The 71885-nt window shown below is 41.4% G+C and overlaps 2 protein-coding genes, 1 long non-coding RNA gene, 2 other non-coding genes and 2 pseudogenes across 9 annotated transcripts; all 7 read right to left on the bottom strand.

Annotated features, from left to right (window-relative positions):
• Window positions 1–10602: 10602 nt before the first annotated feature.
• Window positions 10603–10675, bottom strand: trnak-uuu (transfer RNA lysine (anticodon UUU)). Its single transcript has one exon. It is a non-coding gene; the product is annotated as a tRNA-Lys (tRNA).
• A 4318-nt stretch (window positions 10676–14993) lies between these two features.
• Window positions 14994–16914, bottom strand: LOC146522852 (tripartite motif-containing protein 16-like; annotated as a pseudogene).
• A 10885-nt stretch (window positions 16915–27799) lies between these two features.
• LOC146522851 (tripartite motif-containing protein 16-like) lies at window positions 27800–29807 on the bottom strand. Its single transcript, XM_085154069.1, has one exon. It carries the CDS (start codon window positions 29759–29761, stop codon window positions 28088–28090), a length of 1674 nt encoding a protein of 557 aa, XP_085010195.1. The 5' UTR covers window positions 29762–29807; the 3' UTR covers window positions 27800–28087.
• Window positions 29808–44310: 14503 nt separating this feature from the next.
• Window positions 44311–44383, bottom strand: trnak-cuu (transfer RNA lysine (anticodon CUU)). Its single transcript has one exon. It is a non-coding gene; the product is annotated as a tRNA-Lys (tRNA).
• Window positions 44384–45488: 1105 nt separating this feature from the next.
• LOC146522849 (uncharacterized) lies at window positions 45489–49044 on the bottom strand. The gene is made up of 3 exons (XR_014873114.1): window positions 47542–49044; window positions 45824–46545; window positions 45489–45729 (listed from the first exon to the last, which is right to left on the bottom strand). It is a non-coding gene; the product is annotated as an uncharacterized LOC146522849 (long non-coding RNA).
• Window positions 49045–49311: 267 nt separating this feature from the next.
• LOC146522848 (tripartite motif-containing protein 16-like) lies at window positions 49312–53314 on the bottom strand. 4 transcript variants are annotated; one of them, XM_085154097.1, is made up of 2 exons: window positions 52801–53314; window positions 49312–50866 (listed from the first exon to the last, which is right to left on the bottom strand). In XM_085154097.1, exons 1-2 carry the CDS (start codon window positions 53205–53207, stop codon window positions 49600–49602), a joined length of 1674 nt encoding a protein of 557 aa, XP_085010223.1. In that variant the 5' UTR covers window positions 53208–53314; the 3' UTR covers window positions 49312–49599. The 4 variants fall into 4 exon arrangements, with proteins under 4 accessions (XP_085010223.1, XP_085010221.1, XP_085010222.1 ...); XM_085154095.1 differs by having other exon boundaries at window positions 49312–50950; window positions 52867–53314; XM_085154096.1 differs by having other exon boundaries at window positions 49312–50978; window positions 52904–53314.
• Window positions 53315–60441: 7127 nt separating this feature from the next.
• Window positions 60442–70370, bottom strand: LOC146522847 (E3 ubiquitin/ISG15 ligase TRIM25-like; annotated as a pseudogene). Its single transcript, XR_014873111.1, has 3 exons — window positions 68773–70370; window positions 60878–61588; window positions 60442–60524 (listed from the first exon to the last, which is right to left on the bottom strand). The product of XR_014873111.1 is annotated as an E3 ubiquitin/ISG15 ligase TRIM25-like (transcript).
• Window positions 70371–71885: the final 1515 nt, after the last annotated feature.

The raw sequence follows: 71885 nt of genomic DNA, 5'->3' as shown, positions 1-71885 counted from the left end.
ACAAAGGGAGAGCAGAAGATGACATTTTTCTTGCAGACATGCTTGTGGCTCAAGAAAAAGTGAATATTTGTTTGATATAATTTAGACATATAATACTTATGAAACTAAACATTGTGAATTCCAGAGTGAAATTTGTGTAATAGTGTGAAGAATATTTCATGGTTCTCATGCAGTGGTCACTTTTTATCATGAAAGGCAAAGGAAACTAAGTGCAGAGCAGCATCTGCTAAAGGCAGTAGACTCCATGTTGGTTGGATGGAGAGAGATCCTGAAGGACGTCCGCTGTTAAAAAGAAGCAGAAGAGGAGAGACACGAAAACGGTTTTCATCTAAAGCTTTTCCATCTTCCAGAGGTCGTCTAACCTCCAAGATTATTAATGCTAAACCAAATCAACAGTCAACTATCTTTTGTCATTAAGTGTTGTTGGGTTCAATATTGAGGAGGGGTAGAGGAGGTAATCAACTTCCATAATAACAACACTGGTCCGGCCGGGTGGAGTCAAACGATGATTTTAATGACACGCGTGGGAAGATCGCCCACTGTACGCAGACAGCGCCGATCCCCGACTTACAGAGCATAAGCAGGTGTTTTATACCTTCTGGGCTTAAATTTACTACACCCCTAAACGTCACTCAGATACAGTTCATACATAGGTTTCAAAACCACAATGACATAAGACAGTTTAAAAATAACATTGTCTCCGTCTCCACAACAGATGCTTCCTGTCATCTGACTTTCACTTCCTGTCCGTAAAACCAAACTGTTCCTCTTTTTGCAGAGACAATTTTAGAGTTACAAGCAAACATGATTAACCTCTCACCTATAAATGAGATAAAGTCTACTGTGTGTTTGTGTATGTCATCATGAACTGCACTCAGTTTCACCTCTCACCTCACCAGCTGAAACTTGTAACCTTTTCCACCAGACAGAAGGCCAGCACATACACATTTAAGATTATAACAAGCATTCAAAAGCATTTAAGATTATAGATTCAACTCAACAGTTTAGAGTGGTTATAACTGCACCTGTAATAAAGGCTAATTGGGTACCAATATATTTAAACATCTGAATACAATATCAATACTGCAGATTATGTTATTAATGCAATGGTAATGATAATGATTATTAACAATAGCAGTAAAATAATTTCTAATTGCTCACATTCCCTCTCTTGGTGACCCTTTTTCCTTAAAAAATAGGGTCACCACACTTATTTGTGTCATTGCTCTGACCCTCTCTAGCAGTCTTGTGGCTCAGCAAATCAGACAACAACATCATGTCATCTACGTGGTCCAGTAATAAACGTCAGCTCCCCCTTAAGAACAGTCCATGCGTGAGATTGGGTTTTTTCTGGGTCCCTCTCTTGTGGTCCTTCAGGTCTCGGGCCTCCAGGATCCTCACCCCCTGTGGTAGCCGAGATGTCCTGCAAAGGAACAAAACACCTTTTCCTACGCCTCCCTAACTTATCATGTTCATCAATTGTTCTCTTTATTCAAACTTGGTTCAACCTATTATGTCTGGGACTCTTTAATCACAAGCATGAACCTAATTATGTTTTGACTTATTAACTATTATTTATACATATTCTTCAACGTTACTCCTCTCCGTACTCATCATTTCAACACTCTTAAAACGTTGCTTTCACGTCCCTGCATATGTTTACTGTTGCTCGCTCTATTTTCCCCTATCTAATCATCAACACCTTATACACACAACTGTCGCTGCTGCAAGGGCCTCCACTCTCCCCTAAAAGTCACCTTTCCCAATAGGTCACAAGAAAATCATTATAAGCGCCTATTCTACTAAAAGATCAAAAAGAAAACAACCATTTTAATCAATTAAGTTTAAGCATATAAGCAATTACTCGTGCATAAATTTCATCATAGCTAAACGCTGCCTAAAAACAACTCCTGTGTGTTAACACTAACTTCATTTTAAACTCACATTTCCTGTGTTATAACCTGTTGTTGATATAGCATCTTTATTTCATTTTGCTCCTCTATAAACTAAAGTTAACTTCTACAGTGGCCCCCTTTTGTTAATGGCCCAAATTACAAGTTTCTCCTCTTTCAGCCAGATTCAGTCATAAGCTAAATGAATTTCAGATTTATGGATTCTATGTGTTTGTAAGCATGTGCGCCCCTTTATGCTCCAAGTCTCCCCCAATATATCAACCAAGACGTCGCGCTCGGTGAAGCTTCTAACCTTCAATAGACTGAGCCACAACTCTTAAATTAGCACAATATGCAATGTGTAAAAAATCATTTCTACGTATAAGCTCTCTCCTCCATCCTAAAAATAAATCTATGTAATATGTGTAAGCCTACATTATAACCACTCCTTCTAAAAATCAAATCAAACATTTTCTACTCCAGCAATCTTCACTAGTTTCCCCAAATCTTCTAATCCCACAGTTTCCCTTAAAGTTTTGTACACAGCTTTTATAAAACACCGGCATTTTATCTTCTAAACAAGATTCAGTTCACTTTAATCCTCTAACCTTAACATAAAAATAACAATTTCTGCTTCAGGTTTACCATATCTAGATTATCAAAAAAAACCCAAAAGTCATAAAATGATCCTAAACCCTATTTTATACCTTAAATTCCCCCTTTTTTGACACATGTAATGTGTCAAACTAAAATGCTTCACCCAAGCTTAGGAAATTAAAAAGTTAGTCATCCCAACTTTGGTCCAGTCACACAAATTCACTCACACGCATTCACACCAGGTTGTTGCTGATATTGGAGACTCCCGCGCAAGTAATCAGATTCTCCAATCTCAGCAAAATGAGCTCATTAATTTGTCTTATTTTGTTTTTAAGAAAATAGTTCTTTATGCTTTTGGACTGGATTGAATCACTACAATCCTTTTAGACAGGGACTTACGACCTGATTAGGTCCCCACAGGTAGCCTTCTCCTCAGCCAGTTGTAATCTGGAAAGCCCACCTTATATTTGTTCTCCCGAGAATTTTTCAGCGCTGTTATTCACTGTTGCAGGCCTGCTTAGAACGAAGATGAGAAAAAGAGAGCTGATTATTAGCTCATCAAAACACAAAACAAAACAAAAAAACACCTGACAGGTTTTCTCTAAGTGCACTGTTACAAAAATAATGGGCCCCTTTTAGACATGTCCATGTTTACTAAAACTCCCTCTATTAAAAATAAAAAACAAAACAACCCAAACCTAACAAACAGAATCAACCCATCACTACAACAACCTCAATCTCAAACACACAAAAGTTTTGCCACCAGAGTCCTGACACTCCCAGGTCAACTGACATAATTTCACCTCCTCAATACACCGAAAATCTTGTTAGAACCACACAATTTGCACACAATAATCACCCCCTTGATGCACTTTAAAATACTTAGATTCTGCATAAGATATAAACCCAATACAACCGTAACCTGTTACTTTACCATTATATTTTACCAAGTATAAAGAGCAGCAGTCACTGCTCTGTTTCCTCAATTTAAAGCCTCAGTCACACAGACACACACACACACACACACACAGGAAGCTTCTTCGTCACCACTCACTCCAGCTAATTTGCATACTGAGTCATATCTCCAGAAGTTGCTGTAACAAGAGAAATACATGTTTAAACATTACCACATTATTGAATTACTTTCATTTTCTTTCAATACTAATCACTTGCTTTGATCAATCAGTACAAGAGCACTCCTAAGTCACTCTTATAAAAACTACTTTAATCACTTTTCTTTTCTTTTTTCCATACCTCACTCCCTCTGTCATATAACTTCTTTGAGTTATTCCTCATCTTCAAGCTCTAAGTGTATTTTATTAAACATTCACACCATTTTAACACTCATACAAGTAGCAAGCTGATTTTCATTGCGTATGTTTGTGTTCTTTGTCTGGTTTAATCAAAATCTATGCATTAATCTTCATGAGCTTGTCCTTGTAAGGTTAATGCATTTTCTGCTTGTGTATGTGATTTTGCATATGTTGCTTTTTGCAGTGTTTCCGAATCCTTCACAATTCTCCACTTAAGCAGTCAGTTTTCTCTTCCCCCAATTTGCTAACCCAAATTTTGATTTCCCACCTGAAATAACAGCATTCCTGGTCCTCAGCCGTAGGTCAGAGCTTGCTTGTGAGGTTCAGGGACACATGGCGCCGTGAAGAATTCAACCAGAAACTTGCCTTAACATGTCCAGTGATGTCAACCTAGAACTTTCTTCCGACCGCTGCATGTGGAAAATTGATCCAGGTCTGCTTTGCCCCTAAAAATAACACAACTGAGACATTTCCATTATTATCACGAGTGCTTAAACGACCCGTTTTTTCTCTCTCTGGTCAGAAATACCAACTTATGTCATGTATGTAAGCATGTTCTTCATTGCATCTGTATGTTATAATCAGGTTTAATTCATGCATTTTCACTCAGTTCTGCATTCAAACTATCTCACTTCTCATTCTTTCCAAAAATAATTTCACATGTAACAATTTGTGTATGTGTGTTTTCTATTTTCTGTTTACCTCTTTATTGTGATCTGGGGGACATCTCTAAACCATCATGAGTTCAGGCTTCAATTTCAACCCAATTATACCCTGTCTTCTCGCAGTCGAACTCGTCTGGGCTTCACCTCTCACTGGTCTCTGTCCTTCTCTTCACAATGTCCTGTGTTGTCTTGAAATGTCCAGCAACTTTAGTCCCAAGCCAACTGCTTGCTTCTTCTCTGTTTCTTCTCCGTTGATCTTTTCAGTATTTTCCTTTTAGATCAAGTCCCAGCCTGGCAAAATATCACATTTAGTGCCTTCAGACAGTGATGTCACCCTGCTCTTACTAGCCTGCAGTTCACCGTGCATGTTTTCATCACGTGGTTTCTGCTTCTCTACTTTCAGTCGTCTCTTTCAAGCTTGCTCCAAGCCTGGCAAATCTGAAAATCAGTGTCCAGTGCTTTCCCACAGTTCTTTATCCCACTGTTCAACTGCCCAGCCTGTAATTCACAGTACATGTTGCATCACGTGCTTTCTTACATGCTGCTGGTGTCGTCAGTCGTCATCACTGTTAATGGTTCAGTTGCACTGTCTTTTGCCTGCTGTTAATTCTTCAAGTCCACGATGTTCTGTCGGTCTTCATCAGGAGATTAACTGTCCTTTGAGCTTCTTCTCAGGATGGGGACAAAGTGAGAGGTCAAGCTATAAAATTTAAAGCCAAAACCTGGCCTGTTTTCCCAATTCTGTTAATCTATGGTTTTGCCGCCGTACTCAAGGTTCCAGGTTGAGAGAAGTCCACCTCTTTGTTGACACGCTAAAGCATACAATTAATATCCTTTTCATTTCTTTTCTTAAAACCTCCATTTGCTTCATCTGCCTAGAGTTTTTAACTCGTCTGTTTCTCTCTCTGGGTGCTCACTTGTCACAGTCAGTTCCTTTTATGGGCATGCAGTTCCTGTCACACACACATCTGCTATTTTCTGTTCCTCTTTCCTATTTTACAGCCTAATCAAACTCTTTGGTTCTACTAATTCTTGAGCTAAAAACAATGCACCCTTATTTCACGCACACTGCTCTTAACTATACTAAATTCTTTGCATTTGTCAACATTCACATCAGTCTTCAGCGTGCTCAACAGAGCTCTTTCAGACATCAGGAATCGTCTCACACACACCGTCTTTTCTCTCACACTTCCACCTTTTCACTCACTCTACTATCAACTTGCGAGGTGCTTTTCTTACATATTATTTTTGTACAAATCACACCCAATCACTCAAAACCTGCTTCTCACAGCATTCACACTCTTAAACTGTGACAGAAGTTGAGGAATATAACTCAAAATACGCTTTCCTAAGAGTCTTTTAGACATGCTTTTCATAATCAGAAAGAGCAAGTCAAAGAAAAACAATTGAAACCTCTATTACAGTTTTTCTCCATTGGTTTGGCTCATTTGTTGAAACAGAAATTACATTCTCAAAATAACATGGACAAACCTCCAAACCTCTTGGCAAATGTTCACAACAGAATGGCATTTCTCATTCATTTTATCAAATGGCAAACGCTTTAGTACATGTCTCAATTGTCTCAGTGCATCTTTGCAAATGATTAAGTACAAGTAGCCTACAGTTATACAGTTAGCCCACATTTAGCACATTTTCCAAATGAATAGATCTTGTAGATCTAAACTGATTAGTTGATTGTCAGTCTAATGATCATTCTCTCCAAAACATGTCAGCATGATTTCATTGTATAAGTACTCGCATGCACAACCGTCTGTTCAATTGTCAAAATTGGTCAAGAACATAATACCATGAATACCAAATATGAATTTCTTTGAATATTTGATAAACTGATGACAGTCATTGACAGTCAGGTGAAACAAGGTGTCACACACAGGTGTCTTCCATGATTGTGTGCTGCCAAACACAGATATATAGAGCTTGACCAGAGCCAGTCCGATCTCTGAACATGGATAGACAAGGCCAAGCAAACGGACAAGGGGAAGTTCTTCCTTAAGGAAGAGGAGGAAGAAGAAGAAGAAGAGGAGGACTGAGTGGAATAGGTGCTGTGCTGTCCCAAATGAAATTCGGGCCACAATTATAGACCATGTCATAAACCATGGCCTCACAATGGCAGAGGCAGGTCGTCGAGTGCAGCCTAATGTGCCTCGTTCTACAGTCTCCTCCATTATCCAAACCTTTCGCAGGGAAAACAGGTATGTACTCTATGTAATCTATGATGGAATTATATGTTGTATAGGACAGGGCACTGTGCGTGAGGCAAAAAATGTATAACTTACTGTAGAGATTTTGTGTGCATCTGCCTACAGTGGTAGGTCTATACTAGCAGGTGGAGAGGACTAGTGGAATGTTTTGATACTAAATATGACAAGAAATATATTGAACAAATTACTGTAAACTATGGAATTACATAATTTATACAGTTTAGAGAAGTATTCCAGTCACTGTGCAGCGGGAGAATGAGTACAGCGAACACTGAATAAGTCCTTGTTTTTTGATTTTGTGTTCATGCAATTTACAACTGTAATGTACATTTTCTTTTTACATATGTATGAAACTTTCTTTGCGTGTGAATAAAAAATGGTTATCATTTCCTTGGTAGTGTGAGTGCAATCTGTGATGTCAAACCTTGGAGGCTGCTCTTTTCTGTTGTATATTGTTGGTCCTCTGCCATAGTGACAAAACATCTAAACATTTTGTATGGCAGTACTCACACAATGCCAAAGGGATGATGCATTTTGGGGGCACTGACTATTCAGATTAGAAAGAAATGTAGTTTTGACACATGAGTGAACTGTTTAGGGGAGATATGAGCTTTTGCAGGTGGGCCATGTTGTTGTGATCAACCATCCAGGTTTATTTTGACAAAAGCACCAAGAATGATGAGAATGTCCGATCTGTGTTGAGAAATGAGCCAAAGCTATTGAGAAGGATCTTTACTATTTTGGAGACACTGACTGTTTAAATGAGAAAGGGATTTAGATTGAAGCCTGAGTGAACAGTTTTGGAAGAGATATGAGCTTTTGCAGGTGAGCTATAGTGTTGTGCTAAACTGTAAGAGTGTTTTGCCAAATGATCTTAGAGTTTTGAGAATGTAATTTCTGTTTCAAGAAATGAGCCAAACCAATGGAGAAAAACTGTAATTCTCACAGCACACACAACAAATTAAAAAAAAAAACACACCAGCATTTATTGCTGGAGAAAGGTTACTACTGAAAGTAATATGTTAGTCTTAAGTATATACAATGCACTCAATCTATTTATATATATATCCAAACTCAGTCACAGATCACACATTCACAGCAATCCATTCAAACTCTATTTATACTCTCGTAATGAGCAAAACCAGCATCTTAGTTACAGGCATTTAGCAATATTTGCAAACTATAGTTATAAAGCTCAATAACACTCTAAACCAAAAGCAACAATCTCCATGCGCGTCACCGCTCCTCATTTGCATTCACACACACACCGTCTAAGAATAGAAGTCAGCAGGCAGTGCACTGTTGACCCAGAAACTCCTTTCACACTAAGATCCCTTATTTATAATACACAGACGTCTTATATTTACAACTGCACAGATTTTTAGGCCTTTTAGCACCTACACAATTTCGGGAAATTTAACCTAACCGCCCAGCGGATAAACTCTATCAGTTTTTTGCGATCACTTCTCCAGTCTCAGACTCGAACTGTTTCTGGCCTAATCTCTAAAATCCCTAACTCAATTTAAAAGCGTCAACCATCCCAAACTTTGCCTGAAGCTCTATTTTTGGCCTTTCACAGCCAAGGCTTCCCCGAAGTTTTAAGTTAAAGTTACACGCCCGAAGTCCAACTTCTGCTGGCCAAAAAAGCGCAGATACCGTTCCAAACGGTCAGGAGACTCGAACTCCTAGCTATTTTGGAGGTTCCCAAGTTCTCCCCGGTTGCCAACCGTACTATCCCTATTCGCCGATAAGTCAAGGCCGAGCGTCCTCGGCCAGGAGGGAGCGTCACCTCCGAGAACTGCGCCTCCTAGTGGACTCGAACCACCGTCCTTCAAAAATTTATAATACTTTAAACAACAGTCCACACCCAAAACAAGTGTATGACTGAAGCAGGTCCAACCTGTCTGACCAATTTGGGACTCGAACCCATAAAATGACCAAATTCCCTAAATCCTACGTGAGACTCGAACTCACTTTCACTGTTTTCCTTTTCCTTGGGACTCGAACCCATAAAATTCCTTAAATCCTTGTGAGACTCGAACTCACTTTTACTTATAGACCTTCACCAAAATCAAAACAGACATCCACCAGTAATTTCAGTGAGTAGACTTAAATTCTTCCATGTCCAATTTGGCACGCTTTGGAAATCATTCAACAGGTAGTGCCTTACCTTTGGATAAGCCGGCTTATGCCCACTCACTTTGACCACTGATATTCATGCCTGCCCGTCTGACCACCTCGGACCCCGGATTTCTCCGTCTACACCTCCAACTCACTCTCCCTCCTCAATAACCGGACGAGCCTCCCAAAATGTTGGGTTCAATATTGAGGAGGGGTAGAGGAGGTAATCTACTTCCATAATAACAACACTGGTCCGGCCGGGTGGAGTCAAACGATGATTTTAATGACACGCGTGGGAAGATCGCCCACTGTACGCAGACAGCGCCAATCCCCAACTTACAGAGCATAAGCAGGTGTTTTATACCTTCTGGGCTTAAATTTACTACACCCCTAAACGTCACTCAGATACAGTTCATACATAGGTTTCAAAACCACAATGACTTAAGACAGTTTAAAAATAACATTGTCTCCGTCTCCACAACAGATGCTTCCTGTCATCTGACTTTCACTTCCTGTCCGTAAAACCAAACTGTTCCTCTTTTTGCAGAGACAATTTTAGAGTTACAAGCAAACATGATTAACCTCTCACCTATAAATGAGATAAAGTCTACTGTGTGTTTGTGTATGTCATCATGAACTGCACTCAGTTTCACCTCTCACCTCACCAGCTGAAACTTGTAACCTTTTCCACCAGACAGAAGGCCAGCACATACACATTTAAGATTATAACAAGCATTCAAAAGCATTTAAGATTATAGATTCAACTCAACAGTTTAGAGTGGTTATAACTGCACCTGTAATAAAGGCTAATCGGGTACCAGTATGTTTAAACATCTGAATACAATATCAATACTGCAGATTATGTTATTAATGCAATACGGTTGCTGATCGGGTTTGTGAGATGACCACTGATTTAAGAACAGAGATGAGTGAAAGAAGCAAATACTTTATAGCATACTCTCTTGCTGTGGATAAAAGTACAGACATGATGGACATTACACAGCTGGCCATCTTCATCCGTGAAGTGAACTCCAATATGCCCGTTTCAGAGGAAATATTGGACGTTAAATCGATGCACGGTACAACGATAGGAAAAGACATGTTTGAAAACTTATGATGGTTATTAGAAGTTATTCTTTATTCTAAGTGTATTTATCCTGAAACAATATTCCTGTCTGTTTTTATTCATATTTATGTTCAAAAAACATTGTTTTAGTGTGTTCAATAAATGCTTACCCTGTTTGGCCCTCAACCTAAAGTGTGCTTTGAGTTTTGGCCCCCTGTACAACTAAGTTTGACACCTCTGATCTAGAGCAGCTCCATCCTTCACAGCCTTTGTGATACTGACTCTCCCTGGTGACCAGAAACAAGAGTCCTTCACCAGTCCTGTAAAACAATTGCAAATAATTTTGGATACACCTCCACCAGAAAATCAACAACTGCAAATCATAGCATACTGGGGGGAAAGCAAACAGAAGTCAACTAGTACTGCATTGACAGTGGCACATATTTAGACTTCAGTGGCAAAAGCACCATTTTCCATTTTAATTCATCAACTAATACAACATGCATGTGTTTAGACAGATTTGAAAGAAACAACAAGGCATGTTTAGTCCAGCGGGAAGCTGAAAGGGCATTACAGTTTTCAAAGACCTGACACGGTGCTTTGACAACTTGGCAATCATGTCAAATATTTGTCACTATAAGAATTTCCCCCCCACATTACACAAGATAAGATAAAACTTTCTTAATCCCTCGGGTGGGTTCCTCTGTGAAATTCAGTAAAGATTGACGCCCAAACAGGGACTTGAACCCTGGACCCTTAGATTAAAAGTCTGATGCTCTAGCGACTGAACTATCTGGGCTCAATATACAAACACTAATAGCGTATTAATGTAATAGTCTGACTCTGCAATGTATAAGCAGCCATAGCCAGCCAAGTCATAATCAAAGCAACAAACCACTCATGTTTTGATGAAACTGCAAACCCTCCTGGTCAATAATCACATAAGCTGTACATGCAGGAAGCAAAGACTGATAAAGGAGCACAACATTCAGACAAATCCAAGACATAATGAAATGAACCACAATAACTGTGTATGCATAAATCAGGTGTCAGTGAACACTTAACGATCACAGATCTTTAGAACCACAGCCAGATAACAATTTTTTCCCCAAATAAATGTGTAGATTTTAGCTAAATATATATTATAGAATCAACACCATCGGCATTTCAGATTTCACACAGGTGGTTGGTTGTTACACTCTGGAAATGTGAGTGTTATGGACCCTCTGTGTGTGTATGGGGTTAAAATGATGCCACCTTAAAATGAAACTGAAAATAATTAACACGAAAATGTTGTATTGAAAGGGGAAAAAATGAAACTGAAAAAAAGGTGAATTGAAACCGTGAATGTGCGAATAATTTTTTTTCTATTATTAACTAAGTTTTGAAACCTACATCTTTGTGGTTTTTTTGCTTACATCTTTTTTTTCCAATTTCAGTTTGCTGGCAATGTTGCTGTACGAATGAGTATTACGGCCACATTAAGAAAAACTATTATAGATAACATTGAAAATAAAGTTTCAATTTTGAGATTAAAATCGTAATTCAATTGAGAAAAAAGTCCAGATGTGGAGATTACAGTTTTTTCAAGACAAACTGCAACAGTTGCTATACCCTCTGAGTTAATGTAATTGTGCTTCAGAATCTGTTTAGTCTCAATGCAGGAAATGATTTCTCTTTTAGCACATAAACACAGTGTGGTGATCAGCAATAGGGCCTTGAAAAGATGGTGTGGAAAGCTGCATCTCATCAAATGGAAAAACACACCAAATGAAATCGAGGGTCACAGCATGAGGAAGGAAGTAATGAAGTACAAATACTTTGTTACTGTACTAATGATGTCACCGTTCACTGAGGACTCACACGCAGGACTCTTCACTTTGAGGAGAAATAGTGGGGTTTATTACACCAGGTATATGTACAGACAGTGCAGGGAATTGTGCTATATACAAGTGTGACGGGGTCCAGGCTCCAGGAAATCCAAGGTGGGGAGGACAGGGAAAGCTTCTCTTCGCTCACTCACTGCTCGCTATAGCCACTCTCCAATCATTCACAACTAAGGATCTGCTCCAGGAAAACAGGGCCACGTCCAGGGGAACTAAACACAGAGTGTACACATTAGAATGAAGGCACAGAAATAGCAAGAGTCTAATACTAAGAGACCTTTAGGAGACCTTCATTACTTTAGGTTTAACACCTTTAAGGGGAGTTATTATTTTGTCACTGCGAGCCTCAAATCAAACTGCTTTGAGATTAAACAGTAACACATGAAATTCATTCCTGTTGGTGTATTAATCACCAGGAATATCACAGAAAAAGAGATAAAAGTGGCAAAACTATGTGTCGTAGTCAGGGCTTAAAGTGTTTCCTTTTTCTTGTTTTTGGCCCAACGACTGATTGTAAAGCTCACATGTAAGTCTTCATGTTTTTAAATCAGATATTGGTTCTGTACATGTGACATTATGTTTTTTCATATTGTGAAATGTGCTGCTAAACAAACTGAGGCAGACTAACTGGTTTATTTAAAGGTTGCAGGTTAGTGCAGGATAAACAGGTTAGTTTGCTGCACTGTGATGGATTTAAAGTAAAGTACAGTGTGTGACTGCTGCACAGTGGCTGTGGTTTCATGCTCAGAGTTTGTTACATCAAGTGTAGCAGAGATGAATTTGAAGTTAAGCTGATGATGCTTAGATTCACTGAATTTCACCTTCATACCAGCTGAATAGTGTCTAATAAAAAGAGCATGAACAGTTTACTGTCAGTGTAGAGGATGGAAATCAGTTCAACTAATGAAACATCTGCTGACATCTGGTTGAATTCACTTGTGTAAATCCACAAAGAGCAGCAGGTCAGCTGATCACAGCCTGTACATTCAGAAAATCTACTGAAGCTCTCAGCAGTAATTATACTGAGTCGTGAATGTTTTCCCCACACTGAGCCATTGCAACTGATTTTAGGGTTCCTCCACCTGCTGAATCCACTTTAACCCCTGACTGCCCATTTTCCTGTTTAGAGACAAAGTCACCTTCTACAATGTAGGCAACAGAAAATAGAGCCATTTTTTTATTTTCCTAGTGTAAGTCCAGAAACTCACCTCAGACATGTTGTTCTTTTCCTCACTCCACCGCAATCCTGGAGAAACGCCCCTCTCTGTAGCTTTGCTCCCATGTCATTCCCTCCATGTCTCGCCTCGACCTTCATGATCCCTGCTATAAATCAAGTTTTCATTCAAATCAAACAAACATGTACTGAGTCAGCTTTTGGCTCCAACCTTTGTACACCAGCCGCTTGGCCTTGACAGCACAAGGTCCTGGACCACGTTTACATGTCTTCATAAGTTAACAGATGTGAAGTATTTTCACATACGGTCCTTAAAGCTTCTGTTAAAACGTTCCACAAAACTTGGTTTAATCAATGTGTGATATTAAACTGAACCATCAGTTAATGGAAATGTTTATTATTAAACTCCTCGCCTTCATCTGTTGGAAGTTTAACAGGTACACGTCCCTCACTCATCCTCAAAAGCAGATGCAACAGATGCTCCTGCCTTGGTTTGAAGACACCTGCATGCATACTTAGAAAATCCATCTGTACATGTCAGTAAGTGTCTCACATTATCATTATCTGCACAATATTCACCCATATCAGCCAAATCAACCTCAAACTGTTTGTCAGTTCCACTAATAGAAACTCTATTACTGGGAAAAAGTCTACTTGCTGGTTAATAACAAAGAAAGAAACTGTTGGTAGATCCACTTTTTACAACGAATCATCCATCAATAAAAATCTAACTCAGTTCCAAAACAACAAATTCAACATTCATATAAAAAATCCAACCCTGCAGGGATCAAACATCTGATCAAACACCAGGGTTGGACACAGACTTTGTAATCTGACATCACAAAGTTATTCTGAAGCTGTAAATCTAATTAAAAACTCCCCAAAACTATGATGAGAAAACCCTTAAAAGGTTCAATGATAGAAGGAAAATCCTTTACATGTAAAATCAACAGAGGTTCCTGATAAATAGACAAATAAATGAAGAATAACTGAACAGTTTCTGAGTCATGAGTAAAATTTCAGTGAATATGAATCTCCAGGAAGTAAAAAGGGTTGGAGCTCAGCATCAGTCGGAAGAGGAAGATGAAGTGATGAAGAAGAGAGTGTTCAGTGGAAAAAGGCCTGTGAGTTCATCTAAATGCTGTTTCTGCTGTAAGACAGAGACCTAAAAATGCATAAATGCTCCATGATTTTCATTTCTATCCATCATCTTGAACACTGACTATAAATGTGTTCACTTCATTATTGTGTGATTTGGTTTCTTCACGTGTCTCCTTCAGTGCAAATAAAGGACTGTTAGAGTGTGTGCTGTGTGTTTTTCTGAAGCATGACAATCCTTTCCAACAAGTATTTCCAGCTGTTTGTCTCCACTCTGCACTTTAGTCTTTCTTCCTGTCATGTCTATGTTTGTCCACCAGGTGTCTCCCTCAGCTCATTTTCTCCAAATCAGAAGCATCAGATTTGTGGAGACGCTCTGCCTGCCAGACACAGCTCAGGGCAAATAAACATGTCTATCCTCCACAATATACAGGCCTGTATCATTTAGTTCAACAGTCCCCAACCTTTTGTGTGTCACCGACCGGCTATTAAGGTTTTGTGGATAAATACAACAAAATAAAACCAGTATCGGTACAAAAAAATGTTTTCTTCTCTTGCTGCCTGGTACCAGTCTGGGGCCCGGGGGTTGGGGAACACTGATTTGTTTTTTTATATTTAAATGTATAAATAACTGAGTGTGATCAAGCTTTTAATCTCAAAAAGACATTAAATGTCATCACTGTAGATACAATAATAATAATAATAATGATAATATGATATCAAAAACCTCAAGGATTTAATTTTTTGTTACATTTTAAGAGTTCAAACCTCAAAGACATTAAGTTTACAGTCATATATGATCAAGAAAATCAACAATCTTCACATTTCAGAAACTGGAACCAGCTTTAAATGTGATTAAAACAATGATAGAACAATCAATTCTCTAATCATTGACTAACTGATGAATCACTGCAGCTCCAATATATTGTTGCATTTGACAACCCACTACAGCAACTACAGAATAAAACCACTATTATTTGCAATATTATTTTCACACATCAATGGACCACTGAACTTCTCAGCTTCTAAAATGTAAAGCCTCATTTAGAAACTACACAAGTACATATAATGGTCAGGGATCAACATGAACCTGTCTTCTCTATTTGACTTTAATCAACTCTGCAGTGGCTTCAAATCCATAAAGCCAAAGTCCAGCATAGAGCGGCTGAGTGAATGTGGTCTGGACTCTGTGGAGGAGAGTCATGGTTTCAGAGACGCTGTAGAAAGACAGAATACCTGCTCTGTGATCCAGGTACACTCCTACTCTGGAGGACCGAGGACCTGAGAGGACAGTTCGGACATTGTTGTGCCAAAATTGAAAACTGTTTATGTAACAATGTAAAGCCCAAGATTTGTCATTGAATCCAAATAAACATTTATCTGAGATTCCTGCTTTGCTGATATTCTTGTATGCGACTGCTACATAAACTCCTCCCCCTCTCCACTCCACCTCCCAGTAACAACGTCCAGTCAGACTCTCACTACTAAGGACCTGACACCATGCAGTGAATCTGTCTGGATGATCAGAATAAGACTGTTGTTGTTCTTTTCTTGTCACTTTTCTGTTCCCTTCAGATAATAACAGATGTGTGTTTGCTGTGTTTGGATCCAGTGTGATTTCACATGAATATTTTAAGAATCCAGCTCTGGTCTTTGGCTCTGGTGGTGACAGTAAAACATCCACTTCAGTGACTGTCAGTGAGATGTTTGTCCATTCCTCTCTCAGAATGTCCTGTAGTTTATCTCTGGTCTCTGACACAGCTGCTGTCACATCCTCAAAGTAGCTCAGAGGACGAATATTGATGCTGGATGAGTGTGTAGACTCACTGAGTGCTGACAGTGAGGGGTAGTTGTGTAGAAACTGGTTGTGATCCTCTGTGTGTGAGAGCTGCTCCAGCTCGCCGTCTTTCCTCTTCAGCTCAGCGATCTCCTGCTCCAGCTTCTCCTGAAGCTCTTTGACTCGACTCACTTCAGTTTCCTGCTGGGATCTGACCTGCTGCTTCACATCAGAGCTTCTTTTCTGGATGAGACGGATCAGCTCAGTGAACATCTTCTCACTGTCCTCCACTGCTTTATCAGCAGAGCCATTGATGGCCTCCACCTCCTGTTGAAGCAGCTTCACATCTTTCTCTCGCTCCTGGATTCTCTGCTGGATGTTTAGTCGTCTCACCTCGAGCTCCTTCTGCTTCTCAGTCCTTTCTGCTGCAGCTGGGACTGTTTCATGGCCTTTATGTTCATCCACTGTGCAGAGATAACAGATACTCTGCTGATCAGTACGACAGAAAATCTTCATCACCTCATCATGACGAGAGCAGATGTTCTCCTGGAGCTTCTTGGAGGGGGCCACCAGCTTGTGTTTCTTTAATGGAGCTGCATCATAGTGAGGTTGGAGGTGTTTCTCACAGTAAGAGGCTGGACAAGATAAACAGGACTTGATGGCTTTCAGTTTCCTCCCAGTTCAGAGATCACAGGCCACATCTTCAGGTCCAGCATAGCAGTGATCAGCTGGAGCTGCTTGGAGTCCAGTCTTCTTCAGCTGCTCCACTAAAGCTGCAAACATGACGTTTTTCTCCAGGACAGGCCTCGGTGTGAAAGTCTTCCGGCACTGAGGGCAGCTGTGGATTCCCTTCCTGTCCTCTTCATCCCAGAAACTTTTAATACAGTTCATGCAGTAGCTGTGTCCACAGGGAATAGTCACCGGATCCTTCAGTAGATCCAAACAGATGGAACAAGAGAAGGTTTCTCGGTCCAGCTGAACTCCTTTCTGCGCCATTTCTCCTCTCAGTGTCAGTGACTGTGTGAGTTTCTCTTCCTTAAAACTGAAACTAGTCTGAGCTCTGATCTCAACAACATGTTTCTGCAGTGAATGGAGCCTGTCAGCTCTTACACGTCACCACATGTTGGTTACACCCATCTTCAAAGTGCAGATCTGAAGGGGAGGGAACGAGGAAACACGTGGACAGAGAGGAGGTGCTGTGTTTAAGAGCAGGAAGAAGAGGGAGGGTTATCAGGCTGTGCTTCACTCCAGGAAGAGGAGCAGTTTGTTTAACCATTTTATTTACTGCTCACCTCAACGTTTAAACTTGTTAACCCTTTCTTCTATATAAATAAATGAAAAGTCCAACATTAGTGAACTCTGGACATAAATGTCTCATGGTTATAGTCACATGACCAGATTCTAAACTTGTAACAGTCAGAACAGCAGAGGCTGCTGCATTAATTAAAGCATATATAAAGCAGTGTTCCTGCAAAAAATAAATATCTCAAAAAAAAATCTTGCATTTTGTTTTGTTTTTGCATTTATAATCACTGCCGCAACAGAAATAACCATGCTTTTTATATAAGAATACAAGTTTTTTCCTCTTTTTCCACCTGTTGCGAGCAGCACTTTGTCCCCTTTACCGCCACATGTTCCTTCTTCATACAAACACAAACCATTCTTATCTCTGCACTTCTCTTTCACCAACACTTATACACTAACAAACACACACTTTCTCTCTCTTGTCTTTCTTTCCAAAGCTCTTCTGGAAGTCTTGCTGATTTCAGGCAATTATTATCTTCACTTTACTGTCTCTCACTGTCAAAAACACTCTAATTGTTTGTGAGCATGGAAGTGCCTTTGCCAGCCCCACATCTATTGTTTGGTCTTTTTGTTTATCTTGTAGTAGAGTTGAAATGGCTGCTCAGTGAGACAAAGGGAGAGCAGAAGATGACATTTTTCTTGCAGACATGCTTGTGGCTCAAGAAAAAGTGAATATCTGTTTTATATAATTTAGACATATAATACTTATGAAACTAAACATTGTGAATTCCAGAGTGAAATTTGTGTAATAGTCTGAAGAGTATTTCATGGTTCTCATGCAGTAGTCACTTTTTATCATGAAAGGCAAAGGAAACTAAGTGCAGAGCAGCATCTGCTAAAGGCAGTAGACTCCATGTTGGTTGGGTGGAGAGAGATCCTGAAGGACGTCCGCTGTTAAAAAGAAGCAGAAGAGGAGAGACACGAAAACGGTTTTCATCTAAAGCTAGTCCATCTTCCAGAGGTCGTCTAACCTCCAAGATTATTAATGCTAAACCAAATCAACAGTCAAGTATCTTTTGTCATTAAGTGTATTTTAAACTAAATTCAGCTTCTATTAGCTGAGCAGCATATAGTACTGTATTTATTTACTCACTGTGGAAACATGGACCCTCACACTGGGTTGGGCTTATAGTGCATATCCCTCCTGTATTCTGGTCTGTGTTGAAGATAATAGTCTCTGTTTTTAAAACATTTTCTATTGACATGTTTTAAATGATGCTGTTAGGACTAGTGGATGAATATGTTTCATAAGTGATTGACTTCATGTGTTTGAAATATACTTTTACTGTCAGACTAGAGCACTGAAAACACATCATGAGATGTTCACTTGAATCTCAGTAACTTTAGTGCTCAGACAATCAAAAGATATCAAGTAGAAACTGAGTGTGAAGCAGCAAAGTTCCCGTCATTATTTTTAAAGTGACTGAACTTTAAGCTCAAAATCTTCTCTGTCATTAAACCTGCTTTACAAAAACCCCACTTAACAAAGTCTCGTCTTATTCTCACTGCTTTGATCGAGACTTGTTAGACATGGTGATTTCTGTTTATTATGTAATAACTTTTATACAATAAGACAATGTAAAAAACATCTGCTGTAGAAATGTAAAATTGCCTTAAATCATGAGGAGGCCATTCTGTATTAATTCTGTAATCAATATATATTTTTCTCTTTCCTCCCTTGTGTCTGTTCTTGTTCACAGTATTATACGTTCTGTCTTTTACTTTCAGTATGCTTGTGTTTAAGTCACTCTTGTAGAATCATCTCGTCCGTGTTTCCTATGTTGACAAGCTTGCCGTGTGTGTGCGTGTTTTAGTTTCACTTCCCCTGCGGTGTCATTATGCTAATTTGTGTCAGTTGTTTCCTCATGTGTTTCCACTTTCCCTAATCTCCTTTGTGTGTATTTAGTCTGTGTGCCTTCTTTCAGTCTTTACCCGATCGTCTTTACCTCCTTCCATGTATTCACAGTTCTCATACAGAAAGTAGAAGAGCTACAGAAGAATCTGACATTTCAGCAGATGTTTTTTCACCAGAGCAAAATCACAAAGTGAAGCTGTTGTGGAAGCAGAAGAGATAGTCAAATCAGCCCGGCCATTTACTGAGGGAGAGTTTCTGAAGAGCTGCATGATGAAGGTGCGCGACGTCTTGTGTCCAGACAAAATGCAGATATTGGCAAATGTGAGCTTGAGTAGAAATACGGTTGCTGATCGGGTTTGTGAGATGACCACTGATTTAAGAACAGAGATGAGTGAAAGAAGCAAATACTTTATAGCATACTCTCTTGCTGTGGATAAAAGTACAGACATGATGGACATTACACAGCTGGCCATCTTCATCCGTGAAGTGAACTCCAATATGCCCGTTTCAGAGGAAATATTGGACGTTAAATCAATGCACGGTACAATGAAAGGAAAAGACATGTTTGAAAACTTATGTAGCCCGTATGGGAATTTGGGAGTAGATAGTCATAATTCCCATGGACTTAAATGCCACGGTAACATAAGGTGTTCATAGTTAATATTATGTGATGCAACTGTACCCTGAATGTAATTTGCCCTGTAATATGTCACAAGGTAAATACAGTTAATTAGAACAATGAAACTGTTATGTTAATCATAAAGTATTATTTTATGGTATGTAACCCTGAAGAGAGTTAAAATATTGTTTAGAGTTCTAATTTTCTGGAGGCCCATGAAGGTAGCATAGAACGGGACCTGTGATCTGTTGCAATGGAGGAGGAGAGGAGAACGGCATGGAGAGATGCACGAGGTTAGCTGAACAAATGTGAGAGACTCGGCTAGTTTACTGAGGTTAACTAGCACAAGAGAGTGCGTGTCTAGAAAGTTAACCGTGCGAGAGCTTTGCAACGGAGTGCGGGCGAAGTGAATTTTTGTTTCAATGGTCGCACCACCGTGAAAAAACTGTGTTTCCAGCTACGACCGCCAAGGCTAAAGGCTAGCCCGGACTGCTTGGCTGTGCCACGGAGGCAGCCGCGATGGACTGTCGGAGAGCTGGACAGTGACTGGCTAACGCGCTCTAGCAGAGACAGCATCGGGTCCGCAGGGAGAGCGGAGAGTGGATTTATTTTGGACTGGTGAACGGCAACCTACCGAGCAACTGGACTGTAAGTTGGACTTTCGTGCTCTTACTGGGGATGGTAAATGGTAAATGGACTGGTTCTTATATAGCGCTTTTCTACTCTTCTGAGCACTCAAAGCGCTTTACACAACTTGTGCATTCACCCATTCACACCCATTCGCACAAGCACATTTTTCTAGGTGCTTTTCTAGATAACATTCACACACATTCATACTCCGATGGATGCATCGGAGAGCAATTTGGGGTTAGTATCTTGCCCAAGGATATTTGGCATGCAGACTAGGGGAAGCCAGGGATCGAACCACCAACCTTCTGATCAGTAGATGACCTGCTCTACCACCTGAGCTACAGCGACCCCCAGAAGAAGAAAAATCTTCTTCTCTGGGGAGAAGAAGATTTTTCTCCATCGTCCGCCGTGAGCAGCAAACAGGCCTGCAACAAGTGTGAATGTGAGTGTGTGTGGGGCCCATGTGTGAATATTGTGTATCTAGTGGATTTATATAGCATATTTTTGAGTGTATATTAGTGAGTCACTTACCAAGAGGTGATAACATAATTTGTGTTGTTTAACATAATTTCAAAGGGAATTATTTCATTTACACAGCATGTTTCATTTGTTTATGAAGCTGGATATCATTTGAATTGAGTTAAGAAAAGGGTGTGTTGTACATTACTTTTGCCAGCCCTTACATTCAGTAAACGTTTGGTTGGTGTTAAAGAGTTGTCTGGGGTTGATTCTTTTACTACTGGTTAAGTCTAACTTGCAGGCAAAGGTTTACTGATAGTTTCCCTGATTCCTGTCTACACCAGAACCATTTGTTGGTATCTAGGCTGTAACGAACCTAACACCCCGCCTAGGGGGGTCCAAACTGAGGTAAGTGGATTTAGACTCAGCATCACGGGTGGGGTGCTACATAAAATGGAGGCACCGCTGGGATAAAGACTGGTAGTAAGTAGTATTAACTTGTGACCCAGACAACCCTTAAAGAGAGAGTGATTTGAAGTTATAGTAAGTTACAGCAGAGCAAAATCAGTTTGTGTTTGGTATTGTGTTACACTATACATATACAGTAAGATTCACACGCACCCAGCACCAAGAAATGGCTCAGTTACGGCACTGGTGTAAAGGAGAAGGCCTTAGCCCTTCGCATGCCATACTACTTAAAGATGTTCCCGAGGACACAGAGATTGAAGCCATAGAAAGAACTCTGCAATCCATTAAAGTTCTTGGACGTGTGAAGGTTAGAGGACGTATGTATGATCCTCAGAGCAAGTGTTTGACCGTACTGTGTGAATGCAGAGAAAAGGTAAATACTAAAGCCATTCCTCTGGACATTCTAGCTGATGGCAGCAATTCACCCTGGAGAATCATCGGCCACTTAGAGGAGGAAGATGATTCAGTTGACCAGCTGGGTGCAGATGACTGGCAGGCACCTCAAACTGATTTGGGACCTGCCGCCACACTTCAGGCCTCCACTCCTGAAGCAATCATCAGAGCTGTTGGAGACCTTCTGCAAAATACCTGTAAGCCTGCCAGTGACAATAGCAGCTACAGGAGGTTGCGCACCTTCTCAGGAGTTGTTCCCACACCCCCAGGAGAGGAGCAGTTGGAGAACTGGATACTACAGGCTCGACTGATGATAGAGGAATATGATCGGCCTGACAGAGAGAAGAAAATCAGGATAATGGAAAGTGTAAAGGCTCCCGCGTTGGAGATTTTACAGGCTGTACGATTTAATAACCCTGAAGCAACACCTCAAGAATACATTGATGTGATTGAGAATACTTTTGACACACCAGAAACAGGAGAGGAAGTCTATTTTGCCTTCCGAATGCTATGTCAACACAGAGGGGAGAAACTTTCTGAGTTTCTGAGAAGAATGGAGAGATCTCTGAGCAAGGTGGTCAAAAAGGGAGGTCTGTCTCCTGCCCTCATAGACAAAGCACGTATTGATCAGCTCATTAAAGGTGCAACAGGGTCTGACCTGATGCTGTTAAGTTTGCGTTTAAGGGAACGAAAAGATAATCCCCCTACCTTTCTGCAGCTGTTAAATGAGGTCCGCATTGAAGAGGAGCATGAAGCTTCTCGGCGCAGACTTAACCTCAACAAAGTCGTGCATGTCAAAAGCGCTACTGTACCCACAGGGGCACACGTGGAAAATCTCAGACTTGAGATACAAGGTCTGAAAACCCAAGTCAATGAGCTCACCACTGCTGCAGGGGTGCCAGGTGTCCATTCACCTGGGGCAGCATCCACAGAGTATGCTGAAGCAGACGGCTTGGGAGAAGACAAAAACCTCCAAGCGTTAAAGAAAGAAGTGGTGAAGCTAAGAAAACAGATCTCTGTCATGTCAGTCAACCCCAGCACAGGGGTTGCGGTGCCCTCGCCCAGGCACCATGGTTCTCCCACGCACCTTCAGCGGGGAGCAAGAACACTCAGAGATCCCAGTCACTTTTTCTGTTATTGCTGCGGGGAGGATGGGCACATCTCTACCAAGTGTAAGGCTCCAGAAAACTACCCTAAAGTGATACAGAAATTCATTTAGGCTCAACGGAAGCAGGGAGAAAGTAATAAAACTCCCAGTTCTGCAAAAGAACCGAACACCACCAATGTAGGTGTTAACCGGAGTGTTGTCAATGTCAGGACGCCTAGTTTCCCTGAAGGACTGGTAGGGCCACCCTCCATAGCCGGTGTGAAGGTAGATGGTGTACCTTGCACTGCTCTCTTAGACAGTGGCTCTCAGGTGACCATCATTTTTGACAGCTGGTATTCAAAACACTTGTCTCATGTGCCTTTACGCTCTGTTACGGGCCTAGATATTTGGGGCCTAAGTGAATCAGAGACCAGCTATCCTTACAGGGGGTACATTCAAATTGAATTGGAATTCCCTGAAGAAACACGAGAGAAAGTTGAGACTATCCCAGTCCTCGCTTTGGTGTGCCCAGACCCTCGGTGCTCAGATACCATACCTGTCTTGGTGGGCACCAATGTTCATAAAATCAGACCCATTTCTGCAACTGGAAAGAAAGTGAGGGTGGAGAATGTTTGCTCTGCCAAAGTGAAGGTTCAGCAGCCTCAGAACCTACCGACTATTATATCTGAGTCTGCCAAGGATGATGACAGTCCAGTAGCTAACGTTAAGTGGACTGGTCCTGGCCCACTGGTCATTCCAGCTGGGAAAGAACATATAGCTGTCTGTAAAGTCAAAGACATCCACACTATTGGAGACAGCATCCTCATCACAGAACGGGCAGCTTCACATGCCCTTCCCCCAAGTGTGCTTGTGCAGCCAACCGTACTGTTCTCCAAGATGTGTGCACTGCGTTTGGATGGGAGTTCTGCTGGTTGCTTATTGTCTTGTGCAGCTCCTCCATGGCCGAGTTAGCATTAGCATCGGGTGGTAGATACATGGCCGTTACCATGACAACAGTAAACTCGCGAGGTATGTAGACGGGTCTGCACTTCACAGTCAAATATTCCAAATCCGGGGAACAATGGCTGTCTACAGTCTTTGTGTTTTTGCACCAGCTGTCATTGGTGTAGATGCATAAACCCCCTCCTTTGATCTTACCGGAGTGGCCATTCCTGTCGTGACGGTGGACCGTGCGGCCTGCTAGCTCAATAGCCGAGTCCGGAATTGATGGCTGCAGCCAAGTCTCTGTGAGTAATATTATGCTGCTGTCCCGTACACACTTGTTGACTGCAATCTGTAATCTCAGTTCGTCGATTTTGTTGGTTATGGACCTGACGTTGGAGAGGGAAAAAAAGGTGAATTGAAACCGTAAATGTGCGAATATTTTTTTTCCTATTTTTAACTAAGTTTTGAAACCTACATCTTTGTGTGGGTTTTTTTTTTTTTTTTTTTGCTTTTATCTTTTTTTCCAATTTCAGTTTGCTGACAATGTTGCTGTATGAATGAGTATTACGGCCACATTAAGAAAAACCATTATAGATAACATTGAAAATAAAGTTTCAATTTTGAGATTAAAATCGTAATTCAATTGAGAAAAAAGTCCAGATGTGGAGATTACAGTTGTTTCAAGACAAACTGCAACAGTTGCTATACCCTCTGAGTTAATTTAATTGTGCTTCAGAATCCGTTTAGTCTCAATGCAGGAAACGATTTCTCTTTTAGCACATAAACACAGTGTGGTGATCAGCAATAGGGCCTTGAAAAGATGGTGTGGAAAGCTGCATCTCATCAAATGGAAAAACACACCAAATGAAATCGAGGGTTACAGCATGAGGAAGGAAGTAATGAAGTACAAATACTTTGTTACTGTACTAATGATGTCACCGTTCACTGAGGACTCACACGCAGGACTCTTCACTTTGAGGAGAAATAGTGGGGTTTATTACACCAGGTATATGTACAGACAGTGCAGGGAATTGTGCTATATACAAGTGTGACGGGGTCCAGGCTCCAGGAAATCCAAGGTGGGGAGGACAGGGAAAGCTTCTCTTCGCTCACTCACTGCTCGCTATAGCCACTCTCCAATCATTCACAACTAAGGATCTGCTCCAGGAAAACAGGGCCACGTCCAGGGGAACTAAACACAGAGTGTACACATTAGAATGAAGGCACAGAAATAGCAAGAGTCTAATACTAAGAGACCTTTAGGAGACCTTCATTACTTTAGGTTTAACACCTTTAAGGGGAGTTATTATTTTGTCACTGCGAGCCTCAAATCAAACTGCTTTGAGATTAAACAGTAACACATGAAATTCATTCCTGTTGGTGTATTAATCACCAGGAATATCACAGAAAAAGAGATAAAAGTGGCAAAACTATGTGTCATAGTCAGGGCTTAAAGTGTTTCCTTTTTCTTGTTTTTGGCCCAACGACTGATTGTAAAGCTCACATGTAAGTCTTCATGTTTTTAAATCAGATATTGGTTCTGTACATGTGACATTATGTTTTTTCATATTGTGAAACGTGCTGTTAAACAAACTGAGGCAGACTAACTGGTTTATTTAAAGGTTGCAGGTTAGTGCAGGATAAACAGGTTAGTTTGCTGCACTGTGATGGATTTAAAGTAAAGAACAGTGTGTGACTGCTGCACAGTGGCTGTGGTTTCATGCTCAGAGTTTGGTTACATCAAGTGTAGCAGAGATGAATTTGAAATTAAGCTGATGATGCTTAGATTCACTGAATTTCACCTTCATACCAGCTGAATAGTGTCTAATAAAAAGAGCGTGAACAGTTTACTGTCAGTGTAGAGGATGGAAATCAGTTCAACTAATGAAACATCTGCTGACATCTGGTTGAATTCACTTGTGTAAATCCACAAAGAGCAGCAGGTCAGCTGATCACAGCCTGTACATTCAGAAAATCTACTGGAGCTCTCAGCAGTAATTATACTGAGTCGTGAATGTTTTCCCCACACTGAGCCATTGCAACTGATTTTAGGGTTCCTCCACCTGCTGAATCCACTTTAACCCCTGACTGCCCATTTTCCTGTTTAGAGACAAAGTCACCTTCTACAATGTAGGCAACAAAAAATAGAGCCATTTTTTTTATTTTCCCAGTGTAAGTCCAGAAACTCACCTCAGACATGTTGTTCTTTTCCTCACTCCACCGCAATCCTGGAGAAACGCCCCTCTCTGTAGCTTTGCTTCAGCATTTAATACAAAGAAGACAGTGAGTCCTGCTCCCATGTCATTCCCTCCATGTCTCGCCTCGACCTTCATGATCCCTGCTATAAATCAAGTTTTCATTCAAATCAAACAAACGTGTACTGAGTCAGCTTTTGGCTCCAACCTTTGTACACCAGCCGCTTGGCCTTGACAGCACAAGGTCCTGGACCACGTTTACATGTCTTCATAAGTTAACAGATGTGAAGTATTTTCACATACGGTCCTTAAAGCTTCTGTTAAAACGTTCCACAAAACTTGGTTTAATCAATGTGTGATATTAAACTGAACCATCAGCTGATGGAAATGTTTATTATTAAACTCCTCGCCTTCATCTGTTGGAAGTTTAACAGGTACACGTCCTTCACTCATCCTCAAAAGCAGATGCAACAGATGCTCCTGCCTTGGTTTGAAGACACCTGCATGCATACTTAGAAAATCCATCTGTACATGTCAGTAAGTGTCTCACATTATCATTATCTGCACAATATTCACCCATATCAGCCAAATCAGCCTCAAACTGTTTGTCAAATCCACTAATCAAAAGTCTATTTCTGGGAAAAAGTCTTCTTGCTGGTTAATAACAAAGAAAGAAACTGTTGGTAGATCCACTTTTTACAACGAATCATCCATCAATAAAAATCTAACTCAGTTCCGAAACAACAAACTCAACATTCATATAAAAAATCCAACCCTGCAGGGATCAAACATCTGATCAAACACCAGAGTTGGACACAGACTTTCTAATCTGACATCACAAAGTTATTCTGAAACTGTAAATCTAATTAAAAACTCCCCAAAACTATGATGAGAAAACCCTTAAAAGGTTCAATGATAGAAGGAAAATCCTTTACATGTAAAATCAACAGAGGTTCCTGATAAATAGACTAATAAATGAAGAATAACTGAACAGTTTCTGAGTCATGAGTAAAATTTCAGTGAATATGAATCTCCAGGAAGTAAAAAGGGTTGGAGCTCAGCATCAGTCGGAAGAGGAAGATGAAGTGATGAAGAAGAGAGTGTTCAGTGGAAAAAGGCCAGTGAGTTCATGTAAATGCTGCTTCTGCTGTAAGACAGACATAAAAATGCATAAATGCTCCATGATTTTCATTTCTATCCATCATCTTGAACACTGACTATAAATGTGTTCACTTCATTATTGTGTGATTTGGTTTCTTCACGTGTCTCCTTCAGTGCAAATAAAGGACTGTTAGAGTGTGTGCTGTGTGTTTTTCTGAAGCATGACAATCCTTTCCAACAAGCATTTCCAGCTGTTTGTCTCCACTCTGCACTTTAGTCTTTCTTCCTGTCATGTCTGTGTTTGTCCACCAGGTGTCTCCCTCAGCTCATTTTCTCCAAATCAGAAGCATCAGATTTGTGGAGACGCTCTGCCTGCCAGACACAGCTCAGGGCAAAGAAACATGTCTATCCTCCACAATATACAGGCCTGTATCATTCAGTTCCCCAACCTTTTGTGTGTCACCGACCGGCTATTAAGGTGTTGTGGATAAATACAACAAAATAAAACCAGTATCTGTACAAAAAAATGTTTTCTTCTCTTGCTGCCTGGTACCAGTCTGGGGCCCGGGGGTTGGGGAACACTGATTTGGTTTTTTATATTTAAATGTATAAATAACTGAGTGTGATCAAGCTTTTCATCTCAAAAAGACATTAAATGTCATCACTGTAGATACAATAATAATAATAATAATGATGATAATATGATATCAAAAACCTCAAGGATTCAATTTTTTGTTGCATTTTAAAAGTTCAAACCTCAAAGACATTAAGTTTACAGTCATATATGATCAAGAAAATCAACAATCTTCACATTTCAGAAACTGGAACCAGCTTTAAATGTGACTAAAATAATGATAAAACAATCAATTCTCTAATCATTGACTAACTGATGAATCACTGCAGCTCCAATATATTGTTGCATTTGACAACCCACTACAGCAACTACAGAATAAAACCACTAACCAGACTGATGACAGATTTCAAACATGCTGAATATGAAGAGTAGTATCATTTAAACTCACATGATTATCAGCCATAAGAACAAATTCAGATTTATATTGATGTAAGGTATATAAATGTAAGTACAGTTTGAATCAGTGCAATATTATTTTCACACATTAATGGACCACTGAACTTCTCAGCTTCTAAAATGTAAAGCCTCATTTAGAAACTACACAAGTACATATAATGGTCAGGGATCAACATGAACCTGTCTTCTCTATTTGACTTTAATCAACTCTGCAGTGGCTCCAAATCCATAAAGCCAAAGTCCAGCATAGAGCGGCTGAGTGAATGTGGTCTGGACTCTGTGGAGGAGAGTCATGGTTTCAGAGACGCTGTAGAAAAACAGAATACCTGCTCTGTGATCCAGGTACACTCCTACTCTGGAGGACCGAGGACCTGAGAGGACAGTTGTGACATTGTTGTGCCAAAATTGAAAATTGTTTGTGTCACAATATAATGCCCAAGATTTGTCATTGTATCCAAATCCACATTCATTGCCCGTCCCTGCTCTGCTGATATTCTTGTATGCGACTGCTACTAAAACTATTTCCCCTCTCAACTCCACCTCCCAGTAACAACGCCCAGTCAGACTTTCTCTACTCAGGACCTGATAATATTCAGTGAATCTGTCTGGATGATCAGAATAAGACTGTTGTTGTTTCATAAGTGTCACTTTTCTGTTCCCCTCAGATAATAACAGACGTCTGTGTGCTGTGTTTGGATCCAGTGTGATTTCATGTGAATATTTTAAGAATTCAGCTCTGGTCTTTGGCTCTGCTGGTGACAGTAAAACATCCTCTTCAGTGACTGTCAGTGAGATGTTTGTCCATTCCTCTCTCAGAATGTCCTGTAGTTTATCTCTGGTCTCTGACACAGCTGCTGTCACATCCTCAAAGTAGCTCAGAGGACGAATATTGATGCTGGATGAGTGTGTAGACTCACTGAGTGCTGACAGTGAGGGGTAGTTGTGTAGAAACTGGTTGTGATCCTCTGTGTGTGAGAGCTGCTCCAGCTCGCCGTCTTTCCTCTTCAGCTCAGCGATCTCCTGCTCCAGCTTCTCCTGAAGCTCTTTGACTCGACTCACTTCAGTTTCCTGCTGGGATCTGACCTGCTGCTTCACATCAGAGCTTCTTTTCTGGAGGAGACGGATCAGCTCAGTGAACATCTTCTCACTGTCCTCCACTGCTTTATCAGCAGAGCCATTGATGGCCTCCACCTCCTGTTGAAGCAGCTTCACATCTTTCTCTCGCTCCTGGATTCTCTGCTGGATGTTTAGTCGTCTCACCTCGAGCTCCTTCTGCTTCTCAGTCCTTTCTGCTGCAGCTGGGACTGTTTCATGGCCTTTATGTTCATCCATTGTGCAGAGATAACAGATACTCTGCTGATCAGTACGACAGAAAATCTTCATCACCTCATCATGACGAGAGCAGATGTTCTCCTGGAGCTTCTTGGAGGGGGCCACCAGCTTGTGTTTCTTAAACTGAACTACATCATAGTGAGGTTGGAGGTGTTTTTCACAGTAAGAAATTAAACAGAATAAACAGGACTTGATGGCTTTCAGCTTCCTCCCAGTGCAGACATCACAGGCCACATCTTCAGGTCCAGCATAGCAGTGATCAGCTGGAGCAGCTTGGAGTCCAGTCTTCTTCAGCTGCTCCACTAAAGCTGCAAACATGACGTTTTTCTCCAGGACAGGCCTCGGTTTGAAAGTCTTCCTGCACTGAGGGCAGCTGTGGATTCCCTTCCTGTCCTCTTCATCCCAGAAACTTTTAATACAGTTCATACAGTAGCTGTGTCCACAGGTTGTAGTCACCGGATCCTTCAGTAGATCCAAACAGATGGAACAAGAGAAGGTTTCTCGGTCCAGCTGAACTCCTTTCTGCGCCATTTCTCCTCTCAGTGTCAGTGACTGTGCGAGTTTCTCTTCCTTAAAACTGAAACTAGTCTGAGCTCTGATCTCAACAACAACACGTCACCACATGTTGGTTACACCCATCTTCAAAGTGCAGATCTGAAGGGGAGGGAACGAGGAAACACGTGGACAGAGAGGAGGTGCTGTGTTTAAGAGCAGGAAGAAGAGGGAGGTTATCAGGCTGTGCTTCACTCCAGGAAGAGGAGCAGTTTGCTTAACCATTTTATTTACTGCTCACCTCAATGTTTAAACTTGTTAACCCTTTCTTCTATATAAATAAATGAAAAGTCCAACATTAGTGAACTCTGGACATAAATGTCTCATGGTTATAGTCACATGACCAGATTCTAAACTTGTAACAGTCAGAACAGCAGAGGCTGCTGCATTAATTAAAGCATATATAAAGCAGTGTTCCTGCAAAAAATAAATATCTCAAAAAAAAATCTTGCATTTTGTTTTGTTTTTGCATTTATAATCACTGCCGCAACAGAAATAACCATGCTTTTTATATAAGAATACAAGTTTTTTCCTCTTTTTCCACCTGTTGCGAGCAGCACTTTGTCCCCTTTACCGCCACATGTTCCTTCTTCATACAAACACAAACCATTCTTATCTCTGCACTTCTCTTTCACCAACACTTATACACTAACAAACACACACTTTCTCTCTCTTGTCTTTCTTTCCAAAGCTCTTCTGGAAGTCTTGCTGATTTCAGGTAATTATTATCTTCACTTTACTGTCTCTCACTGTCAAAAACACTCTAATTGTTTGTGAGCATGGAAGTTCAATTCAATTCAATTCAATTTTATTTATATAGCGCCAAATCACAACAAATGTCGCCTCAAGGCGCTTCATAGATACAGAGAAAAGCCCAACAATCATATGACCCCCTATGAGCAAGCACTTTGGCGACAGTGGGAAGGAAAAACTCCCTTTTAACAGGAAGAAACCTCCGGCAGAACCAGGCTCAGGGAGGGGCGGCCATCTGCTGCGACCGGTTGGGGTGAGAGAAGGAAGACAGGATAAAGACATGCTGTGGAAGAGAGACAGAGATTAATAACAGATACGATTCAATACAGAGAGGTCTGTTAATACATAGTGAGTGAGAAAGGTGACTGGAAAGGAAAAACTCAATGCATCATGGGAATCCCCCGGCAGCCTACATCTATTGCAGCATAACTAAGGGAGGATTCAGGGTCACCTGGTCCAGCCCTAACTATATGCTTTAGCAAAAAGGAAAGTTTTAAGCCTAATCTTAAAAGTAGAGATAGTGTCTGTCTCCCGAATCCCAACTGGAAGCTGGTTCCACAGAAGAGGGGCCTGAAAACTGAAGGCTCTCCCTCCCATTCTACTTTTAAATACTCTAGGAACAACAAGTAGGCCTGCAGAGCGAGAGCGAAGTGCTCTAATAGGGTGATATGGTACTAAGAGGTCATTAAGATAAGATGGGGCCTGATTATTTAAGACCTTGTATGTGAGGAGCAGGATTTTGAATTCAGTTCTGGATTTGACAGGAAGCCAAGGAAGGGAAGCCAAAACAGGAGAAATATGCTCTCTCTTTCTAGTCCCTGTCAGTACTCTTGCTGCAGCATTTTGGATTAACTGAAGGCTTTTCAGTGAGTTTTTTGGACATCCTGATAATAATGAATTGCAGTAGTCCAGCCTGGAAGTAATAAATGCATGAACTAGTTTTTCAGCGTCACTCTGAGACAGGATATTTCTAATTTTAGAGATGTTGCGCAAATGGAAGAACGCAGTCTTACATATTTGTTTAATATGTGCGTTGAAGGACATATCTTGGTCAAAAATGACTCCAAGGTTCCTCACAGTGTTACTGGAGGCCAAGGTAATGCCATCCAGAGTAAGAATCTGGTTAGATACCATATTTCTAAGCTTTTCAGCGCCGAGTACAATGACCTCAGTTTTATCTGAGTTGAGAAGCAGAAAGTTAGTGGCCATCCAAGTCTTTATGTCTTTAAGACATTCCTGCAGTTTAACTAATTGGTGTGTGTTATCTGGCTTCATGGACAGATAGAGCTGGGTGTCATCTGCATAGCAGTGAAAATGTATGCTATGTCTTCTAATGATGCTGCCTAGGGGAAGCATGTATAGTGTAAACAGAATTGGTCCTAGCACTGAACCCTGTGGAACTCCATAATTAACCTCAGTGTGTGAAGAGGACTCTCCATTTACATGCACAAATTGGAGTCTATTAGATAGATATGATACAAACCACTGCAGTGCAATACCTGTAATACCTACAGCATGTTCTAATCGCTCTAATAGAATATTATGGTCAACAGTATCGAATGCTGCACTAAGGTCAAGAAGGACAAGCACAGAGATGAGTCCACTGTCAGAGGCCATAAGAAGATCATTTGTAACCTTCACTAAAGCTGTTTCTGTGCTGTGATGTAAACAAGTGCCTTTGCCAGCCCCACATCTATTGTTTGGTCTTTTTGTTTATCTTCCTAATGTAGTAGAGTTGAAATGGCTGCTCAGTGAGACAAAGGGAGAGCAGAAGATGACATTTTTCTTGCAAACATGCTCGTGGCTCAAGAAAAAGTGAATATCTTTTTTTTGTTTTGTTTTGTTTTTGTTTTTTTTACTTTTTTTTTAACTTTTATTGCCAAAAAAACCAAGGCAATTCACATCAACAACATGACCTGAGACTTAATCTGCTGCATATAATGGTGGGGGTTATTCAAAAACTTAATTTAAAAGAAAAAACATATATACACATATACATATACATACATACATACCAATACCTAAGCACAGATGTAACAATGTTAAGGCTTGAGTGTCCTTTCAAGATATTTTATAATTAGTCTCCATTTTTTCTCAAAGGTTGGCACTTTTAGTTGTAGTTGAGCTGTTATCCGTTCCATCGTATAGACGTGTCTAGTTTTCAGAAGCCACTGTGGGTGTTTCTGGCTTGAGCCATTGAATTGTTATCATTTTTCTTGCAGTCATGAGGAGGAGATGCAGGAGAAAGTGCTGTTCATAGGAGAAACCATCAGGAAAGATATCCAACAAAAAGATCAGAGGATCCATTGAGAGGTTAACTGACAATATGTTTTGTATAATGTTCTTGACATCCATCCAGTACTGTTGTATGTAAACACAGTCCCAAAAAATATGCGTCTGGTCCCCCACAGACCCACACTCTCTCCAACATTCATCACTGACACTACTTTTGGATAGAAAGGTTTTCAGTGGAGTTCTAAAAAATCTTAATTTAACCTTCCAGTCAAATTCCTTCCACATTTGACTACCCACCCCTCTATGGCAGCCACAACAGACACGCTCCCATGTGACATCATCCAACATTATATTGAGTTCCATTTCCCATTGTTGTTTTATATGATAGGTATTATCAGACATGTCAATCAGCAGTTTCTGGTAGATCAAAGACACTTGGTTTTTCAATGTAAATGACTTTTCAAGCAGTTTTATAAAATGGTTTTCCAACCCGATTGGTTCTCTTCTAGTATTGTCCCAGTCTTTATGCTTTGTAATGTAGTCCCTTAACTGTAAGTATCTATAATGGTCCCCTGGGGATAAAGTGTATTTAGCCCTTAGCTGGGCAAAACTTTTAAGAGCATTCTTTTCAAACAGCTGATTGACTGTAATCAATCTTTTCTCCGCCCACCTCTCAAAACTCCGATCTGACAACGATGGAAGGAACTCAACATTTCCATTTATGGGAATCGCTCGAGACATGGTCAAATTCCCTTTTAACATTTTTAACACTTGGTTCCAAATCTTTAAGGTGTGCTTGACCCATGGGTTAGTTATTTTAATCTTTTTCCGTGATTGTGGGTTGAGAAATGGGAGACTCCGAAGGGAGATACCTGGTAATGAATGCTCTTCCATAGATACCCACTGCATTTCTGAATCACGAATAATCCAGACAGCCATTGATTTTAATTGAGCTGCCCAATAGTACATTCTGAAGTTAGGCAACTTGAGGCCCCCTTTTTCCTTTTCAGACATTAACACTTTGAGTCTGACCCTTGGTCGTTTATTCTGCCAGATAAATTTAGATGTAATGCGTTCTAATAATTTGAATGCAGACTGAGGGATCAAAATGGGTAGGTGCTGAAATAGGAATAATAGGCGTGGAAGAATATTCATCCTTATACATTCAATCCTCCCCATAAAAGTGAGTGGGAGTAAGTTCCATCTGTCCAAGTCCCCCCTAATCTCCTTGAACAACCGATCATAATTGAGTGCAAGTAGCTGATTGGTTTTAGGAGTAATAATTACCCCCAAGTATCTGAAGCCCTGTCTGGAGTGTCTAAAAGATACAAGATGATCTAGCTGTGTGGGCCAGTTGCCAGCAATCATTAACGCCTCAGATTTATTTGTATTTATTTTATAACCTGACACTGTACCATAATCTTTAAGGTTGCTCAGAAGGGCTGGGACAGAGGTGACCGGATTCTCTAAAAATAGCAAAATATCATCTGCGAAAAGTGACAGCTTATGTTGTGTATTGGTTTCATCTCTAATTCCTTTTATGAGAGGGTTGAATCTGACCAGTTCAGCTAACGGTTCAATACTAAGAGCAAATAAGGACGGCGATAACACTTCACCCTGTCTAGTGCCACGGCCTAGAGAGAAGTCAGAGCAGTGACCATTAACCCTTACCCGAGACCTGGGGTTTTTATATAGTGTTTGGACCCATGAGATAAAAGTCTCATTAAAGCCCATATGCCTGAGAGTCTGTTGCAGGAAGTCCCAATGTACCCGGTCAAAGGCCTTTTCCGCATACAGGCTCAAGAACATTGAAGAGGTATCCCTTTCCTGTGCCATAATCTGAAGATTGAGGACCCTTCTAACATTATCTGAACCTTGCCTATGGGAAATAAAACCTGTTTTGTCAGGTTTCACTAGTTTCCTTATATGTTTTTGAGTTCTATTTGCAATAATGGCTGTAAGAATCTTTAAATCAACACAAAGCAGGCTCATAGGGCGATAAGACATGCATAAAGTCGGGTCCTTGCTTTCTTTATGGATGACACTAATAATAGCTTCAGACCATGACTGGGGGGGATCATTTTTAAATAATGCATAATTATAAACTTTGCATAACAATGGTGTTAGCTCTTTTTCAAAAAATTTGTAATACTCCCCAGGCAGGCCATCCACTCCGGGGGACTTGTTGTTTTTCAGTTTTCCAATACTGTTTTTTATTTCAACAATGGTGATTGGATTTGTTATTAGTTCAGCCTCTTCCTGAGACAGTTTACTAAGATTAATCGGGTTAAGAAATTGTTCAATCTTTTCAAATTTATTTGGGACATTTTCTTCTTTATACAATTGCTGATAATACAAAGAAAATGCTTTCGCAACTTCCTTAGGTTGGCACACAATTTTTCCGGAGTTTGGACATTTAATTTTATGAACAACTCTACTTGATTGCTCTTTACGCATCTGAAATGCCAGCAGTCGGCTTGCCCGATTGCCGTATTGGTAGTACTTTTGATTAACAAAGCGTAGTTGTCCCTCTGCCTTATACGTGTTAGGAGTTTGGTTCTGGTTATGTGGTGTTTTTGTTTGTATGTGTTTTTTGGTGCCTCCCTTTTTGTATAGGTAGGCGGGGCAGTGAGTCACTGAACCTGGCACACCTGTTACTCATCAGATGCTTTCCTCAGAAGTGTTCTTTAGGAGCTACCTGACAGAGGACTAGTGTCGGAGTATTGGTGTTTTTGGAGCGTCTGAAATTCTGCCCCTGCCTGCTGGAGCCCTTGGATTATTTTTGGTGACTATAAGGAGTTTTGTTTCCTCCCTAGGATTTTGTTTCGACTGGTTTGTTTTCCGTCTGGAGGTTTTGGCATCAAACAGTACCAAGTAAGCTCTCCAACTCTCGGTAAAGTTTACTCTAAGCTTTTCTCGGTTATCAGTCAAGACCCTCCTAATTCTCGTCCCTCTCCTTTTTTCAAAGTCAAAGGAAACTAAGTGCAGAGCAGCATCTGCTAAAGGCAGTAGACTCCATGTTGGTTGGGTGGAGAGAGATCCTGAAGGACGTCCGCTGTTAAAAAGAAGCAGAAGAGGAGAGACACGAAAACGGTTTTCATCTAAAGCTAGTCCATCTTCCAGAGGTCGTCTAACCTCCAAGATTATTAATGCTAAACCAAATCAACAGTCAAGTATCTTTTGTCATTAAGTGTATTTTAAACTAAATTCAGTTTCTATTAGTTGAGCAGCATATAGTACTGTATTTATTTACTCACTGTGGAAACATGGACCCTCACACTGGGTTGGGCTTATAGTGCATATCCCTCCTACATTCTGGTCTGTGTTGAAGATAATAGTCTCTGTTTTTAAAACATTTTCGATTGAAATGTTTTAAATGATGCTGTTAGGACTAGTGGATGAATCTGTTACATAAGTGATTGACTTCATGTGTTTGAAATATACTTTTACTGTCAGACTAGAGCACTGAAAACACATCATGAGATGTTCACTTGAATCTCAGCAACTTTAGTGCTCAGACAATCAAAAGATATCAAGTAGAAACTGAGTGTGAAGCAGCAAAGTTCCCGTCATTATTTTTAAAGTGACTGAACTTTAAGCTCAAAATCTTCTCTGTCATTAAACCTGCTTTACAAAAACCCCACTTAACAAAGTCTCGTCTTATTCTCACTGCTTTGATCGAGACTTGTTAGACATGGTGATTTCTGTTTATTATGTAATAACTGTTATACAATAAGACAATGTAAAAAACATCTGCTGTAGAAATGTAAAATTGCCTTAAATCATGAGGAGGCCATTCTGTATTATTTCTGTAATCAATATATATTTTTCTCTTTCCTCCCTTGTGTCTGTTCTTGTTCACAGTATTATACGTTTTGTCTTTTACTTTCAGTGTGCTTGTGTTTAAGTCACTCTTGTAGAATCATCTCGTCCGTGTTTCCTATGTTGACAAGCTTGCCGTGTGTGTGCGTGTTTTAGTTTCACTTCCCCTGCGGTGTCATTATGCTAATTTGTGTCAGCTGTTTCCTCATGTGTTTCCACTTTCCCTAATCTCCTTTGTGTGTATTTAGTCTGTGTGCCTTCTTTCAGTCTTTACCCGATCGTCTGTGTTACCTCCTTCCATGTATTCACAGTTCTCATACAGAAAGTAGAAGAGCTACAGAAGAATCTGACATTTCAGCAGATGTTTTTTCACCAGAGCAAAATCACAAAGTGAAGCTGTTGTGGAAGCAGAGGAGATAGTCAAATCAGCCGGGCCGTTTACTGAGGGAGAGTTTCTGAAGAGCTGCATGATGAAGGTGCGCGACGTCTTGTGTCCAGACAAAATGCAGATATTGGCAAATGTGAGCTTGAGTAGAAATACGGTTGCTGATCGGGTTTGTGAGATGACCACTGATTTAAGAACAGAGATGTGTGAAAGAAGCAAATACTTTATAGCATACTCTCTTGCTGTGGATAAAAGTACAGACATGATGGCTTTACACAGCTGGCCATCTTCATCCGTGAAGTGAACTCCAATATGCCCGTTTCAGAGGAAATATTGGACGTTAATCGATGCACGGTACAACGATAGTGTTGTGTCCACACATACTATTGCATTTGTTCTTAGATGCATTTATCAGAAGCACTAGAGGGCGCTAGTGAGTATGTTGTTCTGGTTGTGGTTTTTGAAGAAGAAAAAGAAAAGGAGTTATCTCCGGTAATCCTCTGTTCCTACCTGCGTGTGTGTGTAATGCCTGCTGAACTAACACCACACAACAAGTGGCAACGAGAGTAGCGGTGATTAAGTTATGGCTCTGCTCTCTTTGCAACCCCCGGCTGTGTTCCTGGATTGTCCGGGCGAACCGAAAATTCCATTTGCTGCGTGGAAAAAGTTGTTCGATAACTACTTGCTGGCGATCGGGGGTAATGACTTTGCTACGGAGAGGAAGAGGGCCCTGCTCATTCACTGCTTGGGAACGGAGGTACAACGAATCTACAGCGCCTTACCACTCGCTACGGATGATTACGAGGGATCCGTAAAGGCTTTGGAAACGTACTTTCATCCTAAAGTCAATGTTGTCGCCGAGAGATACCGTTTCAGGCAACGAGCCCAAGCTGTTGGTGAGTCTACAGATCACTACGTTGCAGCACTGCGTGAGCTCGTGAAACAATGTAAGTTCGGGGCTATGGAGAATGAAATGTTGCGAGATCAACTTGTAGAGAAGACAAATAATGCTCGTATACGTGAAAGACTGCTAATGGAGGAGGATTTGACGCTCGATCGAGCTTTGGAAATTGCTAGGCGTACAGAGGCTGCAATAGCTGATGCAAAGGCCATTGCTGTTGGTGAAACAAAGCCTGTTGCCGCTGTTCAAGTACAAAAGAAGATGCGCAAGCCAAAATACAAAGCAGCTAAAAAAACGGATACAGCTCCGACGTGCTACCGTTGTGGTTCAGCTGATCAAAAAGCCAATGATAAAACCTGCCCCGCCAAAGACTGCAAATGTAATACGTGTGGAAAAATCTGACATTTTTCGAGAGTGTGTAAATCTTCTCATAAGCCTGTTAATGAAGTGACTGTGCCTGAAATGTGTGTTTTAACTGTTGACAATTGTGTCAGTGGTGATCTGGCTAAACTGATGTGCACTGTTACTGTCACTGTACCAAATACTGCACAGGCATGTACTGTTAAGCTACTAGTAGACACAGGGTCTGGTGTTTCCATACTGCCTGAACATGTTTACAGCACAAATTTTGGCTCAGTTAAGTTAAGTAATCCAGCTGTTCAGCTTATTACATATTCAAAAGAGAAACTGGATGTGTTAGGGTGTCTTAGAGCTGACATTACTTACAATGGCAAGATTGCCTCCACAGATCTCTATATTGTGAGAACAGGAACACCCATACTGGGAATGGACTTGGTGACTGCCCTCCAGCTACACATAAAAGGGGGACAATTAGTTCTTGACAGTCCCAAGGTCTGTGCTACACTTCAGCAAACCTCTGCTCTGCCCACTCAATGTAAACAGGAATGTGAGTCTCCAGTTGCATTCGGATGTGCAAAGGACTTTGTACATAAAGTGAAGGTGCGACCTGAGGTCATGCCAATACAGCAGAAACTTCGGCGCTTACCCCTGTCAGTCCGTGATGCTGTTTCCGCAGAACTCAAGAACCTTGAGGAACATGGCATCATAGAGAAAATCGATGCATCTGAATGGGTCTCCCCGATTGTAGTCACTAGAAGGAAGACTGGTGGCATGCGCATGTGCGTTGATTTGAGAGAGCCTAACAAAGCGGTGATCGTTGACAGTCATCCCTTGCCACTGATAGAGGACATACTGTCTGAGCTGCGTGGGGCTGTCATGTTCTCCACCCTGGATCTTAAATCCGCCTACCATCAGTTGAAACTACATGAAGAGAGTAGAGGGCTCACTGCTTTCATTACACATGAAGGACTGTACCAATACTGCAGAGTCCCCTACAGGTTGAGTTCAGCACCTGCAGTGTTCCAAAAGATGATGACAGAAATCCTACGTGGCCAGAAAGGGGTGCAATGCTATCTTGATGATGTCATCATATACGGAACTTCAGAAGCCGAACATGAGGCCAACCTGCGTGCTGTGTTACATAGAATCAACAATGCAGGACTGAAACTCAATGTTGACAAATGTCAACTACGTCAAACTACTCTGAGCTTTTTGGGTCAAAAGATCGGTCCAGAAGGTCTGCTGCCAGATGACTCTCATGTCACTGCTATCCTACATGCTCCGCCCCATACTGATCCTGCAACCCTGCACTCATTTCTTGGCTTGAGTGCATGGTACAGCAAGTTTGTGCCAAATTACGCGACTGTTGTTGAACCTATGAGAGCTCTTCTGCGTAAGGACTGTTCATTCCACTGGAACGAAGCAGCTCAAGCAGCATTTGACCAAGTCAAGCGGTTAATCGTGCACAGCCCTGCCCTGGTGATGTTCGACCCCAGTAAGCCAACCATAGTCTCGACAGATGCCTCAGACTACGGTGTAGGCGCTGTTTTGACTCAACTTGACAGTAATGATGCAGAACAGACTGTTACATTTGCATCTCGCAGCTTGTCTGATGCAGAGAGGAAATACTCAATCGTTGAGAAGGAAGCCCTAGCTTGTGTCTGGGCTGCTGAAAAATGGCGCACATGGCTCTGGGGCAGAAAATTCCTCCTACGAACAGATCACCAAGCACTTACAACACTGCCGACTACTAAGGGCAATAACAGAGCTGGTCTACGCATAGCCAGATGGTCAGCTCGCCTGTTGGAGTTTGACTATGAAGTGGAATATAGAACTGGGTCATTGAACCATGTTGCTGATTGTCTTTCTAGGCTCCCACTTTCCGAGACAGACATGGCATGTGCAGAGGATGTGGAGTCAGTTGCAGCCATCCTCACTGATCTTAGTGCTGTGTCTGAGGATGCTTTCCAGTCAGAGTGCAAAGCCTGTCCAGTGTTCACAAAGCTCCGTGTGCAGATACAGAAAGGCTGGCCTGCAAGGAAGACGTCACTGGAACCTAACTTACAGCTGTGCTTCCCAATCCGCCATGAACTCGCGGTCTTGAACGAGTGCATCGTCAGAGGTACACATCGATTGCTAGTGCCTGAGTCGTTGCAGAAAAAACTCACTCATATAGCTCATGAAACTCACCAAGGCATTGTACGTACCAAACAACGCCTGAGGGAATTGTACTGGTGGCCCAAAATGGATTGTCACATAGAGACACTGATAAAGAACTGTGCAACGTGCAGACAGAATGATAAGTCCACTGTCACCCATGATGCTCCACTCCAACCCATTCCTTTACCAGCTGCTGCTTGGGAAAAGGTGTCTGTGGACATCATAGGCCCTTTTGAAATAGCCTCTTCTGACTGTAGATTTGCCATCACATTGGTAGACTACTTTAGTAAGTGGCCTGAAGTAGCTTTTGCTTCCCGAGCTGATGCAGCTACTATCATTCAGTTCCTTTCTGTAGTTTTCTCTCGTGAAGGGAATCCAAAGACATTAATAAGTGACAATGGCTCTCAATTTCTCTCTGCTGAGTTTGCTGACTTCCTTAAAAGCAGGGGAATCCAACACCTGAGATCTTCAGTGTATTACCCAAGAGCTAATGGGGAAGTTGAGAGATTCACTAGGTGCGTTAAAGACTGCCTACAGACTGCCTCGATTCAAGGACAACCCTGGAAATCATTCCTGAGAACTTACCTGATGGACTACAGAGCAACCCCTCATTCAACAACTGGAGTTTCCCCTTCAGAACTGCTCCATGGACGACGAATGAGAACAAAGTTACACGTAATGGATATGCCTGTTCCTCAGACAGAGAGGCTTACCATGTGCGAAAGAGTTAAGAATAAGCAAATGAAAATGAAAGAATACACTGATGCTCGCAGACACGCCAAACCATCCAACTTTCAGCCTGGTGACAAGGTACGGGTTAGGAAGCCGTGGAAGGTAAAGAAAGGCGAGTTAAAGTTTTCCAAACCAAGGACTGTCATGACAAGGAAAGGACCAAACACTTATTTGCTGGATGATGGACGGACCTGGAACGCCTCACACTTATTGGCTCTGTCAGAGCTGAACACAGGTACTGATTCTGACACAACAATGGACTGTCATAAACCAGGAACTGATCTAGCATCTAACTCTGAGCCTGATAGTAGGCTTAGGCCCACCAGGATGAGGAACCCACCTTGCTGGACCCAAGACTTTGTCATGGGAAAGTGAATGTTACTGAGTAATGTGAAATATGTAAAACATGTATTAGGTGACATACATCAGAATGATGAAGTCAGGTTCACATAAGAAATCCTTGTTCAAAGGGGGAGATGTTGTGTCCACACATACTATTGCATTTGTTCTGTAGATGCATTTACCAGAAGCGCTAGAGGGCGCTAGTGAGTATGTTGTTCTGGTTGTGGTTTTTGAAGAAGAAAAATAAAAATAAAGAAAGGAGTTATCTCCGGTAATCCTCTGTTCCTACCTGCGTGTGTGTGTAATGCCTGCTGAACTAACACCACACAACAGATAGGAAAAGACATGTTTGAAAACTTATGACGGTTATTAGAAGTTATTCTTTATTCTAAGTGTATTTATTCTGAAACAATATTCCTGTCTGTTTTTATTCATATTTATGTTCAAAAAACATTGTTTTAGTGTGTTCAATAAATGCTTACCCTGTTTGGCCCTCAACCTAAAGTGTGCTTTGAGTTTTGGCCCCCTGTACAATTAAGTTTGACACCTCTGATCTAGAGCAGCTCCATCCTTCACAGCCTTTGTGATACTGACTCTCCCTGGTGACCAGAAACAAGAGTCCTTCACCAGTCCTGTAAACCAGTTGCAAATAATTTTGGATACACCTCCACCAGAAAATCAACAACTGCAAATCATAGCATGCTGGGGGGAAAGCAAACAGAAGTCAACTAGTACTGCATTGCCAGTGGCACATATTCAGACTTCAGTGGCAAAAGCACCATTTTCCATTTTAATTCATCAACTAACACAACATGTGCTATATTCTGGTCTCATTCACGACAGACTCCAGAATATCTATTTCCTACCCAACGGGGTAGTAAGTTTTATTAACAAGTCATGCGACTCAAATTGGTCCTCTGCCATGTACAACAGCAACATACAGCCTAACAATCCTTACTTGTGTGACACTCTAAAACGTCCGTGCAGCAACACAATCCATTGTGGAACAAACCATCTTGCAAACAATAATTCACATTATTACATCCCTTCTCTTTTTTTTGTTTTTGGAAAAAACAGAAGTCCTTTTTTGTTTTGATTTGTCCTTCTTCTTACTGAGGGAGAAAACAATATGAAACACTCAAAGAATACAAAAGCATTCCACTATTCAAACATGTACATTTCTGCAAGCTGTAGGGAACATCACAGAATACACAACTCTTCCCCTCAAACAATAAACAATAAATCATCATTATGTAACATAGTCCTTGTACCGAAGTGGTGGAACCACTTTGCAGCCTGACCTTGTCCTGACACCCCCTGCTACCTCGTCAGTCTTGATCTGCTGCCCACGAGTTTCTGAAGGAGCTGTCACTGAGCTGCTCAGTGCCCCAGTGTCTGTCATGGCATTTTCTTGATCCATCACGCCTGCAAGTCTCAGGTGCCTCCGATTCCTCCTCAGGACACTTCCAGAGTCCAACTGAACCTCATAGGACCTCGTGTCAACAGTCCCAATCACCACTCCCCTGCTCCAAGTGGAATGGCGGTCAAAAGGCTGAACTCTGACACTGTCCCCTAGCTTCAAAGAGTCCATGTCTCGTGCTGATCGGTCATAGCACAATTTTTGGCGCTTCTGTTTCATCTCCAACTCCCGCAGGGCTGGAATGACTTTTGGCCTTAGCAGGCTCGTCCTGGTTGGCAAAAGCGTCTGTGTCCTCCTGCTGAGCAGCCTCTGAGCTGGGCTGGTCTCCAGGCCTTGTGATGGTGTGTGGCGATGGTCCAGAATCACAAGATATGGGTCCTGCCCCGCCATTTTTGCCTTTAGCAGCAGCCTCTTTGCTGTCTTCACTGCTGAATCAGCCTTCCCATTACTCTGAGGGTAACCTGGTGAAGATGTTTTGTGCTGGAAATCCCACAGTCGACTAAATCTCAGAAAGTCACCGGACGTATACTGTGGTCCATTATTTGAAACAACAATGTCCGGGATGCCCTGTCTGGCAAAGTGAGCCTTCAACTTTCTAATCACTTGGGTGGACTTGGTGTCCGGGAGATAGTCAATTTCCCAGGAGTTTGAATAGTAGTCCACTGTGATAAGGTAGTCCTTGTTGTCAAACATAAACATGTCTGAGCATATCCTTAGCCCATGGTCTAGTCAGGATCTCATGTGGGACCAAGGTCTCTTTCTGCTGTCTGTAGTCAACTGACCTGCAGATGTCACACTTAGTCACATAAGTCTTAATTTGTTTGTTCATGCCTGGCCAATACACACACTCTCTGGCTCTCCTCAGACAACCTTCTACACCTAGGTGTGTTGAGTGTAGTCTAGCTATGATCTCCAGTTTCTTCGGGGGCGTGGGTTCGAATCCCACCGCTGCCACCATGTTATATTCTGGTCTCATTCACGACAGACTCCAGAATATCTATTTCCTACCCAACGGGGTAATAAGTTTTATTAACAAGTCATGCGACTCAGATTGGTCCTCTGCCATGTACAACAGAAACATACAGCCTAACAATCCATGCTTGTGTGACACTCTAAAACGTCCGTGCAGCAACACAATCCATTGTGGAACAAACCATCTTGCAAACAATAAATCATCATTATTACAACATGCATGTGTTTAGACAGATTTGAAAGAAACAACAAGGCATGTTTAGTCCAGCGGGAAGCTGCAAGGGCGTTGCAGTTTTCAAAGACCTGACACAGTGCTTTGACAACTTGGCAATCATGTCAAATATTTGTCACTATAAGAATTTCCCCCCACATTACACAAGATAAGAAAAGATAAAACTATATTAATCTCTCGGTTGGGTTCCTCTGCGAAATTCTGTAAAGAATGACGCCCAAACAGGGACTTGAACCCCGGACCCTTAGATTAAGGGTCTGATGCTCTAGCGACTGAACTATCCAGGCTCAACATACAAACACTAATGGCGTATTAATGTAATAGTCTGACTCTGCAATGTGTAAGCAGCCATAGTCAGCCAAGTCATAATCAAAACAACAAACAACTCATGTTTTGATGAAATTGCAAACCCTCCTGGTCAATAATCACATAAGCTGTACATGCAGGAAGCAAAGGCTGATAAAGGAGCACAACATTCAGACAAATCCAAGACATAATGAAATGAACCACAATAACTGTGTATGCATAAATCAGGTGTCAGTGAACACTTAACGATCACAGATCTTTAGAACCACAGCCAGATAACAATTTTCCCCCCAAATAAATGTGTAGATTTTAGCTAAATATATATTATAGAATCAACACCATGGGTATTTCAGATTTCACACAGGTGGTTGGTTGTTACACTCTGGAAATGTGAGTGTTATGGACCCTCTGTGTGTGTGTGGGGTTAAAATGATGCCACCTTAAAATGAAACTGAAAATAATTAACACGAAAATGTTGTATCGAAAGGGGAAAAATGAAACTGAAAAAAAGGTGAATTGAAACCGTAAATGTGCGAATAATTTTTTTTCTATTATTAACTAAGTTTTGAAACCTACATCTTTGTGGTTTTTTTGCTTACATCTTTTTTTCCAATTTCAGTTTGCTGGTAATGTTGCTGTACGAATGAGTATTACAGCCACATTAAGAAAAACTATTTTAGATAACATTGAAGATAAAGTTTCAATTTTGAGATTAAAATCGTAATTCAATTGAGAAAAAAGTCCAAATGTGGAGATTACAGTTGTTTCAAGACAAACTGCAACAGTTGCTATACCCTCTGAGTTAATGTAATTGTGCTTCAGAATCCATTTAGTCTCAATGCAGGAAATGATTTCTCTTTTAGCACATAAACACAGTGTGGTGATCAACAATAGGGCGTTGAAAAGATGGTGTGGAAAGCTGCATCTCATCAAATGGAAAAACACACCAAATTAAATTGAGGGTTACAGCATGTGGAAGGAAGTAATGAAGTACAAATACTTTGTTACTGTATTAATGATGTCACCGTTCACTGAGGACTCACACGCAGGACTCTTCACTTTGAGGAGAAATAGTGGGGTTTATTACACCAGATATATGTACAGACAGTGCAGGGAATTGTGCTATATACAAATGTTACATAGGGCCCAAAATGGCCTCCGTACAAGAAAGTAGTAGCTCTAATATTGACCAGTAACGAACCACCACACGCACACTGCAATGGGTTACACAAGATTTATTTGTTCTTTCTCCGGGTAAAACTACTGGCTGAAGACAACTCTCGCCAGGAATCCAAGGCCCAAAGCCACCGCGGTCAGGGTTGTTAGCCTGGTTACAAACAGGGGAAAGGTGGTCACTTGGAAGAACAAGCAGCCAAAACGTATCAATCCTGCATCTTCCTCAAAAAAGGCTTGCCGCCCACCTTTTCAGGCCTGACTTTGTTCGAGGCTGGGTCTCCACATCACATCCTGGGAGCTGGAACTTCCCCAAAACTGGTCCAGTTTCCTTGTCAGGGGCACAGAGAGTCTCCAGTCCAGTGTTTGTTTTCCTGCCTCCCAGCACATCCACTCACATCCCAATAAAAATGAGTCCTCCCTCCAACATCCTCAGATTATTTTAAAAGCAAAACCAGGCCAGGTTAAAAATCTTTTCCGTTAAAATGTGCACACTTCATCCTGGATCTTGGCGGCTTCCCTGCTACACCAGTGTCCTACTAAAAACACCGACAACAACTACTTCCTGTTTCCTCTCCCCTTTATAGAGAAGGGCTCCAATCCTCCCCAATCAGCTTTTCCCTGTACTCAACTCCAAATAGCTGGCAGCTGGACTAGAGTAGAATCTCCACTCCCACATGGGTGTGGCCCACACCTCACATCAAACGCAAAGAAACACCAAAGCATGCAATTAATACAAAACAAAATCTAAAGTAATGCCAACCCAAAAGCTTAGTGGGGGATTCTCTCCATACTTTTCCACCAGGCTATACTCTGTAACACAAGTGTGACGGGGTCCAGGCTCCAGGAAATCTAAGGTGGGGAGGACAGGGAAAGCTTCTCTTCGCTCACTCACTGCTCGCTATAGCCACTCTCCAATCATTCACAACTAAGGATCTGCTCCAGGAAAACAGGGCCACGTCCAGGGGAACTAAACACAGAGTGTACACATTAGAATGAAGGCACAGAAATAGCAAGAGTCTAATACTAAGAGACCTTTAGGAGACCTTCATTACTTTAGGTTTAACACCTTTAAGGGGAGTTATTATTTTGTCACTGCGAGCCTCAAATCAAACTGCTTTGAGATTAAACAGTAACACATGAAATTCATTCCTGTTGGTGTATTAATCACCAGGAATATCACAGAAAAAGAGATAAAAGTGGCAAAACTATGTGTCATAGTCAGGGCTTAAAGTGTTTCCTTTTTCTTGTTTTTGGCCCAACGACTGATTGTAAAGCTGACATGTAAGTCTTCATGTTTTTAAATCAGACATTGGTTCTGTACATGTGACATTATTTTTTTTCATATTGTGAAACGTGCTGCTAAACAAACTGAGGAAGACTAACTGGTTTATTTAAAGGTTGCAGGTTAGTGCAGGATAAACAGGTTAGTTTGCTGCACTGTGATGGATTTAAAGTAAAGAACAGTGTGTGACTGCTGCACAGTGGCTGTGGTTTCATGCTCAGAGTTTGTTACATCAAGTGTAGCAGAGATGAATTTGAAGTTAAGCTGATGATGCTTAGATTCACTGAATTTCACCTTCATACCAGCTGAATAGTGTCTAATATAAAGAGCATGAACAGTTTACTGTCAGTGTAGAGGATGGAAATCAGTTCAACTAATGAAACATCTGCTAACATCTGGTTGAATTCACTTGTGTAAATCCACAAAGAGCAGCAGGTCAGCTGATCACAGCCTGTACATTCAGAAAATCTACTGGAGCTCTCAGCAGTAATTATACTGAGTCGTGAATGTTTTCCCCACACTGAGCCATTGCAACTGATTTTAGGGTTCCTCCACCTGCTGAATCCACTTTAACCCCTGACTGCCCATTTTCCTGTTTAGAGACAAAGTCACCTTCTACAATATAGGCAACAAAAAATAGAGCCATTTTTTTATTTTCCTAGTGTAAGTCCAGAAACTCACCTCAGACATGTTGTTCTTTTCCTCACTCCACCGCAATCCTGGAGAAACGCCCCTCTCTGTAGCTTTGCTTCAGCATTTAATACAAAGAAGACAGTGAGTCCTGCTCCCATGTCATTCCCTCCATGTCTCGCCTCGACCTTCATGATCCCTGCTATAAATCAAGTTTTCATTCAAATCAAACAAACGTGTGCTGAGTCAGCTTTTGGCTCCAACCTTTGTACACCAGCCGCTTGGCCTTGACAGCACAAGGTCCTGGACCACGTTTACATGTCTTCATAAGTTAACAGATGTGAAGTATTTTCACATACGGTCCTTAAAGCTTCTGTTAAAACGTTCCACAAAACTTGGTTTAATCAATGTGTGATATTAAACTGAACCATCAGTTGATGGAAATGTTTATTATTAAACTCCTCGCCTTCATCTGTTGGAAGTTTCTCACTCAGAACATCCTCAAAAGCAGATGCAACAGATGCTCCTGCCTTGGTTTGAAGACACCTGCATGCATACTTAGAAAATCCATCTGTACATGTCAGTAAGTGTCTCACATTATCATTATCTGCACAATATTCACCCATATCAGCCAAATCAGCCTCAAACTGTTTGTCGATTCCACTAATCAAAACTCTATTTCTGGGAAAAAGTCTTCTTGCTGGTTAATAGCAAAGAAATAAACTGTTGGTAGATCCACTTTTTACAACGAATCATCCATCAATAAATATCTAACTCAGTTCCAAAACAACAAACAATTTCAGTGAATATGAATCTCCAGGAGGTAAAAAGGGTTGGAGCTCAGCATCAGTCAGAAGAGGAAGATGAAGTGATGAAGAAGAGAGTGTTCAGTGGAAAAAGGTCTGTGAGTTCATGTAAATGCTGCTTCTGCTGCAAGACAGACATAAAAATGCATAAATGCTCCATGATTTTCATTTCTATCCATCATCTTGAACACTGACTATAAATGTGTTCACTTCATTATTGTGTGATTTGGTTTCTTCACGTGTCTCCTTCAGTGCAAATAAAGGACTGTTAGAGTGTGTGCTGTGTGTTTTTCTGAAGCATGACAATCCTTTCCAACAAGTATTTCCAGCTGTTTGTCTCCACTCTGCACTTTAGTCTTTCTTCCTGTCATGTCTGTGTTTGTCCACCAGGTGTCTCCCTCAGCTCATTTTCTCCAAATCAGAAGCATCAGATTTGTGGAGACGCTCTGCCTGCCAGACACAGCTCAGGGCAAAGAAACATGTCTATCCTCCACAATATACAGGCCTGTATCATTTAGTTCAACAGTCCCCAACCTTTTGTGTGTCACCGACCGGCTATTAAGGTGTTGTGGATAAATACAACAAAATAAAACCAGTATCGGTACAAAAAAATGTTTTCTTCTCTTGCTGCCTGGTACCAGTCTGGGGCCCGGGGGTTGGGGAACACTGATTTGTTTTTTTATATTTAAATGTATAAATAACTGAGTGTGATCAAGCTTTTCATCTCAAAAGGACATTAAATGTCATCACTGTAGATACAACAATAATAATAATAATAATGATAATATGATATCAAAAACCTCAAGGATTTAATTTTTTGTTGCATTTTAAAAGTTCAAACTCAAAGACATTAAGTTTACAGTCATATATGATCAAGAAAATCAACAATCTTCACATTTCAGAAACTGGAACCAGCTTTAAATGTGACTAAAATGATGATAAAACAATCAATTCTCTAATCATTGACTAACTGATGAATCACTGCAGCTCCAATATATTGTTGCATTTGACAACCCACTACAGCAACTACAGAATAAAACCACTAACCAGACTGATGACAGATTTCAAACATGCTGAATATGAAGAGTAGTATCATTTAAACTCACATGATTATCAGCCATAAGAACAAATTCAGATTTATATTGATGTAAGGTATATAAATGTAAGTACAGTTTGAATCAGTGCAATATTATTTTCACACATCAATGGACCACTGAACTTCTCAGCTTCTAAAATGTAAAGCCTCATTTAGAAACTACACAAGTACATATAATGGTCAGGGATCAACATGAACCTGTCTTCTCTATTTGACTTTAATCAACTCTGCAGTGGCTTCAAATCCATAAAGCCAAAATCCAGCATAGAGCGGCTGAGTGAATGTGGTCTGGACTCTGTGGAGGAGAGTCATGGTTTCAGAGACGCTGTAGAAAGACAGAATACCTGCTCTGTGATCCAGGTACACTCCTACTCTGGAGGACCGAGGACCTGAGAGGACAGTTCGGACATTGTTGTGTCGAAATTCAAAACTGCTTGTGTTACAGTTTAATGACCAAGATTTCTCTTTATATCCAAATCCACATTCATATGAGATCCCTGCTCTGCTGATATCCTTGTATGCGACTGCTACACGTACTGCTCTCCCTCTCCACTCCACCTCCCAGTAACAACGTCCAGTCAGACTCTCTCTACTCAGGACCTGAGAACATACAGTGAATCTGTCTGGATGATCAGAATAAGACTGTTGTTGTTCAATTCTTGTTACTTTTCTGTTCCCCTCAGATAATAACAGACGTCTGTTTGCTGTGTTTGGATCCAGTGTGATTTCATGTGAATATTTTAAGAATCCAGCTCTGGTCTTTGGCTCTGGTGGTGACAGTAAAACATCCTCTTCAGTGACTGTCAGTGAGATGTTTGTCCATTCCTCTCTCAGAATGTCCTGTAGTTTATCTCTGGTCTCTGACACAGCTGCTGTCACATCCTCAAAGTAGCTCAGAGGACGAATATTGATGCTGGATGAGTGTGTAGACTCACTGAGTGCTGACAGTGAGGGGTAGTTGTGTAGAAACTGGTTGTGATCCTCTGTGTGTGAGAGCTGCTCCAGCTCGCCGTCTTTCCTCTTCAGCTCAGCGATCTCCTGCTCCAGCTTCTCCTGAAGCTCTTTGACTCGACTCACTTCAGTTTCCTGCTGGGATCTGACCTGCTGCTTCACATCAGAGCTTCTTTTCTGGAGGAGACAGATCAGCTCAGTGAACATCTTCTCACTGTCCTCCACTGCTTTATCAGCAGAGCCATTGATGGCCTCCACCTCCTGTTGAAGCAGCTTCACATCTTTCTCTCGCTCCTGGATTCTCTGCTGGATGTTTAGTCGTCTCACCTCGAGCTCCTTCTGCTTCTCAGTCCTTTCTGCTGCAGATGGGACTGTTTCATGGCCTTTATGTTCATCCATTGTGCAGAGATAACAGATACTCTGCTGATCAGTACGACAGAAAATCTTCATCACCTCATCATGACGAGAGCAGATGTTCTCCTGGAGCTTCACAGAAGTTTTAACAAGCGTATGCTTTTTAAAAGTTTGAGATTCATAGTGAGGTTGGAGGTGTTTCTCACAGTAAGAGGCCAGACAGACTAAACAGGACTTGATGGCTTTCAGCTTCCTCCCAGTGCAGACATCACAGGCCACATCTTCAGGTTCCAGCATAGCAGTGATCAGCTGGAGCAGCTTGGAGTCCAGTCTTCTTCAGCTGCTCCACTAAATCTGCTAACATGACGTTTTTCTCCAGGACAGGCCTCGGTATGAAAGTCTTCCTGCACTGAGGGCAGCTGTGGATTCCCTTCCTGTCCTCTTCATCCCAGAAACTTTTAATACAGTTCATGCAGTAGCTGTGTCCACAGGTTGTAGTCACCGGATCCTTCAGTAGATCCAAACAGATGGAACAAGAGAAGGTTTCTCGGTCCAGCTGAACTCCTTTCTGCGCCATTTCTCCTCTCAGTGTCAGTGACTGTGTGAGTTTCTCTTCCTTAAAACTGAAACTAGTCTGAGCTCTGATCTCAACAACATGTTTCTGCAGTGAATGGAGCCTGTCAGCTCTTACACGTCACCACATGTTGGTTACACCCATCTTCAAAGTGCAGATCTGAAGGGGAGGGAACGAGGAAACACGTGGACAGAGAGGAGGTGCTGTGTTTAAGAGCAGGAAGAAGAGGGAGGTTATCAGGCTGTGCTTCACTCCAGGAAGAGGAGCAGTTTGTTTAACCACTTTATTTACTGCTCACCTCAACGTTTAAACTTGTTAACCCTTTCTTCTATATAAATAAATGAAAAGTCCAACATTAGTGAACTCTGGACATAAATGTCTCATGGTTATAGTCACATGACCAGATTCTAAACTTGTAACTGTCAGAACAGCAGAGGCTGCTGCATTAATTAAAGCATATATAACGCAGTGTTCCTGCAAAAAATAAATATCTCAAAACAAAATCTTTCATTTTGTTTTGTTTTTGCATTTATAATCACTGCCGCAACAGAAATAACCATGCTTTTTATATAAGAATACAAGTTTTTTTTTCCTCATTTTCCACCTGTTGCGAGCAGCACTTTGTCCCCTTTACCACCACATGTTCCTTCTTCATACAAACACAAACCATTCTTATCTCTGCACTTCTCTTTCACCAACACTTATACACTAACAAACACACACTTTCTCTCTCTTGTCTTTCTTTCCAAAGCTCTTCTGGAAGTCTTGCTGATTTCAGGTAATTATTATCTTCACTTTACTGTCTCTCACTGTCAAAAACACTCTAATTGTTTGTGAGCATGGAAGTGCCTTTGCCAGCCCCACATCTATTGTTTGGTCTTTTTGTTTATCTTCCTCATGTAGTAGAGTTGAAATGGCTGCTCAGTGAGACAAAGGGAGAGCAGAAGATGACATTTTTCTTGCAGACATGCTTGTGGCTCAAGAAAAAGTGAATATCTGTTTTATATAATTTAGACATATAATACTTATGAAACTAAACATTGTGAATTCCAGAGTGAAATTTGTGTAATAGTCTGAAGAGTATTTCATGGTTCTCATGCAATGGTCACTTTTTATCATGAAAGTCAAAGGAAACTAAGTGCAGAGCAGCATCTGCTAAAGGCAGTAGACTCCATGTTGGTTGGGTGGAGAGAGATCCTGAAGGACGTCCGCTGTTAAAAAGAAGCAGAAGAGGAGATTGATGGCCTCCACCTCCTGTTGAAGCAGCTTCACATCCTTCTCTCACTCCTGGATTCTCTGCTGGATGTTTAGTCGTCTCACCTCGAGCTCCTTCTGCTTCTCAGTCCTTTCTGCTGCAGCTGGGACTGTTTCATGGCCTTTATGTTCATCCATTGTGCAGAGATAACAGATACTCTGCTGATCAGTACGACAGAAAATCTTCATCACCTCATCATGTCGAGAACAGATGTTCTCGACATTCGTCAATGTTCGTCTTCTTGGAGGGGGCCACCAGCTTGTGTTTCTTTAATGGAGCTGCATCATAGTGAGGTTGGAGGTGTTTCTCACAGTAAGAGGCTGGACAAGATAAACAGGACTTGATGGCTTTCAGTTTCCTCCCAGTGCAGACATCACAGGCCACATCTTCAGGTCCAGCATAGCAGTGATCAGCTGGAGCAGCTTGGAGTCCAGTCTTCTTCAGCTCCTCCACTAAAGCTGCTAACATGGTGTTTTTCTCCAGGACGGGCCTCGGTGTGAAAGTCTTCCTGCACTGAGGGCAGCTGTGGATTCCCTTCCTGTCCTCTTCATCCCAGAAACTTTTAATACAGTTCATGCAGTAGCTGTGTCCACAGGTTGTAGTCACCGGATCCTTCAGTAGATCCAAACAGATGGAACAAGAGAAGGTTTCTCGGTCGAGCTGAACTCCTTTCTGCGCCATTTCTCCTCTCAGTGTCAGTGACTGTGTGAGTTTCTGTTCTGTAGAAGTGAAACTAGTCTGAGCGCTGATCTGAACAACATGTGTTTCTGTAGGAGCCTCTGAGCACTTACACAACACCGCATGTTGATTTCATTCATCTTGAAAACTGCAGATCTGTGAGGAAGGCAAAGAGGAAACTTGTACGGAGAGGAAGTGCCTTATTTCATCAAGAATCTGAAGTAGTTTTCAGGCTTTGACACATTCTATACAAATTTTAAGATTTCTCTTCATGTGCGAGGTTAATCTTGAGATCTCTTTGTTTTCAAAGTTACAGCAAGTGGGTTTAGATTAACTTACAAAAAATGTCACTGACACTTTGGCAGCTTCAGTTTTCAAGAGAAAAGAGAGAAAAAAAAAGAAACATCTTACATTTGTTCACGGCTTACAACGCTATTGTTGCATTCAGGAACCACAGCATGGACAGTAGAAAAGAGTTTTAAGCTGTACATCAAAATTTCTCTGAATCAAAATGTAAACATTACAGAGTAATCAGAAGTCAGACTACATTAGTGCATTTTGTTTTTGTATATGACAATTCTTCTCAAAAACTGTTAACTCATAAGCTGAGTGACTGTCACGATCCTGGGTCTTTTGACCCAGCGTTTTGGGTTTTAGTTTATTTTGATGTTTATGGTTTAGGTTTAAGTTCACTGCGTTTTTTAAGTTCATTTATTTATTAGTTTCCCCTTGTGTTTTCAACCCCGGTGTTAAGTCTCCCTTGTCCTTTATGTGTTTCATGTCGGCATGTCTGTTGTTGTCAAATTCATGTTGTCATGTCTGCGTTTCATTATGTTTCCTGTTTTATTTTGAAAGAGGTCCTGTGTTCGTTGTGTTCAGTTTTACACTTCCCCTGTGACATTGTTATGTTCATTTGTTTCAGCTGTTGCCACTTCTCCTGATCACCTCATGTGTGTATTTAAGTCGTCAGTCTTCCAGTGTTCAGTGTCATGCCTCCCTCATAGCTGTGCGTTATTCTCCCTGTGTCTTCCCTGAGTTCATTATTATTAGAGGTTCCCAGTTCAGTTTTGTTCTTTGTTTCATCTCCACGCCTGCAATAAAGCAGTGTTTTTGAGTTCACGTTTGTGTTCACAGGCATGTCAGGGGGTTCGGTCTGCGACCCAGAATTTTCAGTTGATTTTGTATTTTTGATTTCTTATGTTACATTGATATAATGTGAGGCTCTTGTGTTATTATTAGTTAGGGTCCAGGTCAGTTTTAGTTTAGTTAATTTTATCATCCATGCTCCCTGGATTATATGTCATGTTTCCTGTCCACTCTGTCATGTGTTTCATGTCTGCGTGTTCCATGTTGTCAAGCTTGTGTTATCATGTCTGTCTCTCCTGTCTCCTGTTTCATTTTGAAAGGTCTGGTGTTTCCATGTTCAGTGTGTTTACTTTTACTTTTCCCTGTAGCATCATGATCATTTGTGTCAGGTGTGTCTCCCCAGCTGTTTCCACTTCCCTCATTACCCTTCTGTGTATTCAAGTCCTGTCTTCCACTTTTCATCCTTATGCCAGGGGTTCTCTTCATCAAAGAAATGAAAACTTATACCTATTAATAGGTTAATTTATTCCTATTAACAAAATGTCATTCTCTTCCTCCTCACCCCAAGCCTCATTTCCTGAACTGATGTCAGGGCTCTAGCACATGCAAATCCCCCATCCCAACAATACTATCTGGTTATAGGCTAACATAATGTTAGCTAAGGCTTGAGTGTCTCACTTTCCTTCTGATAAACAGTTTGATTACATCATCACATCAATTGAAAGTTTATTCACTGATCATCAGAGCAGAATGTAAGATCCTCTGTAAAGAAACAGTCACTAACACTGGCGAACAGCAAGTAATAGAGGCTTACCAACAGAAAACCTTGACTTGGCTGTCATCGGCCAGACGTGACCTTTACTGACTCATCAACTCATATTAGACTCATTTCTTAGAGCTTTACAGCTTCTTACTGACTAAATAAAAGTGGGCAGTTCTCACACAGCATTGACAGCTGAGGTAAACGGTGGCGTGACAGCCTTCCACAGATAGGGTGAAAACTCCAGGGCAGATCCCAATTTACTCCAAATAACAGCAGATATACACTGGGCAGCCAATTTGGTAAACAGTCTACATCTAAATTGTTTTCAATCTCTCTTGGTTGACAAAAAAAAATTATATGTCATATAGCACAACTGCATAACTGCATAATCCTGGCTAGAATTATGCAGTTGAATTGCTGGGGTACAAACAGATATCAGTTGACTGAAATCTGCAGTCTATAGACGTTTTGCCAATAAACACCTCCCAATTCTTAAAAGTTAAACCTACTGGTGACCGTAACAGGCCATTATAGCTGGAGTGCTAGTAATATACCAGCAGGAGAATGAAAAATGGAAAAATAAAATGTAAAACATAATAAATGGATCCTGGGACCAAAGGACCGACAGCATGGTTGCCTCACAAGGGACTTGCCTGCTGTCTGGGCCTTTCTATGTGCAGTTCACACAGAAACAATAGCTTGTTTTGTCATTTTATAAAGTTCTTTTTTGCTTTTTTGAATTACATTTTGTATAGCTCAGTGTACATGTGTGTCATAACACATCATCTCATCATAATCAGTCAAACCTAATAAAAGTTACCACTTGATGCCTTTGGAATGAGCATATTTATTTGTACAGTTATTGTAGCATACTCAATGAAGCTATGTAAAAATTTACCTTCATTCTACCATGCTACCTGGGGACTGCTCCATCATTCTCTCTCTTTCTGGAGCCCACAGCCAATGGCTGTCTGTTTTTGTTAAAGGTATCCAGGCCCGTCATGTTTTGCATTTGGTGTTGACCCTTCAAATTTTCTTCTCTTCTTCGCCGCTAAGTTTTAACACAATTATGATGACCTGGACCAGCTTGACACTTTGATAACATGATGGACACTGGACATGTTGAAATCTACAGGGTGGGCCATTTATATGGATACACTGTAATAACATGGGAATGGTTGGTGATATTAAAGTCCTGTTTATGGCACATTAGTATATGTGAGGGGGCAAACTCCTCAAGATGGGTGGTGACCATGGTGGCCATTTAGAAGTCAGCCATCTTGGATACAACTTTTGCTTTTTCAATAGGAAGAGGGCCATGTGACACATCAAACTTATTGGTAATGTCACAAGAAAAACAATGGTGTGCTTGGTTTCAACGTAACTTTATTCTTTCATGAGTTATTTACAAGTTTCTCTTTGTTCACAGCCATTGACATGTCGAAGAGGTTAACACATGAGGAGCGGATCGAAATTGTGTTGATATCTGGTGAACGCAGTAACTGGGTCATTGCAGCAGATTTCAATGCAAGACACGAGACCACCCATCTCCCATGCTACAGTTAGCAAACTGCTTGCTAAGTTTCGTGAAACTGGTTCAGCGTTGGATTTGCTAAAATGTGGACGCAAGAAAACTGTCACTAATGAAGAAACATCAGTGGCTGTCCTAGCTTCATTCAGCAAGAGCCCACAGCGTAGCACTCGCCGTATGTCACTGGAGAGTGGCATTAGTCGAACATCCCTTCGGTGGATATTAGCTACTCACAAATGGCACCCTTACAAACTCCAGCTACTGCAGCATCTCAACGAGGATGACCCAGATCGGCACACAGAATTTTCAGAATGGGGAAAACAAAAATTGGAACAGGACCCTCAGTTCACTCAGAAGATTTTGTTCAGTGATGAGGCAAACTTTTATGTGAATGGTGAAGTTAACAAACAAAACCACCGCTATTGGTCTGACACTAACCCACATTGGATGGATCCCTCCAAGATTGTTGGATTCATCCAGTCATCCATTACTACAGCATCCTGAGTACATTTTCTCCCTTTTAAAATTAATTTTTCAACAGAACAATATTAACAGTTCCAACATGAGCAATGACAAACAAAAAAAACAATTACATAATTGGTGACTCCCTACTTAAGGTTTTTCTTGTATTTGAATACCACAGTAAACAATCTATATTAATGTGGACTTTTTGATCAGAATCGCATTCACTGGCTATGTATATGCACACACACATATGAGGAATTTGGTTCCAGTAGATGGTGACTGTCAAGCACAGCAGTGTAAATAAATCTCAACAATGTAAGAGCAACACAATACCCCCCCCCCCCCCCCCCCAAAAAAAAAACCACACACATACACACGTATGGATATATGCATATACACATGCAAACACAAACATACACAAAGCTGTGTAAACCAACCATAAATAATACATAACATACAGGATGACAGAAGGGAAACGAAGTGAAATGAATACCACAGAATGCACATAAGGTGCAGTTGTACTCTGGCAGTGGGAGCAGTGTGACAATTCAACTGTTCAGGAGGAAGATGGTCCTGGTCTGCAGGCTTCTGTACCATCTGCCAGAGGGCAGTAGGTCAAAAAGTCTGTGTCCAGGGTGTGAGGGGTCTGTGATGATTTTCCCTGCCCGTTTCCTGGTTCTTGAGAGGTACAGGTCCTGGATGGAGGGCTAGGGGATGCCGATGACCTTTTCTGCTGCCCGTACAGTCTGCTGCAGTCTGCGCCTGTCCTGTTTGGTGGCTGCTCCATACCAAACTGTGATGGAGGAGCACAGGACAGTAAATGACTGCAGTGTAGAACTGGATCAGCAGCTCCTGTGGAAGACTGTATTTCCTCAGTTGTCTCAGGAAGTACATCCTCTGCTGGGTCTTTTTGAGGATGGAGTTGATGTTGGTACCCAGGAACTTGAAGATGTCCACAGTCGACACCTGGCTGTCTGATATGGTGAGGGGGAGCAGAGTTGAGGGATGTCTCCTGACGTCCACTGTCATCTCTACAGTCTTAAGCATGTTCAACTCCAGATTGTGCTGACTGCACCAGAGTACCAGCCGCTCAACTTCCTGCCGGTATGCAGACTCATCACCATCCTGAATGAGGCCAATGACCGTGGTGTCATCTGCAAACTTTGGGAGTTTAACAGCCGAGTTCTTGGAGGTGCAGTCATTGGTGTAGAGGGAGAACAATAGTGGTGAGAGTACACATCCTTGAGGGGCATCAATACTGAGGGACCGAGTTTCAGAGGTGATCTCCCCCAGCCTCACTTGCTGCTTCCTGTCTGTCAGGAAGCTGGTGATCCACTGACAGATAGCTGGTGACACGCTGAGCTGGGAGAGTTTAGAGGAGAGAAGTTCAGGCATGATGGTGTTCAAAGCCGAACTAAAGTCCACAAACAGGACCCTGGCATAAGTTCCCGGGCAGTCGAGGTGTTGCAGGATGTAATGCAGCTCCATGTTCACTGCATCATCCACCGACCTGTTTGCCGGGTAGGCAAACTGCAGGGGGTCCAACTGGTGGCCTGTAATGTCCTTCAGATGGGCTAACACCAGTCGTTCAAAGGATTTCATGACCACAGACGTCAAGGCGACAGGTCTGTAGTCATTCAGTCCTGTAATGGTGGGTTTCTTGGGGGACCTGGATGATGGTGGAGTGTTTGAAGGAGGAGGGAACTTCACACAGCTCCAGGGATCTGTTGAAGATGCGGGTAAAGATGGGAGCCAGCTGTTCAGCACAGATTTTGAGGCAGGAGGGTGAAACACCGTCTGGTCTGGGGGCTTTCCTGGACTTCTGTTTCTGAAACAGTCAGCTCACATCCTGAGTGTGTATTCTGAGTTTCAGGGAGAAGGAAAGGGGGGTGAGAGGAGTGATGAAGGTCGTTGAGACAGGATTGGGGAGGGTGATGGTAGTCGTTGAATCTGGATTGGGGAAGGTGGTGGTGGTCGTTGAGTCTGGATTGGGGAGAGTGGTCGTGGTCGTTGAGTCTGCATTGGGGAGGGTGGTCGTGGTCATTGAGTCTGGATTGGGGAGGGTGGTGGTGGACGTTGAGTCTGGATTGGGGAGCGTGAGGTGGGAAGGTGTTGGGGGTCAATGTCTGAAAAAATGTCTCTGGGGAGGGGATGGTGAGGCGTGGGAGTCTGTCCATCTCAAACCTGCATTAGAATGTATTCAACTCATTGGCCAGGTCTTTGTTTGCTTCAACAGGGGGTGGGGTGGTCTGTAGCTGGTGATTTCCTGCAGGCCCTTCCACACTGATGGAGGGTCATTGGCTGAGAGCTGTTCTTTAAGCTTCTGGGAGTAGATCCTTTCGGCTGCTTTTATCACCCCGGTCAGTGTGTTCCTGGCCTGTTTGACAGGGCCCTGTCACCACTTGTGTAGGCATCCTCCTCGGCCTTACGGAGATGTTGGAGTTGAGGAGAGAACCATGGTTTGTTGAGTATTATGAAGTCACTTTACTACTGTCTACTTAGTTGTAATGCATATATTGACACACATGCTTGCAGTAAATGCTGACAGTGTTGTAAAGAGTGCAGCTGTAGCATACTATACCAGATAAACTATACCATCACATCATTTCAGAAGCACTCAAAGCATCTGCTTCAACATTATATTTGGTCCCGAAAGAGCATGCAGTCTTCATGTAGACCTAACCTGATTAACAAGGTTAAAACCAAAAAAACCCTTCTATTTAAGTTTACTAAACTCGCCAGTAACACCACACTCAAAAAGAAAAAGTCCGGCATAGAGCGGCTGAGTGAATGTGGCCCGAACTTTGTGGAGGAGAGTCATGGTTTTAGAGACGCTGTAGAAAGACAGAATACCTGCACTGTGATCCAGGTACACTCCTACTCTCGAGGACCAAGGACCTGAGAGGGGAGTTTTGTTTTTGTTGTACAAAAACTCATAATGCTCTGTTTTACAACGTAAAGCCCAGGATTTGTCATTCCATCCAAATCCACATTCATCTGAGCGCCCTACTCTACTGATATTTTTGTAAGCAACTGCTACATAAATTCCCGCTTTCCCGCTCCACTCCACCTCGTAGTAACAACGTCCAGTCAAACTCTCTCTACTCAGGACCTGATACCAAAAGGTGAATCTATCTGAATGTTCAGAATGTAATGGTTGTTTTATTACTGTTGCTTTTCTGTTTCCTTCAGACAATAACAGCTGTCTGTGTGCTGTGTTTGGATCCAGTGTGATGTCACATGAATATTTTAAGAATTCAGCTCTGGTCTTTGGCGCTGGTAGTGACAGTAAAACGTCCACTTCAGTGACTGTCAGTGAGATGTTTGTCCATTCCTCTCTCAGAATGTCCTGTAGTTTATCTCTGGTCTCTGACACAGCTGCTGTCACATCCTCAAAGTACCTCAGAGGACGAATATTGATGCTGGATGAGTGTGTAAACTCACTGAGTGCTGACAGTGAGGGGTAGTTGTGTATAAAATGGTTGTGATCCTCTGTGTATGCGAACTGCTCTAGCTCGCCGTCTCTCCTCTTCAGCTCAGCGATCTCCTGCTCCAGCGTCTCCTGAAGCTCTTTGACTCGACTCACTTCAGTTTCCTGCTGGGATCTGACCTGCTGCTTCACATCAGAGCTTCTTCTCTGGATGAGACGGATCAGCTCAGTGAACATCTTCTCACTGTCCTCCACTGTTTTATCAGCAGAGCCATTGATGGCCTCCACCTCCTGTTGAAGCAGCTTCACATCTTTCTCTCGCTCCTGGATTCTCTGCTGGATGTTTAGTCGTCTCACCTCGAGCTCCTTCTGCTTCTCAGTCCTTTCTGCTGCAGCTGGGACTGTTTCATGGCCTTTATGTTCATCCATTGTGCAGAGATAACAGATACTCTGCTGATCAGTACGACAGAAAATCTTCATCACCTCATCATGACGAGAGCAGATGTTCTCCTGGAGCTTCTTGGAGGGGGCCACCAGCTTGTGTTTCTTTAATGGAGCTGCATCATAGTGAGGTTGGAGGTGTTTCTCACAGTAAGAGGCTAAACAGACCAAACAGGATTGATGGCTTTCAGCTTCCTCCCAGTGCAGACATCACAGGCCACATCTTCAGGTCCAGCATAGCAGTGATCAGCTGGAGCAGCTTGGAGTCCAGTCTTCTTCAGCTGCTCCACTAAAGCTGCTAACACAATGTTTTTAACCAGGACAGGCTTTGGTATGAAAATCTTCCTGCATTGAGGGCAGCTGTGGATTCCCTTCCTGTCCTCTTCATCAAAGTGAGATTTAATACAGTTCATGCAGTAGCTGTGTCCACAGGGAATAGCCACCGGATCCTTCAGTAGATCCAAACAGATTGAACAAGTGATGGTTTCTCGATCCACTTGAACTCCTTGCTGTGCCATTTATCCTCTCAGTGACAGTAGGTGTGTGAGCATTTATTTTGTAGATGGTAACCTAGTTTGAGTTCATAGGTGAAGTGTTTCAGTGGTGAATGAAGCTTGTGAAGTTTTGTGTATCACCACGTTGGTTTCAGTCATCTTCAAACTGCAGATCTAAAGGACAGTGATCAAAGAAACATGGGTTATTCTATCACTATGTTGTGTTTGCATCTAATATATCAGTGTTGATGGATGCCAAATGAGGAGGTGAGTGTTCTGTGCTGTGACCTTTAGTGTTGTGGAGAATTTGGCTACTTTAGTTGGAACACCTGTGAGTGTTGTTGGCCAGGTGATGGCAATAACAATGTGGGGTGGTGATTCAGCCTTGTTGTGATCATTGTGTGGCCATAGCTCTCCATTTGTGGTTGGTCACTAGCATGCTTGCTTTACGGAACTTTGGAGATTAAAGTAACTTGTTGTGGTATGTGACCACTTGTGTGGTGGAGACAACAGGTCACTTGGTTGTGGTTATTATCTTTTGTGTTAGACTGATATTACCTGAAGTGCTTTAATACTGTGCCTTATATTAATCAAAATGCCATATAATCATATATTGCAGTACTAAGTGGACACAGCCCAGAATAATAAAGGCATTAGAATACATGTCCTTCAGTTGTAGACTCCCGCCCACGTTTGCCAGCAGAACAGTAGATAACAGGGAACTATCTTCTAGTGGAAACTTGCTGAAATGCTATTGTTTAGACTAGAATGGGGTGCCCGGTATTAAAACTGTCAAGTTCCCGTCACCATTTTGAGATCCGCAGCAACGTGTTATGCAGGACGCATTTCCCTTCTAGAAGTGATTGTGTAAGAGAATAAAGTGTGAAATGGTCTACTGAGCAGTGTGTGTGTGTTGTCTTCCATCGGATGAGGAATCAGAAGAATGCAGTGAAGTGTTTATATTTAACAGCTGATACTTTTGTTTTGTGTTGTAGCAGGTCAAGTAATCGTTTTGGGTTTGACTGTTGTCCTTCTTTGTGTTGGGTCATATTAGTTTTTGTGTGTTCGGTGTGGCAACTTCAAATCCTCATGCAGGGGCATCCATGCTTAAAGATGCGAACTATAGTAATGTCAACGCTGAGCTTCTGTTAGCTTTTACTTTTCTTTCAGGTTTGGGGATCAATGACCAGAAAGCTTCAGAGTGGGTTTTAATTTATTTTAGGGGTCCTAGAAGAACCTTTTTGAGGGAGGAGGTGTAACACCCATCTGCAGCCCCTAATCTCCTCAGTGTGTTCAGATGGTGCTAACTGGCCACACCTAGTCAGGTGTTGATAAAAGCATACCTGAGACAGGCTTTCCAGAAGGCTCACTAGTCTTTGCCTTGGTGGCTCAGCTGTTTTAGCCAACCTGCTATGCCATTTTAAGATAAAACCTCTTATTACTAACACTCTGGTATTTGTCTCCTTTTTTTATGTTGCGATTTTTGAGTCATAATAGTCATGCTTGTCTGAAAACCCTTTAGAAAATTGGTCACTAATTTATTTAAATTGATAATACTGATAATACTTTTCCCCAAATCTGGTTGAAAGGGGCATGCCCTGGAGCCGGGAGAAGGGATCATCTGCAAAAACCTGAAGACATGCTTTAAGACTTGAGACTAAAACATTACAAGCCACATTTGCCAGCCCTACTGTGGACCCAGGAGTAGGGATGGGTACCGGTATCCGGTGCCATTATGGCACCGGTTCTGACATAAATGGTAGTAACCAGACCGAAAAGCAGTGCACATTTCTGTGCTTTATTTCTGTGCTTTATTTCGGTGATTTTTTTTTCCTGAGATGTCACACACTTTGGATTCTAGCCAATCATTTTACCTTTGCAGGCATAGTAGGCGGGCCCAGGTACGTACGTTCTTTTAGAGCAGAGCTACAGATTAAAAATGCCCAAGGCGAAGCGGTCAAAGTCTGGCTGTACTTCACAGCAAAAGATGCAAACTCAGCAGCCTATAACAAGTGCTTTAAGGTGATACTATGCAAAGGAGGTAACACCTCGAATCTGATGAAACACCTGGCGATTAGCATTTAGCATTTTGTTAAAAGCTGAGAAATGCGCCATATTAGATAGCTTGCTGCACACCGAGCACATTTACTGCGGGTGGGTTGCCTGTTATCGGACCCGGAGTTAGCAACATCCCCCAAAAACCCGAAGAGGAGAGTCCTGGCCCCTAGCCCTGCCAGTGTAGCAGAAATGATGACGGATGATGATGATGGCAGCAGCAGCCGTTCTTCTCTGCATGAGTAGCTTAATGTTGTATAATTTACGTTGAGTAGGCTAACCACATTATTACATTAATGCATGTAAGGTGAACTAGCAAACACTGGCGTAGTTACATGAGGCTGTCTTCTTGTTTGATGGCAGATGCTCCCTTGTTACATAACATTGTTATCTTTTTTACAATGTTTTTATCTTTTTACAAAAAAAAAAACAAAAACAAAAAAAACAGCTGAACATGAGAGGTTTTTGGACAAAGTCTGTGTTCTCCATTCTTTAAGCACCGGTTCAAGCACCGGTACCATTTCAAAAGTACCAGTTTGGTACTGGTATTAGATAAAACCTAAACGATACCCATCCCTACCTCGGAGGTGCTGTAGAAGTGTGGTGCAATGTGGATCAGATAGACCCACCAGGGCATTCACCTCTAAATGCTATTCTTGGTATCAAGTAAGTTTGAAGCCTGCAAATAGATGAGGGGGTTGCTTCCCTTCTTCTGTGTGTCAGGAAATAGATCTTGACTTGTTTGTGTATTTGTGCAGAGAGACAGTTCAGAGTTCATCACCCTTCTGGAAGTCAATGGGTGGGGGTGCTGGAAAGTGTCTGTGGTGAGGCATGGTCAGTGGTGCCGTGCGGACGCACCTGCATGGCATCCACAATCACACCCGTCTGTTAAAACATGGGGAGTCAGGGGTTGGTAAACGATTGTGGTGTGATGTATGTGCGGCTGCCAGCAGAGAGCTGGTCCTGCCGTGCCTTATTCCCATCTGAGGACTTCAGTGTTCTGCTTGGGGACCACAACACTCCCATGGGCAATGATGGTAAAACCTGGGGGCAATAGCTAGAAGAACCAGAATGCCCAGTGTAGAATTAAGTGGTGTTCTGTTCTTGGACTTCTATGCCTTATAGATCTCTGGGTAAAAGATAAACGAATCTCAGCGCAGGTGTTAAGTGTCTGTTGTGGCAGTTTTCTCCAAACCAAGTAATGGAGAAGTGCTGAAGGGAGTCATCAAGTTGAATGAGTCCCACAAGCTTAGCTTGTGGGACTCCACAGGCAGCTAAGAAAGACTTGCTGGACAAGTGGAGAGTGGCCCTGGCAGTAGCTGAAGCAAAAACCTAGGTGTGGAAGGAATTTGGCAAGGTCATGAAACAAAGTCTTTTGGTGAGCCTCAAAGTGATTTTGGCTTTGATTATGGTTAGTATACTCAGGAAAGGGAAGCAGCATTCTACACACACCGTACATAGTGCAGCTGGTGTGCTGCTGACCTCAACTGAGGATATAGTCAGACCATAGAAGGAATACAGTGAGGATCTCCTCAATCAAGGACCGCAAAGCAACAACAAGGCTACAACAAGACAGCAGAAGTGTGTAGGCCTGTAACAAAAGAGGGAAAACAGTCATCCAGGGTCCACCCTACTATACACCAAATTGTAAATAATGCATGAGGATTATCACATTTTAACAATTATCCCCATTCAGCCTGGGGAAATGAATCCGGACTGCAATACTTTTTTTTTTTTTTTTTTTTTTTTAATTAAAGTTTTTTATTATTTTGAACAATTAAGAAAACCATAACATATCCCAAAACAACAAAAATAAAAACACACTCAGTGAAGAAAAATAAATAAATATATAAATAAAATAAATAAATAAATAAATAAATAGATAAACCGTTGCACACACAGTTAATTCTTAATTCATACTGTATCTCACATTTTCTTCATGTTGTATGTCCATATAAAAAAAAAAAAAAAAAAAAAAAAAAAACTGTCCCATTGTTCTGTTAGAGTCTCTGTCTTACTGCTCAGTCTTCCCAGAATTTTCTCACATGCGGCATTTTCAGTCATTTTCTCCTTCCACTTTTTTAGGGTTGGAGTCCGAGGGTCTTTCCAAAGTGTTAAAATGAGATGAACACACATCACAATCCCAGTGTTTAACACTCTAAAGCCTGCTTTGTCTAACTTTGGCACCTCGCCTCTGTCCCCCAATAGGCACAGTCTTGGTGATCTAGATAATTTAAGTTTCACCCAACCATCCATATATTTTAAAACATTTTTCCATATTGGGGAGACCAGTGGATATTCCCATAAAGCATGTACTAACGTACCTTTTCCTTCTTGGCACTTCCAGCACAGGTCGTCTTTACTGATTCCCATTTTATGAAGTCTCGTTGGTGTAGAATAGTACCTATTGAGAATTTTATATTGAATACATTTGCCTCTAGCTTCCCTAATGTAGAACCCATTTTCAGAAATAATTGAATCCCATGTTCCCTCATTGAAGGAACAATCTAGATCTTTTTCCCAAGCCCTTTTAAGACTTTTACATCTGTTGTTTTTAACCCAATGACATAAATGATACCATTTTGATGCCTTTGCAGTTAAGGGTGGAAGTACAACAAAAATTCTCTATGACATTTTTCTCTTGAGACAATTTTATTTTATCTTTCAGACAGTCTCTCATTTGTAAATATCGCCAAAAATGGCCAGGTCCTTCCAAATTAAACTTTACTGTCAAATCATTGAAGGACATAAACATGTTATCTTCATATAAGTCACTTATTAATCTTATGCCTTTTTTGTGCCACTGTGGCCGATAAATTGTTTGTTTACCTATTTTTATTTTTGGGTTGTGCCACAGGGGTGCATATTTTTGAAAGTATGAGGAGAGTTTACAGCTCTTGTGAACCTCTTGCCACACCATTTTTGAAAACTTTAAAATAGGGTTATCTACTCTATTCCCTTTATTGTCCGGTTTTTGAGCCAACACCTCAATGGGAGTGAATGGAAAGACCAGTTCACGTTCCATTAGAAACCAGTCTAGGTCCGAATTTATTGCTGCCCAGTGTTTACACAGCTTGAACATCTCAAATGAGATGCTGTACTGTTTTATGTTGGGTAGGGATAAACCACCTTCTTTTCTCGGTTGGTACAGTCTACCAAGATTGATCTGCGGTCTACCACCATCCCAAAGAAAGTGTTTTATCATATTATCATATCTTGAGAAAATTTGAGGTGAAATACAAATTGGTATCAATCCAAAGAAATAATTGATCAGAGGAGCTACTGCCATCTTTATCGTATTTACTTTGCCCCATAATGTCAAGTGCAGCTTACCCCATTTCTCCAAATTAGTTTTAATCCTAGTTAGTACTTTTCCTACATTATCATTCATAATCTCATCGACATTCGGATTAAGTGTTATTCCTAAGTATTTTATCCCTTTTTCTAACACATTGAAATTGAAAGCTGACAATGAATTAGCAATACATGTTTGAGATATTGGCATTGCCTCCAACTTATGCCAGTTAATTTTGTAGCCTGATATCTTAGAGAATTCACCAATAACATTTAGCAATTTTGTTATAGAATTAGTAGGGTCCTGACACACCACCAAAATATCGTCTGCATATAGAAATAATTTATGTTCTCTCCCCCCTCCATTCACACCCACAATACTTGAATCTTCCCTAACTTTAATAGCCAGGGGTTCCAAAAAGATAGTGAACTAAGACTACAACCCTGATGGGTAGACCTGGAAATATTTAAAAAAGGGGACATCAGTCCATTGGTGCGAACAGAGGCTTTCGGCCCTGAATAGAGTGTCTTAACCCATCTACAAAAATTATCACCAATTTCAAATTTTGATAATGCGGTGAATAAAAAAAACTCCATTCGACCCTGTCAAAAGCTTTCTGTGCGTCAAGCGAAATTATTACAACCGGTTTTGGGTTATTTTTATTAGCCCACATAAAATGTAATAATCTCCTCATGTTATCAGCTGATGATTGATGCTTAATAAACCCCACTTGGTCATTGTGAACAATCTGTGGCAACACCGTCTCCAGTCTTGCTGCCAAGATCTTTGACAGTATTTTACAATGCACATTTATTAAACTAATAGGTCTAAAATTGGTTGGGTCAGTTAAATCTTTATCATCTTTTGACAAGAGTTTTATAATAGCTTGATTGAAACTTTCAGGAAGTGTGCGATATTGGAAAGCTTCCTGGAATACTTTAGTTAAAAATGGGGCAAGTATATCTGTAAACTTTTGATAATATTCGGCTGTAAAGCCATCTACACCTGGTGACTTCCCAGTTTTCATTGCATTAATGGCTTTTTTTAACTTCTGCCTCTCTTATAGTTGCCTCCAATCGGCCCTTTTCTTCCAGAAGAACTTTTGGTATTGTTAATTTATCAAAAAAGGATTCCAATTCTTCTATACTAGCCGTGATCTCAGAAGTATAGAGATCCTCATAAAACAATTTGAAAACGTCATTAATATCCCAAGATGATGTCATCAATTTATCATGTTTTTTAATTGCCGTGATCACACTTTGATTTTCTAGCCGTTTAAGTTGTCTAGCCAGTAATTGTCCTGTTTTTCCCCCATTCTCATAGAAATTTGGTCTGCAATAATTAACAGCATGTGATCTTTGGCACCTTGAACAGGAACGAGTGCAAGTTGCCAGAGCTCAAGAGTGGACCACAGATGCTCCTTATAACCAACCTCTGATTAACAGCTAAGGGAGGGGTGAATGTTCATGCTGCGTTCACAGACACCATATATGAACCAACATCCACCAAATCTAACCCTGCACACACTGGCATCTCTTCCTTAGAGAAAGCAGAGTTTAGAGATACAGGGGACAAATTTTTTATTATTTTGTTGGTCCAGAAACATTAAATGTAAAAACTGTACATTTGAGTTAAAATATATATTTATAATTTTTATAAATGACAAATTAAAAAGGCATGAACATTTTTTTGTATCGAAAAAAATACCGAACCGTGAATTTTGTGTATCGTTGCACCCCTTAGTGATAGATAGATAGATAGATAGATAGATAGATGTGTGTGTGTTAAAAAAGGCAGAAACAAGCTTCCATATTTTTTTTTTACCCTTGTATCAAATATATTACTGAAATGAATCTGTCACTCCCCTTTCCTCTGTCTGTAACAAGTCGTATTATGAATTGGTTGTAAAAGTACACAATTAAGGTTTCTTAGATTCCCCAGGTTTATTAGAGATTATTTTTAAACTAGTCTGTGTCACAAAAACGGTCACATTTCAAACTTTACTCACAGTTTTAGCAGCTCTCCTCCGCGATGTATTCTGGGATATTTGGCTGCACAAAGTCCACACAAGTCACCACCGATGCACGCTCAATAGAATGGGAGGAGCGGGAACAAATCCAGGCTGTCAATGCACATATTTATTTACACACACTCGGCCAGTATATTTCAATAAGGAACGTAAAACAGCGTTGCAACCAGCATGTTTTAAAGCTAATGCCGGGCTCACACTGTGCGATTTTGTCAGCTGCGCGATTCAGCTCCTGCTCAAACTGTACGATTGACTCGCAGGGGTTAAAAGTTCGTAGGTCACGATGCAGGGTCTCACACTATACGACCCGATGCTCTGATGCGACCCGAGTGCTCACACTGTGCGTCCATAAAATGAAGGTTATAACAGAAATTCTGTCGCTCGCTCTCCCTCTCCGTCTTTCACTCACACAGACACGCACACCACCGCCATCAACTTTGCTAAATTGCTAATGAAAAACATTGATCAGGCAGCTGTGATTGAGCAGCAATGTCCATCCAACTATTTTCACGGTTGTTGTGGTCGTGATAATTTTGTGAGGCCACATCGAAAAGGCTCGGATGAGCTTTCCAAAGTTCTACAAGTGCCTCCATCGTGTCCAGATCACACGCTGCACTGCCGTGCTGCGCCGTCTTTTTCGCCGACATTTGTGTTTGCGCATGCGCAGTGTGAGAAAGTGCGGCGACACCCTCTCGACGGACCAAGCGATTGATGATCGGGAGCTGGTGGTGAGGTGTTAATCGCTTCTCGTTACCCCACGTATACTAAACGACGCACGATGAAGGCCAAAATCGGGCCGATCGCCAAAACGGTCGCACGACTCAAAAATCGGCTCAAAATGGGCCAAAAATTGCACAGTGTGAGCCCGGCATAACAGAGGCGTTAAGAAAGCCATTACCAAAACATTACTTTTCTCATGATTTTCCTCCTTCTGCTGAAAGCAAGGGTTAATAAAGTTAAGAATGACTCAGTCTGTACTCATTTGGATTGAAGCCAGACTTGTGTGATGGGGAGACTTATATTTGTGTCCCTATGAAGTCATTTTAAAATGCTACAATTACCTTGTGATTTTAACGGTCTGCCCTAATCTCATACTACGCATCGCCTCCGGCTGCAGGTCATTGATGGGATAAAGTGGATGGAGATTCGCTCCAAGCCGGGTGTGTACGTGAAAAAAATCGCCCTATGCACACAAAAAACACCGACATGGAACTGCAAGGTGGCACAATTACATTAGCGGTAGATAGTATGCACTAAAAGCTACAACTTCAATGGGTTATCCAGCAAAAAAAACTACTATTAAACTAAGAGCACATCACAACTTACCGACAGCAGTGACGCAGCAGAGTGAGGGAGGAAACACGGAAGCTCGGGGAGTATAAACAGTAGGCGTGCAGCAGCGGGTTTTATTCCTTCCAGACTTTATTTAACGACTGTCATACATTGTTTTTTAGATTTCAAAGAAGACTCCGTGTAGCAATTCGTTTTCCATGTATTTGATTGAAATGACAAAATGCTCTAAAATGATTAAAGAGCGTCATTTTGATCTGTGAATGTGAAAGTTAAGAGTCTGTTAATCGGTGCAGATCTCTGGAGGGCAGGCAGGGGAGTTTCCAGTCCACATTTCCAGAATGTGGACAATAAGGCACAATTGGGAAATCTGATTATTTAATAGGATTAAATATAGAGTAAATAGAAACATTGGGTATGACTTTTCAGGCCAACGTGCCAAAACAGGCATTTCTGATGTCTTTTTGTACTACACTTTTCCTTCTCTTTCTTTCTAAATTCTTTAAGAAACTCTTCAGTCATTTTACACTTTACAATTTGTTCTGAATAACCTATCTTTTCTTCCTTTGAAGGGTAATTCTTAGAACACTTAAGTTTTCTTATAAGTTGGTCACTAAGAGCAATTCTTAGAAGCTGAAAGCTTTGTAAATGTAAACATGTGGCCAGTTTTCTGTGAGTAGTGGTTGTTTTAACAGTCACTGTAATTACCCCCTGCTTCAAATGTGATATAATGTTTTTTCCTCCAGAAACAAGAAAGCAAGAGAAAATATACTTTCTAAACAAATTCAAATAATTCTTACATGATTTAGTTAACGAAACACAAGTTCAGAAAATACAAATCAAGAAATAACGTGTAGTCACAAAGGTGATCTCTGTGTAGAGAAGAAAAAGGACAACAGTGATGAAGACCAAAGAAAACTGGAAACTAAAACACACTTGTTAACAGGCGTCCCTTAATGACTTCTGTCTATTTTAGTTTAATGAACTCTGCAGTGTCATTGTCATAATAAAAAAAACCCAAGTCCAGCATAGAGCGGCTGAGTGAATGTGGTCTGGACTTTGTGGAGGAGAGTCATGGTTTCAGAGACGTCATAGAAAGACAGCGAAAAACTCATGAGAATTTCAAAGCTGTTCTTTAACACTCCGACACTGGTCTCTCAATCTCCCATTGGAGAGGTTTTGATTTTCTTGTGCCAAAATGTATAACACGTTGGCTCGAAAGCAAATTTCATGTCACAATGTAATGCCCAAGATTTATCATTCCATCCAAATCCACATTCATCTGACATCCCGACTCTGCTGATATTCTTGTATGCGACTGCTATAAGAATTCCTATCCTACACCACTTCACTTCCAAGTAACAACGTCCAGTCAGACTCTCTCTACTCAGGACCTGTCTAAACACAGTGAATCTGTCCGGATTACTAGTGTAACACTCTTGATCGTAATATACCATAACTTCTCGATTTCCTTAAGATAATGAAAGCTGTCTGTTTGCTGTGTTTGGATCCAGTGTGATTTCACGTGAATATTTTAAGAATCCAGCTCTGGTCTTTGGCTCTGGTGGTGACAGTAAAACATCCTCTTCAGTGACTGTCAGTGAGATGTTTGTCCATTCCTCTCTCAGAATGTAACTCTTTTTTTTCTCGTTTTTTTCTACATTATATTGAAATGTTTCATTATTGCAAACATCTCAGGCGGAGAGAGGTCGTGGAGTGTCAGCCTATGGTGTCCAGTGTGTGTGTCCAGGAGAGATGACCTGCACTGTTTTCCTCTGAGGAGGTAAGACTGTCCTAATTTA

Source organism: Neolamprologus multifasciatus, chromosome 3, assembly GCF_963576455.1.
Source record: "Neolamprologus multifasciatus chromosome 3, fNeoMul1.2, whole genome shotgun sequence".
Classification (NCBI taxonomy): Eukaryota; Metazoa; Chordata; class Actinopteri; order Cichliformes; family Cichlidae; genus Neolamprologus; species Neolamprologus multifasciatus.
This window is presented reverse-complemented; position numbering and strand designations above follow the sequence as displayed.

Excerpts from the sequence above, each read along its gene's own strand:
- LOC146522851 (XM_085154069.1), bottom strand. The coding sequence starts at position 29,761 with ATGGCGCAGAAAGGAGTTCAGCTGGACCGAGAAACCTTCTCTTGTTCC.
- LOC146522848 (XM_085154095.1), bottom strand. The coding sequence starts at position 53,207 with ATGGCGCAGAAAGGAGTTCAGCTCGACCGAGAAACCTTCTCTTGTTCC. Across the intron at positions 50,951-52,866 it reads AGGAAACTGAAAGCCATCAA|GAAGCTGAAAGCCATCAAGT; the intron begins GTCCTGTTTATC and ends CTGCACTGGGAG.